The sequence below is a fragment of the Chiloscyllium punctatum genome, chromosome 32 (assembly GCF_047496795.1).
Source record: "Chiloscyllium punctatum isolate Juve2018m chromosome 32, sChiPun1.3, whole genome shotgun sequence".
In the NCBI taxonomy this organism is placed as follows: domain Eukaryota; kingdom Metazoa; phylum Chordata; class Chondrichthyes; order Orectolobiformes; family Hemiscylliidae; genus Chiloscyllium; species Chiloscyllium punctatum.
Genome location: NC_092770.1, coordinates 29,032,006 through 29,100,974, shown reverse-complemented (window position 1 = coordinate 29,100,974; position 68,969 = coordinate 29,032,006). Strand labels below are relative to the sequence as shown.

Sequence of the window (68,969 nt, the reverse complement as noted above, 5' to 3'; positions counted from 1 at the left end):
AAGTTTTTCTCCTCTGTCTGATGGGATTTCTGATCCAATCTGTTTTCTTGTCCACCATCATTAGATTCACCGTCACTCCTGGTGTTTGACAAAGTATTTGCTAACAGCTATCCACTCTTTTGTCTGTCCAATTGTTCTTCTCTCGCTTTGGGCTGAATCCCCACTTACCATTTACTCCATACCCCCTCCCTACACCCTAACTTCTGCATAAAAACTGTCATTTTCACAGCTACCATCAGTTCTGAGGAAAGGTCACTGGACCCGAAACATTAACTCGGGTTTCTCACCACAGATGCTGCAAGACCTGCTGATGTTTTTCAGCAATTTCTGTTTTTATTTCAGATTTATGAGCATCCACAGTTCTTATGATTTTTATTTAGTATCCAATCTTTCCTTCCTTGTTTTATTTCACATTCTGTACTTAATTCAATACTGATTCATCACTTTTCCTTTTCTGTTCTCCTATTTCGCTCTCTTCACACCATACTGTGGAACATGAATTTTAACAAGGGCATGAAAGCAACAAAAAAGCCCAACAATGATGAAAATGTCAACAGCCATTCCTTATAATGATTTTTAAATGAATATTCATAATGTTCTCTGATTAGTATTAATCTAGCTCCTAATTACCGTCATGTCAAGAATACAAAAAGAAATATAAACAATGCGAAGCAGTGTGTTACTAGTAGGAGAGCTGATTAAGGCACAAAGTACATTCAAGTGTATTAATTAGCTCAAAGTCCTTAATCCAGCACTGAGCATGATAGACCATTCATTACAGTCATTAGTCAGTAGATCATTTCTTTATTCAAAATTTCAGATACATTGAGGGCATACTGTGGCTTGTGGGTCCTTTGAGAAATCATATAGTATTGTTCCAATTGCAAAGCCCGTTTATAAAATGGATGAATTTAAAATGCATTAAAGGCTTCTCCTCTGGAGAATATTATAGATTAATGAGCAAAGCCAATTCACTAAATACTAATGATGTTTATAGATTAAATGTCCTTTTTAGATGTATCAAACTCTACTCCAAACACTGAGAGTCATCATTATTTTGTCAATGTTTCCGTTTAAACTTTTCCAAAACTCTCTCCAAAGAACACTTCAAGCAAACTATTTTATTCCTGCTCACGAAACCTAAATGGAAAGAAATTGTTACAATTACAACAGAACTCCCACAAGCTCTCACACTGCGCCAGTTTAACAGCTGAAAACAGATTTCACATTTGTAGGCACTACAACTCTAAATTAATGAAAGAACTCGTTCAGACTTACCCAGATTCCCCATTTTATAGTTTCTTCACCTTTCCTTCATGTTGACTTTGGTCACAACCAGAGGTTGTCTTTCTCATGATTGACTTTTTTCATTATTGTGTGGTCGCAGATTACAATGTCTTTGTGAACTTTTTTTCGTGAGATTCTTTGTATTTCATCACTATACTCCTGCTTATGGTATTGAGGTGAGAAGCATAACTGTCTTTCTGGACTTGGAGGTGCCAGTGTTGGACTGGGGTGGACAAAGTTAAAAATCACACAACAGATTTATTTGGAAGCACTTGCTTTCAGAGTGCCGCTCCTTCTTCAGGTGGTTGTGGGGGTTAAGATCATGCTCACAGAATTTATAGCTAAAGGAGTCCAGTGTCATGGAGATGTGATACAGTAAACAATCTTAGAATGGGAGATGCTGGTTTCTGTTCTTTGACATATAGATCCCAGAACTTGTCCAAAGTTCCATTCTTAAGATAGCTCAGCTTTTTATACAATAGGTGTGAAGTCTGTCTGAGTCCCAATGCTATTTCAGACTGACAAACCTTCTGTATAGTTTTACAGAGTTTTACATGCAGTTTTTGAGAAAAATAAAATGTAATTCCGAAAAACAAATTCACCCCATAAACCTATATGTGTGCGCACGGAGGAGTGGCAGATTGAGTGTGCATGTGTGTGTGTGGCTGTGAGTGCATATGATAGAGTGTGTGTATATGAAGATGTTCTATGGAGAGTGAGCCATGAAGCTTTTTCAGACTGATTCCTGTGATGGGGCAGGACTGACGCATAAAGTGAGACTGGATCAGTTAGGAGTATATTCATTGGAATTTAAAAGAATGAAGGTGGATCTCATAGAAACCAAAAAAATTCTAACCACACCAGACAGAGGAAGTGCAGTAAGAATGTTCCCAATGAGCATGGAATCCAGAACAAGGGGTCACAGTCCAAACATATGGATTAGGCCACTTAGAACGGAGATAAGGAGAAATGTCTTCACCCAGAGAGTGGTGAGCCTGTGGAATTCTCCACCACAGAAAGTGGTTCTGGCCAAAACATTGAATGTTCTTTGGACTAAAGGGATCAAAGGGCATGGGATGAAAGTGGGAACAGGGTATTGAGTTGAATGATTAGCCGTGATCATATTGCATGGCGGAGCAGGCTCGAAGGCTTATGTTTCTATGAGGTACGTAGGGTTATTAAGTGACATCCACATGTACAGATATAAGATAGTTGCCACTCAAGAGTGAGATTCTAGAGTAAAGCAGAAGATCTTAAATGTTCTCAATGCTGAGATTCTGAATTTTTCATCTTCACCACATTTTCCCACATTTCTCACCTTTCTCATCAGTCACCTGAATGGAAACTTTGTCCTGCAAGTTCTGTTTCTCTCTAGTTTGATTAACATCTAAATACCTTCAAATAAGCTTTACATATATTGTTGCCAGCTTTTGTAGCATGGTGGTAGTGTCACTTCTTCTGAGAGAGGCAAATCCAGGTTTAAGTCTCACCTGTGTCAGGGGTTTATGTAATAACATGTCTCAATTGGTTGATTAGCAATTTTTTTTACAAAAATTTCAATTAAATGTATTGAACATCTCTTAGAACAGTTGCACTAGGAAATGTTTGAAACAGGAATCAATTAATTATGAGTGAACAATCCAAATTCAGATTATTTTTGGGCAGCATGGTGGCTCAGTGGTTAGCACTGCTGCCTCACAGTGCCAGGGGCTCAGGTTCGAATCCAGCCTCGGGTGACTGTCTGTGTGGAGTTTGCACATTCTCCCCATGTCTGCGTGGGTTTCTTTTAAATGCTTTGGTTTCCTACTACAGTCCAAAGATATGCAGGTTAGATGGATTAGCCATGGGAAATTGCTTATAGTGTCCAGGGATGTATAAGCTCAGTGGGTTAGCCATGGGAAATGCTGGGTTACAGGGATAGGATAGGGAGTTGAATCTGAGTGGGATGCTCTTGGGAGGGTTGGTGTGGACTTGATGGACCAAATGGCCTTCTTCCACACTGTAGGGACTCTTTGAATCCTCTTGATAGGGTTCAAACTTGTTAAAGAACAATCACAGTGAAATGTTTGGTGTAATACTGCTCATTCCCATCACAGGGTGTTGGTTTAGCTTGGACGGTTGGTTTGCAAAGTAGTGTAATGCTGAAAGTATGGGTTCAATTCTCACACCAGCTGAGGTTACCATAAAGGACTCACCTTCTCAACCTCTCCCCTCTCCTGAGGTTTTGTGGCCCTCAAGTTAAATCACCAACAGATGTGTGTCTCTAGAAAGAGAGCGACCTTGCAGCCTGGTAAGATTGTGGTGACTTGACTCATATCACAGAAAAGCAAAGTCAGAAGTCACACAATACCAGGTTATAATTCAACAGGTTTATTTGTAATCACAAGCTTTTGAAATGCTGCCCCTTCATCAGGTGAAGTGAAGAAATGCACACCGACCACAGAATTTATAGGCAAAGAGATCAAACGAATTGGTGTGACTGGAGTGTTGAATAGTAAGTCTCGACAGGTGATCAAAAGTGTCAGATGGTGTGAGTAAAGTGTCAGCACCTGGCAAGTAAGTGAAGGGGGTGACCTATAATCCAATTAATTAAGGCAGAGAGATAATTACAAAAAGTTAAAAATAAAGTGGCGCTGGAGACAAACCAAATGGAATAACATGATAGGTATAAGAGCCACATGCTGAGGGTCTAACCAAAGTAACAAGTAATCCAAAACTGTACAAATTTAATTAAGGTAGAGAGTTCATGACATGTTATCAAGGTAATGGTGTTAAATCAGGACAGTAAGGAAGATTTTACAAATACAGAACAGTATGCTGAGGTTGCATGTAGCGCAACAGTCCATGCCACAGAAAAGTAATGGTTGATTTCTGTTCCCCCTGAGATGCCTAGCAAAATGAGAGCTCGAATATTGTCTGGAATCTATATCATAGGAGGGATATGTTTGCACTGGAGAGGGTGCAGAGGAGGTTTACCAGGGTATTACCTGGGCTGGAGAGTTTAAACTACAAAGAGAGATAGGCTGGAGTTATTTTCTTTAGAATAAAGGAGATTGAGAGGGGTCAGGATTGAGATATATGCAATTATGAGGGCAGATGTAGGATAGACAAGGAGAAACGTTCCCCCTTGGTGGTGGGATCAATGACTGAGGAGGGTGGAGGGGGGTGGGGGGAGCACAGATTTAAGGTAAGGGGCAGGAGGTTAAGAGGGGATGTGAGGAAAATCCTATTCATCCAGGGAGTGGTGGGATCTGTCTGTAAGGGTGATAGACTGAAACCATCATAGCATTGAAGAAGTGTTTGGATGTGCTCTTGTGATGCAAAGGCAAACAAAGCTGTGGGACAAGTGCCGGAAAATGGGATTAGAATATTTAGGTGACTATGTTTGACTAGTGTGGACATGATGGGCCAAAGGGTCTTTTTCTGTGCTGTAGACCTGCATGGTTCTGTGAGTACTTGTTTCCCCCCTACAAATGTTTACTCTGCTGGCTGCTAGACAATGGTGACCTTTCCATTTCACTGATTTCAAGCTGATTTCTACCTTGCCCTCTATCCTTCCCAAAGGACTGGCAGCAAGTATTTTCCTATCAAGGATGATTGATTTATAATTTAATCACGATTTGAATGTGCCGTGCTCATCAGGAATATCGTTGTGTTATCTTTGATGCATCTTGAATATGACATTGAGCATTTTCATTCCTCAAATAGTTGTGATCAACCCTGCTTTTTAAAGGGCAAGTGAATTATATTACTTTTGTTAAAGGTCAGATACAATTCCAGGAACTCCCCCTGGACATGGTCGCTGTTGTGTGAGGGAAGGGCAACAAAGTGGTTAGTTAGCAAAAAGATCCAGTGTAAGGATTACTGATCAGTTCCAATGGCTCAATGGGAAACATATGAAGAAATTAAAACAGGAGGCCTCCAGTTATAGATGAGGTAAGAAAGCTACTCATTAGCAAGGAGCAAGCACAGGAAAGCAGGCAGTAAACCTAGTCAGCTAATCAAAACTGAAATCACTTTTTAAACGGTGAGAAATTTCGTAAAGCCAAAGTACAAAGGGATCTGGGAGTGCTAGTCGAGGATTCTCTAAAGATCAACATGCAGGTTGAGTCCGTGATTAAGAAAGTGAATGCAATGTTGTCACTTATCTCAAGAGGGTTGGAATATAAAAGCACTGTTGTGCTACTGAGACTTTATAAAGCTCTGGTTAGGCCCCATTTGGAGTACTGTGTCCAGTTTTGGTCCCCACACCTCAAGAAGGACATACTGGCACTGGAACGTGTCCAGCGGAGATTCACACGGATGATCCCTGGAATGGTAGGTCTAACATATGAGGAACGGCTGAGGATCCTGGGATTGTATTCATTGGAGTTTAGAAGATTAAGGGGAGACTTAATAGAGACGTACAAGATAATACATGGCTTGGAAAGGGTGGACACTAGGAAATTGTTTCTGTTAGGTGAGGAGACTAGGACCCGTGGACACAGCCTTAGAATTAGAGGGGGTAAATTCAGAACAGAAATGCGGAGACATTTCTTCAGCCAGAGAGTGGTGGGCCTGTGGAATTCATTCCCGCAGAGTGCAGTGGAAGCTGGGACGCTAAATGTCTTCAAGGCTGAGATTGATAGATTCTTGTTGTCTCGAGGAATTAAGGGCTACGGGGAGAATGCAGGTAAGTGGAGTTGAAATGCCCATCAGCCATGATTGAATGGCAGAGTGGACTCGATGGGCCGAATGGCCTTACTTCCACTCCTATGTCTTATGGTCTTATGGCATCACTTATGGAGAGAGAGAAAAACAGAGTTTACAGGACAAATGTGGAACTTACATTGAATGATGCTGGACCCTCATTTCGCCCACTGGAAGCCTATGTCCTAGAGTCACTTTGTTAGATTGACTGCTGCACAAAACCTGGAACTTGAAGTTATCCAGTTCCCTGTCAGGACGTCCTTCCAAAGCAACAATTCACTTTCAGATTGCAGTCAGTATTGCTATATAGGTCAATTGTATGCAATAAAAAATCCACAATAGAGATTAAGGTAACAGACTAGAATCATATAATCATTATAGCATGGAAGGAAGTTGTTTGGTCCATCATGCTTTGCTGGTTCTTTATAAGGGCAATTCAACTCTTCACAAAGGTGTAGAGTCATGCAGCAAAGAACCAGACCCTTCGGTCCAACCAGTCTATGCCGAACATAATTCCAAACTAAACTAGTCCCACCTGCCTGCTCCTGGCCCAAATCCCTCCAAATCTTTCCTACTGATGTAATGATCCAAATGTCTTTTAAACAATGTAACTGTACCCCCACCCACCACTTCCTCAGGAACTTCATTTTATAGTCGAACCACCCTCTGTGTAAAAGATTTGACCCTCGTGTCTCTTTAAAATCTCTCTCACTTGTCTGCTTTTTCACCTGCCATTTTTTTTCCATTCAGTTGCCATGTCTCTATCACATTCTCAAGCAGCATATTTCAGATCCTAACCATTCACTGCAGTTTATTTTCCAATCGCCTTAGAGTCATGGAGTCATACAGCATGGAAACAGATCCTTCAGTTCATCTAGTCCACCCCAACCATGTTCCCAAACTAAACGAGTCCCACTTGCCATCTTCTGGCCCACATCCCTCCAAATTTTTCCTATTCGTGTACTTAGTCAAATATCTTTTAGACATTGTAACTGCACCCGCACCCACCGTTTCCTCTGGCAATTCATTCCACACATGAAGCACACTCTGTGTAAAAAAGTTGCCTCTCATGTCCTTTTTAAATCTTTCTCTTTTCACCTCAAGAATATGCCCCCTAGTTTTAAACTCGGGAAGAGAGAAGGACCATTGCTATTCATCTGATCTATGCCCCTTATGACCACCCAGGGACATACCATTAATTGTTAGAATTGTAGAATCCCTACAGAATCCCTAGTATGGAAACAGGTCCTTTGGCCCAACAAATCCACACCAACTGTCCGAAGAGTAACCCACCCAGACCCATTCTCCTACTATTCTACATTTACCCCAGACCAATGCACCAAAATCTACCCATCCCTGAATACTATGGGCAATTTAGCACGGCCAATTCACCTAACCTGCACATCTTTGGATTGGGAAGAAACTGGAGCGCCCAGAGAAAACACGCACAGGCATGGGGAGAATGTGCAAACTCCACTCAGACAGTTGCCCAAGGCAGGAATCGAACCCGGGTCCCTGCCGCTGTGAGCCACCGTGCTGCCATTGTACAAGTCCAATGTCTACTAATTCTTGATCCTTCTTCAACATAGGAATAGGAGTAGGCAATGCAGTCCCTCAAGCTTATTCCACTATTCAATGAGATCATAGCTGATCGGTGGCCCAACTCCATATACCTGTCTTTGGCCCATATCCTTTGATACTTTTGCTTGCTAAAAAGTTATCCATCTCAGATTTAAAATTAGCAATTGATCCACATCAATGCTATTTGTGGAGGAGAGTTCCAACCATCCACCACCCTTTGTATGGAGAAGTGCTTCCTAACATCTCTCCTGAACGGTCTGGCCCTAAATCTGTTCATATGTCTTTTAGTGTATTATGCCCCTGGGTCTAGACTCCCAAAACAGTGGAAATAGTTTATATTTATATACCCTGTCTTTTCCTGTTAATATTTTCAAGACTTTGATCAGACTTCACCTCTTAACCTTCTAAATTCTCAATAAAGCAGGCCTAATTTCTAAAATCTCTCCTCATAAACTAACTCCTGAGGTCCAAGGAGAATGGTGTCTCTCTATCCACCTTGTCTAGCTCCCCTCATGATTTTGAACACCTCTATCAAACTTCCTCTCAATACTCTTTCCTGTAAGGAGACCAGCTTCTTCAGTCCATGGAACTGAACTTGCTTATCCCCGGACATATTCTTGTGAAGATTTTCTGTAACCTCCTGAATGCCTTTGTGTTCTCTTCTAAACTGTGATGCCAGAACTGAATGCAATACTCCAGCTGAGGACAAATCAGCATTTTATATCATAACTTCCTTACATTTGTACACCGCACCCCTCTTTAAAAGTCCAAGATGCTATTAGCCTTATCAATCACTCACTGAACCACTCAATGATTTGTGCACATAAATCACAGGTCCCTCTGTTCCTGCACTCCTTTTGAATAGTTCCCTTCATTTTGTTTTGCTTCTCAATTGTTCTCAGAAAATCACATCACAATCCTACATATTTGGTTTCATCTGCCCATTTTGCCAATGTCCTCTTGAAGTTTATCACTATCCTCCTCACAGTTCGCAATGCTTGCAAGTTTTGTGTCAAAACTTTGAAACTGTGCTTTGTACACCCAGGATAGGTCATTAATATGTATCAGTAAAAGCAGGGATTCTGGCACAGAACCTTGGGTAACCACTTAGCATTCCTTCCTCTAGCAATGAAAAGCAAATGTTAACCAATACACTCAGTCTGAGTAGCCAGAAACAATCTCATATCCATACTGATGCTGCTCCTTTTGTTTCATGAGCTCCGAATGTACTGCCAGATCTGTTTTACAGGACTTTGTCAAATGCTTTTTACAAATTGATGTATACTGCATCAACCACATTACCTTTATCGATCCTCTATGTCACCCCATCAAAAAGCTCAACTGTATTGGTTAAATACAGTTTAGCCTGACTAAATCCTTACTTTATTCATTCACATTTGTACAAGTGAGGATTAATTTTGACCTCAGTTAGCACCAAGGATCAAATGGTTGGCCTGTAGTTACTGGGCTTCTCCCCTTTTGAATAAGGGTGGGATATTTGCAAATCTCCAGTCTCCATACCTCAAAGACTGATATAGTTTTCTGGCCATAGCACCCTGAAAAATATCATAGTGATGTTTGTGTTGAGTCAGTTTTATAAAATGCTTACTGATGTTAAACTTCAAAACAAGGTTTATGGCTATATTAAAGTTTGCTTTATTTTGTGTTTCTTGTATAAAAACTCAACATAGTCCATGCACAACATGTTACATTTGCCAAGTTCAATTTGAAGAATATTATTCCTTTGTAAAAACTGTATTCGTATTTTACAGTCAAGACATTTCCTAAAAACATTTTACCTGAATCAATGTTTAAAGGCACCTGATAAGTTGCATTATCAGCATTACTGTAGACACATTATAATTCATGTACTGGTGTTGTAACAGCTGAAAATGTGTCCAAACGAGTGCAGTCCTCATAAGCACTGAGTAAAGCCAGAGACACAGACCACATGAAATAGGGTATTAACACTGAGATTGTTTATTATTAGGGAACCATTGGGAAGTAGATTCAAGTGTCCTTTTTGTGCTGCGCAGAGTCAGAATGCAGAGCTACCTCTCTTTTCAGATCTGCCACTCTGCCCTCAGCAGCCTGACCATGCTGAGAAGTCGTTGAAATGGCGACATATTTGCACATCGAAGCCTGTCCTACGTGTGCTGCTTTTCTCTCAGGAACGTTTGGAATGGCGTTGTCAGAAGTTGAAACTGATTTCTCTTGTAACGTTTGCTCAAACAGACATCCTTGTGTAAGCAGCTCTCTCTCCTTGGTATTTCTCCATTTCATTCTGCGATTCTGGAACCATATTTTTACCTTTCGAGTTGAAAATGTCAAAGACAGCATTAGTATCCTCAAGAATGTGACTTTAAGAAGTTCTGAGATTTACATATTAATGAACCAAAACCTGCAATCCATTCTAAAAGATGAAAGACTTAATAGCAATCTAGGTTTGTTCAATGTATCATTTTAATTGCATTACACTAAGATTTTTTACTATAAATTCTGATTGTTATGATCCTGCCCCACTAGCTACCCGATGAAGGAGCAGCACTCCGAAAGCTTGTACCACCAAATAAACCTGGTATTGTGTGATTTTTAACTTTGTCTACCCCAGTCCAACACCGGCACCTCCACATCATAGCATTGGTATTAGCATTGCAAGTAGCAATGTATAGCCAGGATTTGGCTGTTTTAGACTAAGCTTGCATTTTATACAGGCAGCTTAATCAAAATAATATCATAATTTCATCATTGGGAAGAATTAGGATGGAATGTTTTCAATTTTGAAGTCTTAAACTTTTCTGATAAGTAGTAAACAGATACAATTTTTCAAGTTAAATACTGCATTTAAACTAAACAGCTAATTGTAACTTGTGACAACATTATAAAATGATGTAATGTTCCTTGTTAAAGCCCTTGCTCCTGACTGGTAAGGTAAGGTCCACAAACATCTCCCTCCATCAGACACTGACACAATCTTAATGGATACTGCTCCACAAGCATGGGGAAGATGCGGAGATAGGTCTTCATGACCACAGTCCGTATAAGGATTGAGCCTACTCTTTACGGAGGCAGTTGATCTCACTGACAACCTAACACCCCTCAATTATGCCCCATACTCATGACTGACCCCTATGGTCCTCACTGACCCCTCACAACTACTGACTGACCCCTGCATACCTCATTGATGCCAGATTATCCTGATACCCCATACACTCCACACTTACCCTCACGCTCCTCACTGACCACCCTGCACAACCACTGTCTCACCCCCTCACTCCTCACTGACCCCAGCATCCTGACAGACCCCCCCACACACACACACTTCTGACTGTGAGGGTTACCGTGTTTGCATTCCAAACATTCTTTCTTCATTTTGTTTATAGTAAAATTTATAATCAACCAGTGGAAATTGGCATTATTCACTGTTATAACAGTGATTAGATTAAGAAATTAACAAAATGGGCTGCATGGTGGCTCAGTGGTTAGCACTGCTGCCTCACAGCACCAGGGACTCAGGTTTGATTCCAGCCTCGGGCGACTGTGTGTGGAGTTTGCTCATTCTCCCCGTGTCTGTGTGTGTTTCCTCCCACAGTCCAAAAATCAGGTAGATTGGCCATGCTAAATTGCCCATAGTATTAGGTACATTAGTCAGAGGGAAATGGGTCTGGGTGGGTTACTCTTCAGAGGGCGGGTGTGGATTTGTTGGGCTAAATGACCTGTTTCCACACTATAGGAAATCTAATCTAACGTGATAAAAACATCCCAATGCAATATCATATACAAATTTCACTTAGTTCATCAGAAAATGAACTTTTGCGTCAGAGTTTTGGTAATATTCTTCAGTGATTGCACATCAAAGAATAATCCATTTGAAGTTTAGCCTTGGCAGGTTTTGCAATATCTTTGCCTTGACTGGGTATAGTCTTCATTACTTGGACCACAATAAAGGTTAAACAAGTCATTGGGAAGTAATGACATATTCCAAGAGAATTGAAACAAGGACCACTCAGTCCTCTAAACAAATGAGGATGTTTGAGGTCATGTTACTGCATGGAAACTGGAGGGATGCAGAAAACAAAACACTGGAAAAACCGCTTCAGTTCTGAAGAGTCATATTGGACTTAAAACTCTTCCTTTTCCCACAGATGCTGCCAAATTTGTTGAGTTTCTCCAGCATGCTCGGTTTTCATTTCAGATTTCCAGCATCTGTACTAAATTGCTTTTGTTTGAGCAATTATAACCCAATTTGGTAGCACTGTAAACAGTTGCATACCATGCACTTTAGCGATGTGATCTATCTGCATTCAATACAGTGGAAAATTTCCTGTGGTCCAGGTCCCTAATGGTTTTATCTCTGGGTAAAATGCTTAGATGATGTCTCAGTAAATGAGCTCCTTGCCTGAATCACAATATCGATCGATACTGAGCACCTCTAAAATCCCAAGCTTTTGTGGATTTCCCAGATATGCTTTCACAATTGAACCCGATGTGAAAAACGTCTAGGTTTTCCAATTAGGGCAAACATCGAATAAAGCGGATTTGTACCCACTCTCAACAAAGTGAGTACCCAACATCCAACATCAATGTTACATTGGAGGCTGGTGTTCTGTTCTCCATTGAGGTATTTTGCTAAAGCACGCTGCTGAAAAATGTCCATTCTCCTTCTTTATTCGCTATGCTTCCTTCATGATTGCTGAGCCCAACACCAGTCTTGACAACAAGATTACAGACTTTGACACTGAAATAAACATCTTCAGCAGCCCTTGCATCCATCAGTTTAAGGAAATAAATGCATGGTGTACATGGACAGGGGCTTTTCCCCCAATCACACTTAGGCAAGTATATGTTAAACTAACACGCTCACCCAACAGGAGAGGGGAGTGTGTGGTTCAGGAGCCAATGGAGCACATTGTGAATTAGTCTTCTGGAAAGTTAGGCCTGTAAAATCCAGCACCTTTAAAGTTCTGTGTAATTAATATTCTTTATAACATGAAAATGACCCTGCTGTATACTACTACTGCAAACTTTGCACATATGAAGTTGTATCCTGAGAGGGAGCTTTCCCCTCATAGAAGATCTCGGACCAGAAGGCACAATCTCAGAATTAAGGGCCACCAATCTAAAACTGAGTTGAGAAATAGGTTCTTCTCTCAGGGAGTCTTTGGAACTCCTGGTCACAGAGGATTGTTCAGCTGAGTCCCTGCGTGTACCTAAGGTTGAGATAGATTCTTGAGAAGTCAGGGAATTAAGGGTTATGGAGGAAGGAAAGTGAGGAATGTTGGATCAGCCATGATCTAATTGGATGGCAGAGGAGACTCAAGGGACCAAATGGCCTATCATAGTCTTGAAATACAAACAATGACCATAAAGATCATATCACCATGAGTAGGCCAAGCAGACTAGATAGGGAGAGCTTGTTCTTGCTTGTAAAAGAAAATAAATAGAAGAGGGCACAGGCTCAAAGTGATGTGCAAATGAAACAAAGATGATGTGGAAAAGAACTTTAACACCCAGTGAGTAGTTAGGGTCTGGAATACACTGTGGGGTAGACACATTCAATTGAGGGCATTCAAGAGGAGCACTGGATAGTTATTTGGATGGAAATGGAGTGCAGGGAGATGGGGAAGAAACAGGATAGTGTCACTAGTGACCAGAACAGGTACAGGGCCAAATGGCCTCCTTCTGCACTGTAACTATTCTGTGGTTCCGTGATATCTTTTAATCAACTTTCCGCCAACGGTGGCCATGCCTTCAATTGTCTAGACGCCAAGATCTGGAACACACTGCCAATACTTCTCTGTTCTGCCTCACTTTCCCTTTTTATGGCACTCTTTGAGATCCACTTCTTTTGCCAAGCTTTTGATCATTGAACTCAATATCTCCTCAGGCAGCTCAGTGTCACATTTTCCTTCCTAATGCTCCTGGGAAGCATCTCGAAATTTTTGACTACTTCAAAGTCATGCTGTATAAACGTAAGTTGTTGCTTCTATTAATTGCTCACCAAGCAGGTTAAGATGCTGACATAAAGGTACTTGAACTCCAAAGGACTGGTCTCTCATTAGAGCAAGAGCGTGAGTGCAAACCAGCCAATTAAACAAGCTGATCCCATCAATGCTAAAAGATCTTACCTGTGAATCTTTCAGCCCAAGGTGGGTGGCCAGTTTCTTCCTGTCTGTTTTACTGATGTATTTCTGTTTCTGAAAGGTTTTCTCCAATGCTTTCCTTTGTTCCTCAGAAAACACCACTCTCCGTAGGATTCCTCTTCGCACTTTGCTGTGACTAACCTGGGGCCAAAGCTGAAAGTCACAGCTCCTGAAAGAGCTGCTAACTAAAGAGCATAATAAACATTTTTAGGTCTGTAGGAAATGTTCAGAACTGACCTGCAAAACTCCCACTTACTAATTAATCTTTGAGGAAGATGATTGGAATGTCACTGGCCTAGCAGAGCTGTGGGCTAATGCTCTGGGAACACAAACTGGAGTGGAGTGGGCTCGAGGGGCCGAGTGGTCTACTCCTATTCCTATTTCTGTGGTTTAAACAAATTCCATCAGGAGTACTTGATAATCCATGTTATCTATTGCGGGTAACTCTTACCAAAGCCAATTTAAGGATCTAAAATTGATGAGCAATTGCAGAGTTTGTAATTTGTGAGCATCCCAGTTGGAATTTGATTCCTTTTGACTGGCCAAGTCAAATTCTGTCTTTATTACTCAGTGTATCAGGCATTTTTAACAACTGTTTTAGTTTCACATTTTGCAAAGTCGCCTGTTTATAACAAACCAAATTTAAAAATAAATTCATGCACGGATGCAAGGTGGAATTAAATATTGTGCTGGTGTTCTGTTTTGCAGCAAACTGTATGAACCTTCTTATTGTCATGTGTACCCGGGTACAATGAAAAGTTTTGTTTTGTGTGCAGTGCAGACAGGTTATACCATACAAAGTGAATTAGAGTAATAGTGAGGAATATAATGTTACGGCTGCAATGAAGGTGCACAGAGAGCGAGATCAACATTGTTGTGGTTCTGTTCGCCGAGCTGGGAATTAGTGTTACAGACATTTCGTCCCCTGTCTAGGTGACATCCTCAGTGCTTGGGAGCCTCCTGTGAAGCGCTTCTGTGATGTTTCCTCTGGCATTTATAGTGGTTTGAATCTGCCGCTTCCGGTTGTCAGTTCCAGCTGTCCGTTGCAGTGGCTGGTATATTGGGTCCAGGACGCTGTGCTTATTGATTGAATTTGTGGATGAGTGCCATGCCTCTAGGAATTCCCTGGCTGGTCCCTGTTTGGCTTGTCCTATAATAGTAATGTTGTCCCAGTTGAATTCATGTTGCTTGTCATCTGCATGTGTGGCTAGCCACGAAACGACACGACCAGCTATCCTTAGTAGCCACACAGGCAGATGACAAGCAACATGAATTTGACTGGGACAACACTACTTTTATAGGACAAGCCAAACAGAGAACAGCCAGGGAATTCCTAGAGGCATGGCACTTATCCACAGATTCAATCAATAAGCACATCGACCTGGACCCAATATACTGACCACTGCAACGGAAAGCTGGAACTGACAACCGGAAGCGGCAGGTACAAATCACTATAAATGCCAAAGGAAAGATCACAGAGGCGCTTCACAGGAGGCTCCCAAGCACTGAGGATGTCACCTAGACAGGGGACGAAACGTCTGCAACACAAATTCCCAGCTCGGCGTACAGAACCACAACAACGAGCACCCGAGCTACAAATCTTCTCACAGACATTGAGATCAACATTAAATTTAAAATTAACGAGGTCCATTCAGAAGTCTAATAACAGTGAGGCAGAAGCTAGAGGGCGGTATGGTGGCTCAGTGGTTAGCATTATGGCCTCACAGCGCCAGGGATCCGGGTTTGATTCTAGCCTCAGGCAACTGTCTATGTGGGGTTTGCACATTCTCCCAGTGTCTGCCTGGGTTACCTCTAGGTGTTCAGGTTTCCTTCTACAGTCCAAAGATGTGCAGGTTAAGTGAATTGGCCATGCTAAATTGCCCAAAGTGTTCAGGGATGTGTCGGTTAGGGGTAAATGTAGAGGAATGGGTTTGGGTGGGATATCCTTCAGAGGGTCGGTGTGGACTTGTAGGGCTGAAGGGCCAGTTTCCATACTGTAGGGCATCTATTCTAGAGTCTCTTCGTTCAAGTGTTTAAGCTTTGATATTGTCTCTTAAAATAGACACTAATTAATAGATTACCCTATAACCGTCTTTTTGTTTGGAGGTGATTGTTTCAGAATTTTTTTTTACGTTACATGATAATGTCAATAAATTTTTGAAACACATGTATCGAGAGCTATGATTGCCATGAACCATCAGAACAATCCAATCATGACACTCATTGGAAGTCTCACTCACATATCTGTACACAAATTAAATATTAATTAAAACATTATGCGGCCTGCAACATCAAGCAAATAGAAGTGTTAAATTAAAATCTTATTGAAAAAAATTATAAGGAGGTGAAACGTAGAAAAGAAGTTTAGAAAGATAGATTAATTAGCCAATTTAATGCAAAAATGGATTTAAATAGATCTTATTCATGAAACTAAGCTTAATGCTACTGAAAGTCAAGGTGAAGCACATATTAAATTGCTATTACATTCATAACTACATAAAAATGATTCCTAATGTCAGTTATGTCATTAGTGTAGGTAAGAGTGCAATATAACTAATGTTTCCATTATATGTTTGACATCTGTATCAATCCATCTGCATCAATCCATCTGCAAACAACCCCTAGATAGTTGTAAGATTGTTTTTGGTGAGTTATGGAATGTGGCATCACTGGCTGTCCCTAGTTGTCCTTGATAAGGTGGGGGTGAGCTGCCTTCTTGAACACAAAATGCCCTTAGAGAGGAAATTCCAGGAATTTGACCCAGTGACAATGAAGGAACAGCGATATATTTCCAAGTCAGGATGGTGAGTGGCTTGGAGGGAAACTTGCAGAGAGTGGTGTTCCCATGTATCTGCTGCCTTTGTCCTTCTGGATGGTAGCGGATTTGGAATGTGTTTTTTTAAGAAGCTTTCATGAATTTCTGCAGTATATCTTGCAGATGGCAAATATTGCTGCTCCTGAGTCTCTGGTGATATTTAAGACATGATGCCAATCGAGAGAGTTGCTTTGTCTTGGATTGTGACGAGTTTCTTGAGTGTTGTTGGAGCTGCAATCATCCAGGCAAGTAGGGAGCATTCTGTCACACTCCTGCCTTGTGCCTTGTAGATGGTGAACAGACTTTGGGGAGTCAGGAGGTGAGCTACTCATTGCAGATTTCTAGATTCTAACCTGCTCTTGTACCCTTTGTGTTTATATGTTCTGAAGAAGGGTCACTGGACCCAAAATGTTAACTCTGATTTCTCTTCACAGATGCTGCCAGACCTGCTGAGATTTTCTAGCAAATTCTGTTTTTGTTTCTGTGTTTATGTGGCTAGTTAAGTTCAGTTTCTTGTCAATGGTAATCACAGGATGTTGATAGTCGGGGGATCCAGTGACAGTAACACCGTTGAATGTCACAGGGCAGTGGTTAGTTTGTCTCTTATTGATAATAGCATTGCCTGGCATTTGTGTGGTGTGAATGTTACTTGTTATTTGTCAGCCCAAGACTGGATATTGTCCAGGTCTTGCTAAGTTCAGACATGAACTGATTCAGTATTTGAGAAGTTGCAAATTATGCTGGACAATGCACAATCAGCAAACATCTTCACTTCTGACCTTTTGAACGAAGGAAGATAATTGATGAATTAGCTGAAGATGGTTGGACATTGGACTCTACCCTGAGGAACTCCAGTTCATTCAACTACATTAATTTCATAAGTTTCACAAATGCAGAAAGATTGATAGTCAATGGAGAAGAATCTTTACTATTTTTACAGCAGCTCCTTTATTAAACTGACCCAACAAGTTATAGAGGAACCTATACTACATCATGAAGACAAAATAGACAATAAGTAAACACTAATTTTTCCACTTACTGGAGCTGACTAATATCAGTTAATGTTCCAAGAACTAATAAAGCAATTTCTCCATTTACTGCAACTTATGAAGTACCAGTGAGAATCTAATCTATATCTTTAGCACATCAGAATTTGGTAACTTTTCAAACCACAGCATTTCCCTCATCCCACTATTTTCATCCTCTATGCATTGCAAATCCTTTATAATGCTGCTGTCATAGCCTTCCCTGAGTGAAGCTAGAGTTTCAATGGTTGGATCTTACCAAACTCCCCAAATATCAAAGCATACCTAGTTGTCTTCCTTTAAATGCCTCATCCTATCCTATTTCTGAGACTCACTTTCAGTCCCATGCCCATATTTGCACTACTCTGGTTGTAGGTCAATTCTAGATTCTCTGCCTCTGTTGCTCCATCACGAGCAAACCCTCTCTGGGCCACTATATCCCTACCCTTTGAATGTACCTTCTAAAATCCCTATCCATTACTTACTCCCATTCTGCTTTCATGAGCCTGCTAAACATTCTGTCCAATTCTACATTGTTTTCCCTGCCTGCTTTCTGTTGACTTTCCTCTGCTCCTGGTTATAGGTTTGGAAGCATCTTTCCCCTGTAAGGAGCACAGTATAACAGCAACCAGTTGTTGGGATGAGAGAGCAAGGGTTTTTGGCTGGATGGAGATTGAATCATACAATCAGAAAAGTTATCCATGTCTTTGCTTCTAAGCTCTGTTCAACCACTGACTTGTATTCAGGTGGACATAACGGTCTACCCAGACCTGTTAAAGAAAGTCTATAAAAGTCAATTTAATTTATGTTTCAATGATTGCAGTTTGCAGAATTCCCCCAAATGGAATGTGACAGACAGAAGCTAAGACTTGCGAACAGAGCTTTATTTATGGCAGTACGAAAGGCTACTTGACCCCCTTCCAGTGTTTTCTTAATGTAGGCTGATTTGGAAAGTTCATCTGCACTGTGAAAAAATAGTGACGAGGTCGCGTGTGGATGAAGAAAGTGAAAGTGGCAATTGGTCATGGTCCTGTTGGCCATTGTATGGCAGCCACAGCCATGTAAAACGCTCTGTGGGAAAGTGGCAGCCCCCTGAAAACATCTCAGAGAGTCTCAGCTCATTAAACAGCCAGAATTTGCTGCTTCACTTGTCAAGAAGCATTCAAGTTGGCAACTCTTCTTTTGAGTTGTTTTTTTTTAAAAGCTATTTAGTCACTGCAAATCTGAATTCACTCAACAGTCATTTGATTTAAAGCCTTCAGAAAACCGAACATCTCAAAATGTATCACTAATGTGTTGAATGAATTTAATATTTAATTAGATACTAATCCTTCCCCTAATTTATTTAGGATGTTATTGATTTTAAATAATTTAAATATAGGTTATCTTTTACCCCTCCAGGGTAAATTGAGATATAATTACTATAGTACGAACATTGGATTAGATTAAGTGTTAAACAATAGATTACTTTCATACATTTTAAATAAGATAAAAATTTTTGCAATACTATTGTAAAGAACACAAGTCTTTGGAAACTTAAAAACATCAAGGAGAAGACTGAGTTATTAATACATTGACACGTTAATTGTGAGGCTGAAACGTGGCATTTGACTTGTAATCATTTTTCAGACCACATGAAATCGTATTGCTACGGTATACAAAACAAATCAAGCATTACTGATGCCGTACAAAAACTTACTCGGAAAAGCAGTGGGGGAGATCGACTGCTGACAGGACCCACCACAGCAAGCCAGGAAGACCTGGGGGAAAGTCGGCAGGAAACACTTGGATAAAGCTACAAATATTAAACCAAAACAAAATGAGATAAGTTTGTTCAGTGTTCTTCACCCAACCTAAAATGATAAAAGCTACAAAAATATTTCTCAAATTGATTAACAGTTAAATATTCTGCACAACTCTAGTGTCTCAACATGTGCTGTAAAACAAAGAGCAAAATAATTTGAGTTTCTTGGGTGTGTTACACTACATTGCATTGTGTAAGCCTTTTTGTTGTTGGGTGTTTAGCATTCTTAGCACTGAATATTTTTAGAATTAAAGAATGGTTCCAGCACAGAAAGAGACCATTCAGGCCATAATGTCACCATTACTTTCCTGTAGTCCCAGGGAACTGAAGTCCCTCATCCTTGGAACCCTGCTTACAAATCTTTTCTGCATCTTCTCTAACATTTATACATCCTTCCTAAAGTGTGGTGCTAAGAATGAGGCGCAATATCCAATTTAAGGCAGACTAGCATTTTACACTCTAAATAGTTTATTAAACTTTTTTAGGTGATTTGATTTATTATTGTCACATGTACCTAGGTACAGTGAAAATCTTTGTTTTGCGTGCAGTACAGGCAGATCATACCATACAAACTTCATAGGGTGATCGAACAAACTCTCTCTCATCACACTTTCTCTCTAAGCTACACAGCCGCAGAGCTGCTAGGAAGTTCAACATGCTAACACACTAACTTCTGGGTCCCAGAGTCACCATTGCTCATAGAACTCTACTGTCCACATAGCGAAAAAAACAATTCCAGCACAGTTCTCCTGTCACTGTCTATGATCTGTGCACATTTATCCCCAGATCCCTCTGCTACTGCATTCTGTTTACAATTGTACTTTTTATTTTGTAGTTTATCTCCTCTTTTACCAACACAATGAATCATTTCACATTTCTCTGCATTAAATTTCATCTGTCACTTATCCACACAGCCGACGCCCTTTTGAAGTTTAACAATTCCTTCTTGCCGTTCACAATATTTTCAAGTTTTATTTCATAATCAAACTTCAAAAATTGAGCTCTAGATACATATGTTTAGGTCATTCATTTTTGTAGGGAAAAGCAGAAATCCAAACACCAATACTTTGCAGAACCCCACTATAACCATTCCTCCAATCCAAACCAGAACTAGTCACTGATACTGTCTACTTTCCCTCACTTGGTAAATTTTATATCCATTTTGTGAGTCTCTAACTTTGTTCATTCTTCTCAAATTTTTAGAAGTCAATGTACACAACATCAGCCATATCCATCCTTTCTCTATTATCTCATCAAAAAAACTCAAGTTATTAAGCATAATTTGCCTCAGTGGCTTTTCTTAATTAACCTGTATTTGCCCAACTGGTTGTTAATTTTGTCCTGAATCATAATTGCTAAACATTTCCTATCATCAAGCCTAAACAGAGTGGTCTGTAGTTACTGGGCATATCTTTTTGACCTTTTATTGATTAAAGGTACGTAACATTTGCAATTCTACAGTCATTCAGCAGAAACCTGTATCCATGAATAATTGGAAAATTACTGTCAGAGCCTCCACATTTTTCATCCTTTCTTCTCTTAGTATCCTTGGATGCATCTTATTTGGTCTTGGAGTCTTACTGGTGCATTAATACAGTGACCTAGTTGTTTTGTTAATCAAAATGCTTAGCCAGACCTAAGAAAACTGATCAAGTATGGGATATCAGCATCTGATGAATCTCTATCCACTGGAAATTAAAAAATGAATTCAGGCTCAAAGTAGGTACCTTTAAGTACTTCAAAATATTTTCACAGTATATATAAAAAAACAATTAAAAGGTATTCCCACATTAAATTTGAAGCATAAGAGGTTGATTCGTCTTACATTCTTCAGTAAGAAAGTGATAAATCTACTTATATGAGGTTATTTGCCAAACTGCACAGAACTCCCTCATGGGTTCCCTTACAGAGATTCTGATATATTCTCAGGGTTCTTTGCTTTTAATTCTTAATAACATGGTTCTGGAAGTAAGCAGAGAACAGACGAGCTCCCATTCCCAACAAACAAATCCTATGAAATCTTTAAGATCATGGACCATCTTATTATTCTTTAATACTTACTCCAGTAAACATTTGAAATGTGACATTGAAAAACAATTGAAACTGATACATAATCAAATCAATGAAACTGGCCCAATAGAGGAAATCACTCCCTGTTTAATTTGAGACAACTTACATCCATCTATTATCACTTTAGAGCCATGTTGCATTGATGTGGAGTCTGTAGTTTAACTGCAGGGATCAATGTTTCAATTATTCTTCACCATCAAGTTTAAAGGTAATCCATAACTTCATCGGAATGACAGAAAAATATTCCCCTTGGCTCATTTATGAATATTGCAGGGAAGCATATGAAATTTTCCAATTTATTTGGAAAAAAACATGCTGAAACTACACAACAGATTGATCAGAGTCTGGAAAATTAATGTTGGACGGTCAGACAGCTGAATATTTCCAGTGTGTTATTGTCTCCGTAACTCAAATTTTCTCTATAATTTGTGATTTTGTTTCAATTTTTAAGAAATATATTTACAGCAGGATTTTTTTAAAAATGGCATTTTAAATTTTGGGAAAGATTGAAGTTTAAACTTTATAACATGGCTGGTTAAATATTACAAAGGCGACATTAATTAAACAACCTTTATCAGTTAAAGTGCATTTTCAAGAGAAAGCTTACATTCTTTGTGCAAATGCTGGAGTTATTTGAATGAGATTTCAAGCACCTTTTTGGGGAATAATTTTTTTTTAAAAATACAGCCCCAGTCCCTTTTTTGGTATAACATGTGTCATCACACGTTCTGTTCATTCACGTCCTGAAGAAAGTTTTCTGGAGTTGAAACATTAACTCTGTTTCTCTCTCCACAAAAGCTGCCAAAGTTTGCTGAGTTTCTCCAGCATTTTCAATGTTTGTGTCCAATTTCCAGCATCCACAGTATTTTGTTTTATATCATCAGACATTTCTGTGACTTGCAAAAAGTACTTTGGGGTTGCTACAAATGGATCTAAATTATCCTGCTGGTTAAGGAAAATGGAGGTCTATGCAAGGGTACAAGCATATTTTGAGTCTCTTCTCAGCTAAACTTCCGCTCCCTCCCCTCCCAAAATATATTTCATTCATAAAATTTATAAATGTCCATTACATGACATTCCAAAGTTGATATTACGTCAAGGTGTGAACCAATTAAATTTCTTCCAACACTGCATATTACTGGATTTACAATTGCAATTAATATTTACGGTTTTCACTACATGTGACCATACAGCTGAGCAGTTTCACCAATGTTCCAGCCTCTCTGTCACTGAAAGCCCTCAGGGAAGGTGGCTTTTCCCAATTGCCCTTTCCCAGTTTTAATGCTTCTGCACATTGTTCTGCACCTTGGAGTGCACCAATCTGCAACAGTCCTGTTCCATTCAAGTGCAGGTTACATTACAAACAAATTTTTCAAGAAGTTGGCTGAACTCCAAATACACATTTAAGGAACCTCAAACTTTGTTACAATGATGATCTTCACTAGGTGACCTCACATCTCTTGGCGACATCCCATAGTTCATCTTGATGCAACGCTGAACCTATTTCTCCAAATTAGGTGATGCAGCTAGCCTGGTGGTGTTTCAGAAACGTCACTGGATACATGGCATTGTCAGAATGGATGAACACCATCTGACCATATCAGGGATTATAGAATGGTGCTTTTTGCCCTTTTGGTTTCATGTATCGGTGCAGTGGATCCAAACAACATCAGGCCAGCTTTCTCAATTCAGAAACAAGCTTGAAATGGGCAAAATCAAGTTTCAATGATGCTGCAGAAAGTAACAATGCTGTGTGTCATAGTCATGATTTGGAGATGCCGGTGTTAGACTGGGGTGTACAAAGTTAAAAATCAACTAGGCAAAAGTGAGGACGGCAGATGCTGGAAACCAGAGTTTAGATCAGAGTGGTGCTGGAAAAGCACAGCAGGTTGGGGGAGGCAGCATCCGAGGAGCAGGAAAATTGACATTTCGGGCAAAAGCCCTTCATCAGGAATAGAGGCAGGGAGCCTCTAGGGTGCAGAAATAAATGGGGGGGGGGGGGGGGGGGGGGAGGGAGGTGGTGGTGCTGGGGAGAAGAGAAGGTAACTGATGAAGGAGCAGCAGTCTGAAAGCTAGTGCTTCCAATTAAACCTGTTGGACTATAACCTGGTGTTGTGTGATTTTTAACTTAAGTGTGTCATACTGACAGAACTGAGCTTCCCAGGGAACTCGTGGTTTATAGGTTATTGTGTTCAGAGATGTTATTACGTACCCTGGAGCAGGTGAGACTTGAACAGAGACCTCCTGGCCCAGAAATAGGAGCATTACCACTGTGCTATAAGAGTCTCGTCAACTCATGTTTTATACAATAACTAGTTCGGGATTCTGTTTGGCAAGGACTGGTTGGACTGAAGGGTCTGTTTCTGTGCTGTAGACTCTGTGTCAAACATACAATAGGTTATCCTATACTGATAGAAATAACAGGCAGGTCAATGTATCAGAGACACAAACAATACAGTGCCTGTCCTCACACAGATGTACATTTTTAAAAGTTTATTTCTATTTGTAGAAATGACATGGGTGTTCCTATTTCCATTACAGTACTAAACTGCCCTAGGAGACCCGAATAATGGCTTTGCTGTGGGCTGGAACGACATTGGGCTTCATGCTGAATGCAATTGGCAAGTACCCTGGGACAGTCATCTTGGATTCAGAATAATTTAATTTTGATTCATACCACTACTTTTGTGTTGCCGTTTATCTGCTTCACTTTCAGTGCCAAAATGACACAACTTGCAATTTAGCTGTAATTTGTACTGTTAGCTTTTGGAATTTTATTTTATTTTTCTACAAGAGCATTTAAATAATTTGCAATAAAATTACATCAAACTCTGGCTTAGAATATGAAGTAAATTGCAAAATTATACAAGGGCAATTTCCAAATATTACAAGTCAGCCCATGACAGAGCTCTTTTATTTACTAAATAGCAGCAGCAATATAAAACAGGGGCATCTGTTTATGGCACACTTACAGGTCAGATGCAAACACAAGATTTAACTCAGGAATGGCACTGTCAAAAATACTGCAGCATTGATAAATTGCGGTAACATTGATGTGGTCTGCTGAGTAAATAAAGAAGTGAAATCTTACCTATTTCAGGGTAGGAGGCAGTTTGAGTGCTGGAGGTGGCTGGCGCAGGCGAGGGGTTAACGAGCTGCTGAAAGGAGGGTCTTGTTGAACGGGGACCTCCCGAGGGACTGATTTGTTCCGCAGTTTGGGGCACTTTCACTGGGAAAGGGTTTCCAGCGCTCGGGCCATTCACCCGGAGCAAATTGTCAATGAGGAAACTTCTGCCCAAGTTGTGGAACGCGGGCAGCTGTGGTGAGTTCAGAAAAGGGAGTGAGGCCGGTTCTTCCCAGGACACTGACGGTGTTGGGATCAGACTGGGGAACATGATGGGAGTGAGCAACACAGGGCAAGTCCAATGTGGAGAGATAGCCTCTCACTCCAAGCAGCTACAGACACAAATACAAATAAAGGTGCGAGCGACAAGTGACTGTTCTGAATGTTGGAACTTTTTTGGAGGGGGAGTAAAGTCTGGAGGGAGTATGGCTTTCTCAATACAAACTGCGATGCAATTGGCCCGAAACTTTCCATGTGATTCTTTGGAAAGCTATGACCAATGTCATTCTGAGGGTCCGGAAGGTGTGTCCCTGTCACAAAGCAGCATTACAACTCAAGGAAAAGTTCACTCATCCTTTCTCAAGCTAGCAAGTTACTCAAATGCTGCAATTACTCTTTTTTTTCCACACAACTTTTCTTTTGCAAGTTTTCTCCCATCCCGAGGAACTCACAAATTGTGTGAAATAAGACGAAAAGCCGGATGCTGGAAATCTGAAACAAACTCAGAGAATTGCTGGAGAAACTCAGCAGGTCTGGCAGCATCTGTAGAGAGAGATAGGGAGAGGGGCAGGGTTAATGATTCGAGTCTAGTGATCAAGACTCTATAAAAAAAACCGAAGAACCGCTGGAGATCTGAAAGAAACCAAAACTGAAATCGCTGGAGAAACTCAGCAAGTTGAAACTGCCTCCTGGCGAAGAGTCGCGAGACTCGAAATGTTAACTGTTTCTCTCTCCACAGATGCTGCCAGCCCTGCTGAGTTTCCCTAGTAATTTCTGGTTTTGTATATTACCAACCAATTCTATGAATATTTGTTCTTTCCTATTCCTAAAAATAATTTACAGAACAGACAATCGTGCGTTATGATTTAAATTTTGGGTTCAATCAGTGAATGTTCGAACTGAATTATTTTCTGAAGGAAAGTTTGGTTAAAATTGCCATGCAAATTTGTATACATCATCACAAACAGAAACTGCTTTGCTAACTAGGGCAATCGATCTACATAACTGCATGTGATTTTAGCAATGAAAAAAATTATTGATGTAACTGGTGCAGAATTATCAATCCAATTAAACATGGGGTTAGCTCACCAATTATTTTAAAAGAGCGTGTTTATTGTTCCTGTAAGTTGGTTCAATTCTCCTCCAGATGGGTAATATGATAAAATACTGAAAATGATTTTAAAATTTGTACGAAGTTATTTGCTAATTTTACTGGATTACACCAGTCTGTTTCTTAGTTTTTTTTTCAAATATTTACACACTTTTAAATGTGTCCACTGCAGACCAATAAAAATTAGTTCAATTTGAAATCGTTCCCCAAAAGCATTTGCCCCAAACATTAATTACCAAATTGTGTTTGGCTGGAATCCTAATACTTTTGATGGTTTTGTTTCCAGTTATATCTCTGAAACCATTTCCAATTTGTTAATCTGATTTATAGCAAATAAAATATCAATCAGGATGTTACAAACTGGAGTAAAACTTTAACTGTGTGTGTGTTTCACCGACGCTGTTTTGTGTGCGTGTGATGAAAGTGAGAGTGGTCTCTTGTGAAACTAGACACTGCCAGTCTGCGTTATCAGCAACACTCCAGGCTGTGCTAAAGTTAGACTCCAGTTCAATTTCCCCAAATGGTCATCCGTCTCAAACTCGTTAGAATCGCTGCTTGCCTCGTCAAATAGTAGCTGGGAATTGGAAATAAAATCGGCTCTTAAAGAGAGAAGCGTATATTAAGGCATAGCTGGGATGATAAATATCACGTACATCTCTGGTTACATTTATTTCTCATTAACGTTTCTGGTTATATGTCTCTCCCACACACCCATAGAAATGCGATAAACTATTTTGAATGTTCAGGATATGACTGTCCACATTATAATTTTCATCTTGGTACCTGACCTGAACACACTCTGAGAATTTTTTTTTACTATTTAAAGGTATTCATTTATTTATCTATTTCTTAGGGCTAAAGGGTAATTGGGAAAATGTGGGGGCTGAGTTGGAAGATTAGCCATGGTCATATTGGAATGTGGAGAAGATTTAAAAGGCTGAGTGGTCTATTTTCTATGCACATCGTGACCTTCCTTATGGATTTAGACTTTTTTTTAAAATCTAATTTGTATTTTAAAAGACTCTAGCGACACGATGCAATGTTATGCTTCACTCTCCATGTGAATGTTAACAGTGAGAAATTGTGTTAAGTTTGAATAAATAGTCCATCCTGACCATCAGTGGAAAGGCAGTTCTCAGCGGGAAGACCTTGGGGTATTGGATGTTATCACTGGAGGATTCAGGTAGTTGGTCAATGCCTGGCAATCCTTCCATAAGCGTCTTCGCGCCATTTCAGTGAAATTCCCTTTTTGTTTCTTCCAAACCTTCTCCATCAATAATTTGTATCGATTCAGGGATGGGGGGAGGTGGGGGGCGAGTGATTTCTCCAAAAAATCCTGCTGCTTCTTTGATGTCTTCATTACGAACTTTATTTGAATTTGTTAAAGTAACAAACAACGAAACAAAAGGGAAAATCTGGTGATCATTTTGAGAACCGATGTTCTCACATCATTGCTACACTTGGCGGTAAACCAGTACTGCGCTTACATCTCCGGGAGACATTTGGCTTAATTTATGTCATAAAATCATCATGTTACAGATGCGAACCCAGAGTTTACACTGGCACTGATGCTACCAACATCATTTTCTGTTTGAAACTATTAGTTAAATGAACTTTTGATCAGTTTTACATCGAAGTGAATGTTAATTTGGGACACATAGTGGTGCAACACTGGGATAATCACCCCGTTATAAGTGATGCAGCACCAGCGGAGATGTGCGCTATTTACTCATTGGGATAAGCACAACACTCCCAGGAACAGAAGTTTACATCGGGTTGCTGTTTACTCCAATTCATTTTTTTCTAAATTGTTGTTGTCATCATCAAAAAATATGGACTAAGCCCAATTAAAGTGTTCAACTCAATGGAAAACATCCCAATATCTTTCAGAGATTAATTAATCTAGCCAGCTGAGCGGACCATTCCCTCGTAAAGAGCAGCTAATTTATATGCAGAGGTCCTAAAAACTGCCCAAGACAAAGTAATTTATTTTATTCTGAAGGGTCTGAAGAAGGGGCACTGAAACAATAATTTTAGACCCACATTTCTCACCCTCAAACTAATTATAGAGTACACTTATTACAGTGTCTTAAATATATCTGTTCTGAAGAAGGGTCACTAGACTTGAAATGTTAACACTGCTTTCTCCCCACAGATGCTGCCAGACCTGCTTGAGTTTCTCCACCTATTTCAGCTTTTGTTCCTGATTTCCAACAACTACAGTTTTTAAATTTATTTTACTTGTTTTGTTAAGGGATAAATTTTATCCTCAGTTTCCTGACTCAGTGAAGATTGGAGACAATATTTCATCCTCACTAACACTCAACACTGGAGCCCTCCAGGGGTACGTACTCAACCTCTTACAGTATGTACTCACTGTATACCCATGACCGTGTTGCCAAATACCAGACTGATGCCATTTACAAGTTCACTGATGACACCACCATAGTTGGTCAAATCTCAAATGGCGATGAGACAGACTACAGACAGGAAGTGGAAGACCTGGAAAAATAGTGCACTGAGAACAACCTAGTTCTCAATACCGTCAAAACCAACAAACTCATTATTGACTTACGGCTGGATATTACTCATGCACCCCCCCACAACACCACACACACACACACACACACACACATTAACAGCACAGAAGTGGAACAAGTGGAGAGTGTCAACCTCCTGGGAGTGGTCATGCAAAACAAGCTTTCTTGGACTCTTCATGTGGACTCACTGCTTACAAAGGCCCAACAACATCTCTTCTTCCTCAGGCAGCTTAGGAAATTTGACATGACAGCGCATACCCTTGCCAACTTTTATAGGTGCGCCATTGCAACCATTCTTTTTGTATGTATAACTACCTGGTATGACAACTGTACCATTCAAGATCGGAGACAGTTACAGAGAGTGGTGAACTCAGCCCAGACAATCACAAAGGCCAACCTCCCATCTATAGAATCCATCTACCAGGCCTGCTATCAAGGAAAGGACACCAGCATTGTCAAAGATCCATTCCACCCTGGCAATGTTTTCCTACAACTTCTACCATCGAGAAGGAGGTACAGAAGCCTGAGCACATGCACCAGCTGGTTTCGCAACAGTTTCTACCCTACTGTTGTTAGAATACTGAATGGACTCACAAACTCTTAACATTCACCTGTACCTGTGTTTTTGTTTTTGCCGCTGTTTACCTATTCTTTACTACCTACGCTACTTAATTCTGTGATCTCCCTTTATTGCTTGCAAGACAAAGCTTTTCACTGTGTACGTGACAATAAATTCAATTCAATTCAATTCAATAAAACATCAGTTTAACATTTCCCCCGAACGTTTGCACTTCTCTGTACTATGTTTCAGTGATAGACTCGGTTTATGTCTTCAAATTATGGAGTGGCCTTGAACCCATAATTTTCCGAATGAATAGATTAGCATCACAAACAGAAAATCTTATGTAAACCCAGGGCAATCAACTTGCATGATAGGCTGTGGTTTTTAAATTAATTTTACAATAAAAAAAAACTTTGATGTAATTGGTACAGTTTTACTAATCCAATGAAAATGGGATTATTGCAAGGGTCACTGGACCCGAAATGTTAACTCTGTTTTCTCTCCAAAGATGCTGACAGACCTGTTGAGTTTTTCCAGCAATTTCTATTTCTATTTTAAAGCGGGTATTTATTGTCCCTGTAAGTGGGTGCAATTCCCCTCTAGATGGGTAATATGATGCTAAAACACAGAAAATGATTTTACAATTTATATGGAGCTAGTTGCTAATTTTGTTAGGGTACACCAGTCTGTTTCTAGTAAATTATATGTTTTCAAACATTTAACTGGTTTTAAAATGTGTCCACTATAGACCAATAAAAGTTAGCTCAATTTGTCCCAAAACAACCACACAAATGGAAAACTTAGTCTGGTTTTGTATTCTGATTTGGAAATGGCACCCAGGTTCATTTTCAGAACCAGCTTTCAGTCTGAAATCTTTGAAGACAGAATTAAAGATTATAATAATTCAATTTAGGCTTATTCTCAGGAAGACTTGACAGGTTAGACGCAGAGAGGTTGTTTTGCCTTATGGGAGAGTCCAGGACCAGAGGGTATCATCTCAGAATAAGGGGTAGCTCATTGAAGACAGAGTTGACGAAGAGTTTCTTCTCTTGGAGGGTAGTGAATCTGTCTAGTTCTTTACCACAAAGGACTGTTGTATACCCAAGTTTATCCAAAGCTGAGATAATGCTGATTATTTTTAATCAGTAAGAGAATGAAGAGTCAGGATTCTCCAAGGTTAACATGCAGGTTCAGTTGGCAGTTAGAAAGGCAAATGCAATGTTAGCATTCATTTCAAGCGGACTAGACTACAGGAGCAGAGTTGTACTGCTGAGGCTATGTAAGGGTCTGGGGTCAGACCACATTTGGAATATTTCCAGCAATTTTGGGCCCCTTCTCTAAGGAAGAGTTGAGGAGGTCCAGGTGAGGTTCACAAGAATGAAGGGCTTGTTCCCAGGATGAAGGGCTTGTCATACGAAGAGTGGTTGAGGACTCTGAGTCTGTACTTGATGGAGTTTAGAAGGATAAAGGAGGAAGTTATTGAAACTTATAGAATATTGAGGGGCCCGAATAGAGTGGATATCGAGAAGATATTTACACTAGTAATAGAGACTATGACCTGAGGGCACAGCCTCAGAGTGAAGGGACAATCCTGAGATGAGATGAAACTTCTTCAACCAGGAGGTGGAGAATCTGTGGAACAAATTGCCATGGAGGGCTGTGGAGGCCAAGTCATTGAGTATGTTGAAGGCAGAGATGGATAGGTCCTTGATTAGTAAGGGGGATCAAGGGTTATCAGGAGAAGACAGGACAATGAGGTTGAAAAACATATCAACCATGATTGAATGTGGAGCAGACTTGATGGGCTGAATAGCCTAATTCTGCTCCTATATCTTATGGCCTTGTGGTAATGGGGAAATGGTAGGAAAGTGGAGCTGAAGGTTATCAGATCAGTCATGATCACACTGAATGGCAGAACCTACTCAATGGAATGAGTGATCTCCTTTTGTTCCTATGGCTGACGGTTTTATGTAACGTGTGTTTATAATGCCATCATCATGTGGATGGGATTCATCAACATCAGCCAGATTTTTCAGTAAGCAAACTAACAGAAACTTTGGGCCCAGATTAAAAATAAATGTATAAATGTAATGTCAAATACTTTGCAACTGCTACAGTTGATGTAATGTCATCTTCAAACCCACCTTCCCTGATAATGTTGTACTCAGTTACAGTCCACATCAAACTAAAGTTAATTTGGTTGTTTCTAGTTTACTTTTCAGTTTTTAGCACGTCCAGCCATTGTTAATTGATGAAGACCCCTGGAGGTGACTAAATATTATAATACTGTCGATCCTTCTGCAGTACCAGTTCATAGAGTAAGACAATTCATTGCTTAGAGATTGTTTGAAAAAGAAATGTGTGGCGACAAGAGGAATAAATCAATCCACAAAACATACAATGTGTTGTCCGTTCTTCATTGTCCATTTCAAATAAAAATGAGCAAACTTTATCTTGAAGAGAATTTAAATGGGAAAAGAAATAGCCATGTGCAAACAGAGTCAGACAAATCAAAGATTTCTGAGGCATTTGGCAGAAAGTGGGATCCTATGAAATTTTTACCTATTGTTTGGAAGGACCTGATCAGATTTTTACCAGTTCACAATTGCATGTAGTGTCAGATAATCCCTTTCCTTCACTTGTATAATGGAAATGTTATGATGATAATGACTTATGATTATTCAAAGTTTGGGAGAAGATTTGTAGCTCGGGTACTCATTGTCGTGGTTCTGTTCACCGAGCTGGGAATTTGTGTTGCAGACGTTTCGTCCCCTGACTAGGTGACATCCTCAGTGCTTGGGAGCCTCCTGTGAAGCGCTTCTGTGATGTTTCCTCCGGCATTTGTTGTGGTTTGAATCTGTCACTTCTGGTTGTCAGTTCCAACTGTCTGTTGCAGTGGTCGGTATATTGGGTCCAGGTTGATGTGCTTATTGATTGAATCTGTGGATGAGTTCCATGCCCCTAGGAATTCCCTGGCTGTTCTCTGTTTGGCTTGTCCTATAATAGTAGTGTTGTCCCAGTCGAATTCATGTTGCTTGTCATCTCCGTGTGTGGCTACTAAGGATAGTTGGTCGTGTCCTTTCGTGACTAGTTGGTGTTCATCGATGCGGACCATTAGCTGTCTTCCTGTTTGTCCTATGTAGTGTTTTGTGCAGTCCTTGACTGGGAATTTGTACACTACATTGGTTTTGCTCATGCTGGGTATCGGGTCCTTCATTCTGGTGAGATGTTGTCTGAGAGTGGCTGTTGGTTTGTGTGCTGTTATGAGTCCTAGTGGTCGCAGTAGTCTGGCTGTCAGTTCGGAAATGCTCTTGATGTATGGTAGTTTGGCTAGTCCTTTGGGTTGTGGCATGTCCTCGTTCCGTTGTCTTTCCCTTAGGCATCTGTTGATGCAATTGCGGGGGTATCCGTTTTTGGTGAATACATTGTATAGGTGTTCTTCCTCTTTTTGTAGTTCTGGTGTACTGCAGTGTGTTGTGGCCCTTTTGAATAGTGTCTTGATGCAACTTCTTTTGTGTATGTTGGGGTGGTTGCTTTCGTAGTTCAGGACTTGGTCTGTGTGTGTGGCTTCCCTGTATACCTTTCCTGTGGAGAATCTGTGGATGCAGTGAATTCAATCAATAAGCACATTGATCTGGACCCAATATACCGGCCACTGAAACGGACAGCTGGAACTGACAACCGGAAGCGACAGATTCAAACCACTACAAATGCCGGAGGAAAGATCACAGAAGCGGGATTCATAGGAATCCCCCAAGCACTGAGATGTCACTTAGACAGTGGACAAAACGTCTGCAACACAAATTCCCAGCTCAGCGAACAGAACCACAATGACTTATGATTATGACATGATGATGGGATACTTTAATAGCTGATTTTCTTTTTAAATCTTACTTTAAGAAATGCTAAGTGCACTTTAATTAATTGGTGTAGGTGTATCTGGTGCATTGTTGAAGTTCTAATCAAATAGTCGTTTGAAATGCACAACAAAAATATTTTTCTAAAATTGTGAAGGGCAACTTTGAGATATTTGAGTCTTCTAAGCATCAGTTATTAATAAAAGTTATTCTGAAAGTTGAGACAATTATCATATCCATTATATCAATGAATTTCTTATCAGTTACTTGTTCTTGTCAGACAATATTGGATCCATCTCTCTCTGGATCTTACCATGTAATTTGCCATCTGACCTTCTGTAAATATCCATTAGGAGGTGTGTGAGTGTGTCTCTAAGTCAAACTTCACTGTGGAAGTAGAACATTCAAATCAAAAGAAAATTCCTTCAGCAGACTTCTCAAATAAACTCGAGCAGTCAATAATTTTGTGAATAAAAATGTCACAATAAATAAGTGCATAAAATCAGTAGAAATAGTAACAGGAATAGGCTGTTCCTCCTCTCAAGCCTACTTCACCATTCAATAGGATAATGGCTGATCCAACACTCCTCACGTCTAATTTCCTGCAATTTCCACATAGCCCTTGATTCCCCGACTGATCAAGAATACATTTCAGCTTTAAATATACTTAAGGACACTGTCCCCACAAACAGGTCAATGTCTTTGACTTCCCCACTTCATTTTCAAATAGAGTATCATTCTTCAACTAACCATTCACCCTCCTATATTTCATTTCAGCAAGAGCTATTTGTATGATCTGTGAGCCTTGTCTTGATAATGGGAAAAGTATTCCCATTTTCTCTTTGTCGAGTGAGAACTTTGAGTGAGTTCTGTCTCAGAGCGACAATGTTCCAGTCCTTACCTCATTAATTTTGTAACAGTGCTCTTTACACACAAAGAAGAAACAAGAGGAGGCCACTCAACCCTTTGAGCCTGCTCCGCCATTCAATAAGATCATAGCTGATCGGATTTTAACCTCAACTTTACATTCCTGCATACCCCTGATAATCTCTCACCCTCTTGGTCATCAAGAATCACTCTACCTCTGCCCTATAGATACTTTAAGATTTTGACTCTGCTGCCTTTTGAGGAAGACGTACAAACTTCTGAGAGCAAAGAAATGTTCCCTCATCTCTGTCTTGAACGAGTGACAAGTTATTTTAAGCTATGACTCCTTGTTCTAGATTCTCCCACAAGAGGAAACAGTGATCCCACATCCAGATGGTCAAATCTTCTCAGGATCTTATATGATTCAATTAAGTCGCCTCTGACTCTTCAAAACTCCAGCAGATACAGGCCTGGCCTGTCTAGCCTTTCCTCATAAGACAATCTGACCATTCCCGGTCTTAGTCTTCGTTGAACCATTTCCGATGTAGTCATTGGCTCTTTTCTTGTACAACCATGTGGTAGGAGAGGTAAAAACAATGACTGCAGATGCTGGAAACCAGATTCTGGATTAGTGGTGCTGGAGGAGCACAGCAGTTCAGGCAGCATCCAAGTAGCTTCGAAATCAACGTTTCGGGCAAAAGCCCTTCATCAGGAATGGAAGACTGTTCACTGCTGGGACCCTGCGGTGTGCACATTGCTGTTACCTCGGTTAAAACCCAATTGCCCATCACTTCAGATGCTGCAAACCAGTCTTTCTCACTGCACTGCTTGAACATTATCACCAAGAACGTGGCCCAGCAAGGAAGGTTTGCAGGTGCTGGTGGGCAGTATGGCAGAGAAGGGAGCCATCCTTTATCCAGCTAACCATTCCTCCAAACACAGCCAGCCCTGACCCAGAGAGCAGCCCAGGTCAGTGCTGTGTCCTGGGTTAAAAAGAACGCCCAGCCGAGTGGGTCAATAGCCTTTCATGCTCCAGAGATGTCCGTGCCAACATCCTCTCCTTGTTGTCTCACACACACAGGGATGTCACTCACTCCTAAGCTGCCTCTGCCCACACATCTCTACCCGACTAAAAGACTGGTGATTACACACAGCAGGTCCTCTGTCAGCTCTCACCCACTTCATCCTCAAACAATATTAACCCTTTGGGTCCTCTGAATTTCCTGCTCACTCACTGGGGCCACCTTAGCTTGTCTCCGACTCCTGCATCACCACTTGCACTTGCAAGCACTTCCATCATACTCAATCCCTCCCTTTGTCTCATTACAGGTGGGTCAATGCCCAGGTTGGATGGATTTGAGCTGCAGGACTGTACTGAGGCCCAATCCCCAGGTTGAAAGACATGGATCCCTGATCAGACTCACCAACTTTAAGGGCATTTAATTAGTCATTGGATAAACATATTGTTGATAATGGAATAGTGAAGGTTAGAAGGGCTTCAGATCGGTTTCACAGGTTGGTGCAACACTGAGGGCCGAAGGGCCTATACTGTACTGTAATGTCCTATGTTTAGACAAAGCGACTGACTGACTATAGCCAATCCTGCACTGGAGTCGGACAAATGTCTGTGGGCATTACACCCTGACTGACCCTTCACCCACTAAAGTCTGCTCCCCTTTGACTTTCATACATGGCCATTTAGTTGCAGTGCGTTGGCTACATAAGCTATTGGCATTTGCTGTGGATGTGATGTTGCGGTAGCTCAGGACTGTACAGTGATGTGTCCATTCCTTCAGATCTCCCCACTGCCACAAGCTGCCTGCCTCTCACTCTGCACTAAAGATCAATGCAAGGTACAGAGCTTGGAAATCTTAAGTCGGTGAATGCATTTTACAAAAGCAAGCCAAGTGCCATCAGCTGCACCCTGTGTAGATAAATTTGAATTTAAAGGATAATTTCCCAGAGGTTTCATTATAAAAAGTTTACACATTTCTAACAAAAACAAATCCATACAATTATTATTCAGAGAAGTTGGAAATCTGAAAGTAAAACAAAATATCCTACAAACTTTCAACTTGATTGAATTTTTCGAGGAGGTGACAAAGGTTATCGATGAGGGTGGATGTAGCCTACATGGAGTTTAGTAAGGCTTTTGATAAAGTCCCTCATGATAGGCTCATCCAGAAGATTAAGATGCATGGAATCCAAGGTGACTTGGCTGCATGGATTCAGAATTGGCTTGCCCATCGGAGACAGAGGTAGTGGTCAGCGGGTGTTTTTCAGGCTGGAGGTCCGTGACTAGTGGTGTTCCACAGGGACCTCTGCTGTTTGTGGTATACATATAAATGACTTAGATGAAAATGTAGGTGGGTGGGTTAGTAAGTTTGCAAATGATACAAGGATCGGTGACGTTGTGGATAGTGCAGAAGGTTGTCAAAGGATACAGCAGGATATAGATCAGTTGCAGATGTGGATGGAGAAATGACAGATGGAGTTTAATCTGGATCAGTGTGAAGCGCTGCACTTTGGAAGTGTTAAAGAAAAGTATACAGTTAATGGCAGGACCCTGAATAGCATTGAAGTACAGAGGGATCTTCGGGTTCAAATTCATAACTCCCCAAAAGTGGCCACATACATAGATAGGGTGGTAAAGAAGGCATATGGCATGCTTGCCTTTAATGGTCAGGGAACTGAGTACAAGAATCAGAATGTCATATTGCAGCATTATAAATCTTTGGTTAGGCCACACTTAGACTGTTGCATTCAATTCCGTTCGCCACATTACAGGAAGGATGTGGAGGCTTTGGAGAGGATGCAGGAGAGGTTTACCAGGATGCTGCCTGGATTAGAGGATATGAGCTATCAGGAGAGGCTAGAAAACTCGTGTTTTTTTTCTCCGGAGTGGCAGAAGCTGAGGGGAGACTTGATAGAAGTCTATAAAATTATGGGATGCAAATAGGATTGACGATCAGAATCTTTTGCCCAGAGTTGAAGTGTCTAATACTAGGGGGCATGCATTTAAGGTGGGAGGGGTGAACATTCAAAGGAGATGTGAGGGGTGAGTTTTTTTACACAGAGAGTGGTAGGAATCTGGAACATGCTGTTAGGGGTGGTGATGGAGGCAGACACAATAGGTCATTTAAGGGACTTTTCCATGAATGTGCAAGGAATGGAGGGATATGGACCAAGGGCAGACAGAAGGGATTAGTTTAATTTGGTGTCACATTCAGCACAACATTGTGGGCCGAAGGCCCTGTACTTGCTATGTTCTATGTCCTATATCAGTTTGTATCTGTGGAGAGTAAAACCAAGTTAGTATTACAAGCTACATTTAATGGAAAATCATTGACTGAAATGTTTTTAGAGGCTTTCAAAATAATGAAAATTTTGAGTAAATTAGAAAAAGACACATGGGGGAAAGTAGACAGTTCTTGCATGATCCAATGGAAACACAAAATAAATCAAATGCCCTTGTTCTTTTTTTAAAATCAATCTGCTCTGACATATTATGACATAGGTCTGTGGTATGGGTATAGTTTCTATAGTATAGGGCTGTTCTCTCACTGGACAGATGGAGACTGATGGTGCTTTAACCTGTGGGTCTCTCCGTCTCAGGAGATGAGAGAAGTTGAGAGTTTCATGGTAATGTCAACTGGGAATTGAACCCATGTGGTTCACACTGCTGCCTCGCAACGCCAGGGACCCGGGTTCAATTCCAGCCTTGGGCCACGATCTGTGTGGAGTTTGCACATTCTCTCCATGTTTCCATGGGTTTCCCCCCGGTGCTCCAGTTTCCTCCCACAATCCAAAAATGTGCAGATTAGGTGGATTAGCTATGCTAAATTACCCATAGTGCCAGGGATGTTCAGGGTATTTGGATTAGCCATGGGAAATGTAGGGATAGGGATAGGGTGGGGGGGGAGGTGGGTCTGTAGGATGCCCTTTGGAGGGTCAGTGTGGTCTCATTGGGCCAAATGGCCTGTTTCCACATTGTTGGGATTCTATGATTCTATGGCCGTATATTGTTGGCACTATCCCACATTGCAAACAGTCAACCAGCCAACTGAGCTAACCAACCCAGTTCACATCTGTGGTAGGTAGGACTTGCATAGTGACTTGGGAGAAAGTGAGGACTGCAAATGCTGGACACTAGAGTCGAAAAGCATGGCACTGGAAAAGCACAGCTGGTCAGGCAACATCCAAGGAGCAGAATCAATATTTTGGGCATAAGCCCTTCATCAGGAATGTGCTTTCCCAGCGACACCCTTTTCGACTTTGAGTGCTGATCCTCTGACCCGGGGTAGAGATACTCCCTGTAAGCCACAAGTTCCCTAATGCCCTATTGTAATATTCTGTAGTTCCATTTTTCTGAAATAATTGTTGATGCTACTGATTTGGCTGTGTCTGGTGTGTTGATTATTTACTTAAGCATATAAATGAACACTGGATAAAATACAGTTTTGTAACTCAAAGGATCTAGAATTAATGACTCCTTTTCACAGGAGTCAGCCAAAATCAAAGTTGTTCCAGGTGGAATGGTGGAGCTCTGGGCCTGGTGAAAGGTTGTAATTTTAATTGAGGCTTGCAGGTGGCACCATAAACTCTGAAAGTGAAACATTACAATTTCTGTCCAATAACTGACACTGAGATTTGCTTTAAAAACACTTTGTAATCACTGTTGAATATATTACTGTTCCAAGAACATGTGATTTTAATTATAGGTGTTTTTTTACAATGACTTTATGTATCTTCTGTATTAACAAGCAGCTGTCAGTGTGAATGGCTATTACCATTGCATTTGATGTCCTTGTGATGTTCACTGAATAGGATTAATGACTGCAATGTAATTAACAAGGACTTACTGAGAAATGCCATTTAGCTTCGTTCTGGGAAATGTTCATCTGGTATCTTTTAAAAAGTATTATTTTTCAGTTTTTTGTTTTTGTTTGAAAGTCAAATAAAAGTGGAACAATTAATTGCCTGCAAAGTACCACACTCCTTTATTTTACTGGAAAAGTGAAAGAAAACAGCTGTTGATATTGACACACTGCCTTTCCTCACAAGCTAACTGACTCTTAAAAGGACTGTCCTTAATTTGTATTACAGGCTGAATGATCATTAAACCTCTGAAGAACACAATTAAAAAATAAGTAATTCAGCAATCCATAGGATTAGCCTACAACATTTTGCATTGACCAGATTCGATTCCACCCTTGGACAACAGTCTGTGTTGAGTTTGCACATTCTCCCAGGGTCTGTGTGGGTTTCGTCCAGGTGCTCCGATTTCCTCTGACAGTCCAAAGATGTATAGATTAGGTGGATTGGCCCTACTAAGTTGCTCATCGTGTCCAGGGATGTGAATTAACCATGGGAAGTGCTGGATTATAGGGATGAGGTAGCAGGGTGGATCTGGATGGGATGCTCTTCAGAGGACTGGTGTAGACCCGATGGACGAAATGGCCTACTTCTACACTGTAAGGATTCTGTGATTCTTGGAGTAAAGTCAAACATCACTTCTTTCAGAAGATACCCCTCACTGTCAGAAGAATGCCATTGCTAATTGGATGAGGCCCTTAAGGATCCCAATCGGTGTCCATACAGTCTGTCATATTTGCCCCATTCACAAAACATCATGGAGGCAGGAAGGCATCGGGGATGTCACACCTTCCTACACTCCAATTCCTTCTCACAACCTTTTGATAGCCTCCCACCTCCAACCAGACTGATCCCTGGGTTGGCAGCACTGATGCAGGAAGGGAAACCGGACCGATTAAGACTATACTCACTGGGATTTAAAAGATTGAGGAAGGAAGATCACACAGAAACCTATAAAATTCTAACAGAACTAGACAGGGTAAATGCAGGAAGCATGGAAACCTGGCTCAGGGATGGGCAGAACTGGCAGCTTAATGTTCCAGAATACGAATGCTACAGGAAGGATAGAAAGGGAGGCAAGAGAGGAGAGGGAATGGCGTTTTTGATAAGGGATAGCATTACAGCTGTGCTGAGGGAAGATATTCCTGGAAATACATCCAGGAAAGTTATTTGGGGTGGAACTAAGAAATAAGAAAGGGATGATCACCTTATTGGGATTGTATTATAGACTCCCTCAATAGTCAGAGAAATTGAGAAACAAACTTGTAAGGAGATCTCAGCTATCTGTAAGAATAATAGGGTAGTTATGGTAAGGGATTTTAACTTTCCAAACAAACATCAGTGGGACTGCCATATAGTGTTAAAAGTTTAAATGGAGAGGAATTCCTTAAGTGTGTACAAGACAATTTTCTGATTCAGTATGTGGATGTACCTACTAGAGAAGGTGCCAAACTTGACCTACTCTTGGGAAATAAGGCAGGGCAGGTGACTGAGGTGTCAGTGGGGGAGCATTTTGGGTCCAGCAACCATAATTCTATTAGATTTAAAATAGTGATGGAAAAGGATAGACCAGATCTAAAAGTTAAAGTTCTAAATTGGAGAAAGGCCAATTTTGACAGTATTAGGCAAGAACTTTCAAAAGCTGATTAGAGGCAGATGTTTGCAGGTAAAGGTTCGGCTGGAAAATGGGAAGTCTTCAGAAATGAGTTAACAAGAATCCAGAGAAAGTACATTCCTGTCAGGGCGAAAGGGAAGGCTGGTAGATATAGGGAATGCTGGATGACAAAAGAAATTGAGGGTTTGGTTAAGAAAAAAGGAGGAAGTATTTGTAAGGTATAGACAGGATAGATCGAGTATAAAGCAAGTAGGAGTATACTTGAGAGGGAAATCAGGAGGGCAAAACAGGGGCATGACATAGCTTTGGCAAATAGAATTAAGGAGAATCCAAAGGGTTTTTACAAATATATTAAGGACAAAAGGGTAACTAGGGACAGAATAGGGCCCCTCAAAAATCAGCAAGGCAGCCTTTGTGTGGAGCCACAGAAAATGGGGAAAGATACTAAATGAATATTTTGCATCAGTATTTACTGTGGAAAGGATATGGAAGATATAGACTGTAGGGAAATAGATGGTGACATCTTACAAAATGTCCAGATTACAGAGGAGTAAATGCTGGATGTCTTGAAACGGTTAAAAGTGGATAAATCCCCAGGACCTGATCAGGTGTACCCGAGAATTCTGTGGGAAGCTAGAGAAGTGATTGCTGGGCCTCTTGCTGAGGTACTTGTATCATCGATAGTCATAGGTGAGGTGCTGGAAGACTAGAGGTTGGCAAACGTGGTGCCAATTTTTAAGAAGGGCAGTAAAGACAAGCCAGGGAACTACAGACCGGTGAGCCTGACCTTGGTGGTGGGCAAGATGTTGGAGGGAATCCTGAGGGACAGGATGTACATGTATTTGGAAAGGCAAGGACTGATTAGGGATAGTCAACATGGCTTTGTGCATGGGAAATCATGTCTCACAAACTTGATTGAGTTTTTTGAAGTAGTAACAAAGAAGATTGATGAGGGCAGAGCAGAAGATGTGATCTATATGGACTTCAGTAAGGCGTTCGACAAGGTTCCCCATGGGAGACCGATTAGCAAGGTTAGATTTCATGGAATACAAGGAGAACTAGCCATTTGGATACAGAACTAGCTCAAAGGTAGAAGACAGAGGGTGGTGGTGGAGGAGGGTTGTTTTTCAAACTGGAGGCCTGTGACCAGTGGACTGCCACAAGGATCAGTGCTGGGCTCGCAACTTTTTGTCATTTACATAAATGATTTGGATGCGAGCATAAAAGGTAATTAGTAAGTTTGCAGATTACACCAAAATTGGAGGTGTAGTGGACAGTGAAGAGGGTTACCTCATTACAACAGGATCTGGACCAGATGGGCTAATGGACTGAGAAGTGGCAGATGGAATTTAATTCAGATTAGTGAGGTGCTACATTTTGGGAAAGCAAATCTTAGGACTTATGCACTTAATGGTAAAGTCCTAGGGAGTGTTGCTGAACAAAAGACCTTGGAGTGCAGGTTCATAGCTCCTTGAAAGTGGAGTCACAGGTAGAATAGGATAAAGAAGGCATTTGGTAGGCTTTCCTTTATCGGTCAGAGTATTGAGTACAGGAGTTGGGAGGTCATGTTGTGGCTGTACACGACATTGGCTAGACCACTGTTGGAATATTGCATGCAATTCTGGTCTCCTTCCTATCGGAAAGATGTTGTGAAACTTGAAAGGGTTCAGAAAAGATTTATAAGGATGTTGCCAGGGTTGGAGGAACTGAGCTACAGGGAGATGCTGAACAGACTGGGGCTGTTTTCCTTGGAGCTGAGGGGTGACCTTAGAGGTTTACAAAATGAGGGGCATGGAATAGGATAAATAGACAGTCTTTTCCCTGGGGTCAGGGAGTCCAGAACTAAAGGGCATAGTAAGGCGAGAGGGGAAGATATAAAAGAGACCCAAGGGACAACTTTTGGAATGAGCTGTCAGAGGATGTGGTGGAGGCTAGTACAATTGCAACATGCAAGAGGCATTTAGATGGATATATGAATAGAAAGGGTTTGGAGGGATATGGGCCAGGTGCTGGCAGGTGGGAGTAGATTGGATTTGGAATATCTGGTCAGCATGGACGGGTTGGACTGAAGGGTCTGTTTCCATGCTGTACATCTCTATGACTGTATGTTCCCAATGACCAGGCAGTCCAGAACCAGGGGGTCACATTGTGAAGATATGGGATAGGCCATTTAGGACAGAGACAAGGAGAAATGTCTTCACCTAGCGAGCAGTGTGCCTGTGGAGGTCTCTGTCACTGAAAGAGATTGAGGCCATAATGTTAAATGTTTTCAGGAAGGAGTTAGTTATAGTTCTTAGGGCTAAAGGCATCAAACAGTTTGGGAGAAAATGGGAATAGGGACTGAGTTGGATGGTCAGCCATGACCATATTGAATGATGGGTGAAATAGCTGCAGAGTCGGGTATCCTGTCACCAAGTCACCCTTTATTTACATGGTTCAAAAATCACACTACACCAGGTTATAGTCCAACAGGTTTATTTGGAAACATTGGCTTTTGGAGCACTGCCCCTTCAGATGGTTGTGGAACATGACCGTACGACAGAATTTATAGCAAAAGGATTACAGTGTCATGGAGTTGTAATGATATATTAAGCAACTTTAGTTAAAAAGCACACAACACCAAGTTACAGTTCTCAATCTAAATTTGTTTAAGTCTTTAATCTTTTAGAATGGGATATGGTGATTTAGGTTCTTTAATATGTAAATCACAGAATTACATCCTCAAGGTGGCATCAACTTATCTAATAATAGTGTCATCCTCAGCTCAGACAATGTATTAAATGTTTGAAGGTAAAGATTTACATGTGCACTCTACATGGGCTGTGACCAGCTGGTTCAAAGCCAGTTCCTAGACTGAAGACCTTCTGAACCTCCTGTTTATTTATTTCTTTCCTGTTTTTTTTAAAGGCCATTATCCCATCACCAAGGCCCCCTTTATCTACACAGTCCTTGACACTTCTCCAGCTCTCAGGTGAACAGACCAACCTAGTTTATTTTTTAAATGTAGCACTGACCCACACTAGCTCAGAGCCAGCTCCTATAGTGAACAGAGCCCCTGATGCTCTTGTTTTTAATATTTACCCCCACACTACTGCCTAATTGCAGGAGGGCTTATTTTTCCCCCCCAGCACCCATGTTGTGTGCACCCAGGTGAGATAGTGAAAGACACAAGGTGCACAAATCTTTAATTGGTTTCCACCAGGAAGAAAGGAAACACCTGAGTGGCCAGTGACAAGCAGTGCCTTTCACATCAAAGGGAACCTCTTTTTAACAATTTTAATAAAATGATTGCAAAAGAGTTTACAGAAAAAAAAAGTTAACATTTACAGCTGTATACAACAGCAATTTTACAATGGAGAGGAGCAAAGCCATGTTCCAAACCCTACCATTCACCATGTTTACAGGGAGAGGACGACAAACCTCAAATCCCAGTTTCAAATATGAAAAGACGTTAATAATGACATCTGTACATGAGACAATCCTGTTACTAAGAAAAGTGCAGACAATACAGACCCAGCAAGCCCCATGCCTCCCACCTTCCAGCCTCTAAGGCAGCCCACCTCTACACATTCTGGCTCTTGGTCCACCCCACACCCTTTTCAGTTCTCTGTCCATCCTGACACCTTTAGCCACCCAGGGTGACAGCGCTGAGGACAGCTACCCACGTTCTGGCTCTGTCTGCCCCTACGTACCATTGGGCTCTCACCCACCCTGATGTGCCATCCAGCCACTGGGCCATCCTGACAAACCTTCCAGCCACCTCTAAGACAGCCTGTCCCCTTCCCCAGGGACAACATCATGCAGGGTAGCCCACAAGCCTTCCAGATCTCAATCTGCTTCTGGATTAGTGGTGCTGGAAAAGCACAGCAGTTCAGGCAGCATCAGTGGAGCAGTATATTCGACGTTTCAGGCAAAAGCCCTTCAAATGTATTCCTGGTGAAGGGCTTTTGCCCAAAACAGCGATTTTACTGCTCCTCTGATGCTGCCTGAACTGCTGCACTTTTCCAGCACTCCAATCCAGAATCTGGTTTCCAGCATCTGCAGTCATTGCTTTTACCTAGATCTCAGCCTGCCCCTACTCGCCTTCTGGCTCACGGCTGCTCTGACACCTTCTGACCACCTCTAGGACAGCCTGTCCTGATCAACTTTTTTTAGAGGATTACTTAGTGTGGAAATAGGCCCCTCAGCCAACAAGTCCACACTGACCCACCAAAGCACAACCCACCCAGACACTCCCTACATTTACCCCTTAACCTAACTACAGGCAATTTAGCATGGCCCATTCACCTACCCTGCACATTTGAATTGAGGGAGGACACCTGAGCACCAGAAGGAAACCCACGCAGACACAAGGAGAATATGCAAACTCCACACAGTCGCTTGAGGTGGGAATTGAACCCAGGTCTCTGGTGCTAACCACTGCCACCCACCTTCTCAGGATGACAGGAAGACAGTGCTCAGAACAGCCTACCCACCATCTGGCACTTGGGGTAATTGGCATCAGAGTGGCCTACCCACCCTCCAGCTCTCGGGGTGACAGCTTTCAGGACGACCCATGAGCCTCCCAGCAAGGACTGCCAGACCCAGGGACATACAAGATATTGCAGGTGATAGACCCAACAAACAACACAAAACAGTTAGTTACCAAAAAACAACAGTCCTTTCTGGTACACAGTCCAAATATGGAGTCCATTCCAGTTTATGAGGTGCATTGCCCAAAATGGAGTCCACGCCAAACTGCAGAGTCCACTGCTAAAAAACAGGGTCCCCAACAGAGGGCAGAGGGCAGAGTCTACTCCTGAAGGTAGCAAATGCACAGCACCCAGGTGTTCAGTCTCCATGGAGTCCTAGCCCAGCCTTGGAAAACCAGGCCCACTCAGAGGAGCATAGTACAGGTGCAGTTAACTCACAGGGGTTTAGTCCACTCCTGAAGGAAAGGTCTTCTCCAGGATACAGCAAGTACTCACCTCCCAGCACACACAGGTGTTCAATCTTCAGAGGCCCAGTCCCAGGGCTAGGCCTCCCCACAGGAACAGCTCCACTGGTAAAATGTATGTCTTCCACAAGGGCTCAGTCCAAACACCAAAAACAGTGAAGACACATACAAAAAAAAAGAGAACTAGAATCCAAGGCTAAGCCCTACCAGAAGATTAACATTTCTCTTTTTGAGAAAAGGACAAAGAGTAACACAGGCTGTAACCAGCCAGTGAAACAACAACTCCCTAATGAGAACAGAGTTACAACTGAAACACATTGTGTGCATCAGGGGTTTAACAATCAGTCCTCACTAAAAGGAATGCCAGTTAACAAACTGGCTAAATAATTCAGCCAGTTCAGAAACCAGGTTTCCCCCTCCAAAAAAAAGGGAAGCAGAAACTAACAGTAACATATTGACTGTAACACCAGCCAACCCAGAGTCAGTCCCCTAAATTAAGAAGACCTCTGAAACTCCTGTGTATATCAGTCAGCCAGGGCTTTCCTGATTGTCCCAGGTTAACAGGCCCAATCAAGAATCTCACAGTCAATGAGATCCACCTGGCCATGGTTCCAATCACCACAGTGGGGCAGATATGAAGGGCTGAATAGCCTATTCCTGCTCCTATTTTCTATGTTTCTACCTGCTGTCCCATGGAGTCCATCTAGTACAGATGAACTAGATATTGTCTGTATCTGTGTGTTACATAAATTGCAACATCTAAACTAGATTAGAGTGGTGCTGGAAAAGCACAGCAGGTCAGGCAGCATCCGAGGAGCAGGAAAATTGACGTTTCAGGCAAAAGCCCTTCATCAGGAATGGAGGCAGGGAGCTTCCGGGGCGAGAGATAAAAAAATCAAAACAGCATATCAAAACAACATCAAAGCAACTAATCCTTTCCTGTTATAATGTCTTAATTATAAACATGCCAAGTGGTGTTTTCTTCCCTCGATTATATTTTTATTTTCAAGCTTTGCCTAAAAATTAAAAACAATACCATCAGTTGGATCACGACATTTTACAGTCGCTGTCAGTATTGTTCCTTCATGGGAGGAGCACTTTAGCGTGGATGATACAGTCTGAATATCCCACCCTGCCCCCAGAGATTGAATTGTCAGTCAGGTGACCTAGACAGAGACAAGTGAAATCATCCAGATTGGATTTTCAACTTTGTTTGTCAATCAAGCCCTGGGTCATAAACCTGCTGTTTGAGATTCCAATGCTCAAGGAAGGCAAGGTTTGATTTAAGTGATACGTTTGTAACAAAGGGATTCCTGTAATTTATTTGTCACTATGTTTTATTGTAGTGTATCAAATTGCAACACATCCATTTGATGCTGCAGGGAACACGTACACTCTGCTTAATCCACAACTGAATTATTAATGGTGCTGTATGAACGGGGCAAATCTTTGTCCCATAGAAGTTTTGCTGTGAACAGCCAGTGGCCACATTGTAATGTGAAAAAAAAATTGGAAGCCACATGCTGTGTTGTAAAATTGTCCTTAACAAATTGCTCTATTGTTAAAGTGATAGAAAGCCAAAGGTTGCTTGTAGGCTCATTTAAAAGTTGCCCACAGCTAAAGATACTGAAAAAAAAATAAAGTGACATTGCCCTGCCTAAATTTTTCAACAGGCTACTGCTAATGTGAAAAATCACTTTCCATGCCTATTGCCTGTGGTAGTGCAAGAGGATTTTCTATGGTGCTTTGTTCAGTGGGATCTGTCAGTGAAGGCTTTCTCTAGTGAATGGTGTGCAACTGAGCTCACTGAGTTTGCAACTGAGGCAGGAAAGTCATCATTCTTATTCTAAAAAGGGAAGAAACGGAAATAGATGGAAACTATTAATTCAAGAAAAGTGTAAAATGCACACGGCATGTAATAATTCATAACCACAAAGTCTATATTATACAGATAAAGCTATTGCCTTCCAGTGGTACAAAAGGTCAGTGATGGCTTAGGGGTGAAGATGTGAACCATAGACTGGGCTTTCAAGAATAGAAGAATTGAATTGATTAAGACTATAATGTCCCAAAAAAGAGTTTTGTTTCAGATCACTGCTTGCAGTTCAGGGAAGGATTTTAAATGGGAATTCATTAGGATTCTGGCTTTGGTGATTTTAAGTGCATTCAATGTGTATGTGGAACAGTTCTAAACGAAATTACCATTTTTAATGCCAGCAAACAAAAAAAATCATCTGTTGATGTAAAATATATTGGCTTGCTTTTTGATAAGAATATTTTAAAACTACACTCATGTATTAACCATATAAAATGTTATGTAAATAACCTGACATCTCATCATGCTGCCACGAGTTTATGATTTCTGAATGAATGACATTTCATGGGATCGTGGGGACTTTGCTGGTGTTTAGGACATTACAATCAATCATTCTGTCCCTTATCTCTGTGGAAATTACACAGTTGTGGCCTTTGATATTTCCGCTGTTATCATCAACTATCTGAAAATAATTTTCAAGCAACTACCCACAAAGACCTTCTGATATTTTTTAAATGATGTAGTGATGATATATGTAATGGGGAAATAAAATCCTATGCATTTAAAGTCTTCTGCTCAAGTCTGTATCCCTTTCCTTTCTACCTTATACACATTTGCTTCTGTTTCATCCCTAATTGGAGAGAAAAACAAACAAATTGCAATCTGCCCTCCAAAAAAGTGATAGTTTTATGCCATTGAGTACCACTTATCACCAGATCTGTCAGTCACTTGACTGGTTCACTGTGTGAGATGCAGTAATGGTGTATTGAATTCCCCGTGACACCAGGCTGTTAATCTAGTAAATATTCTCAAGTGCAAGCCCTGATAATGTGCAAGTATTTATTGTGTTTAGATGGAGTTCCAATGAGCTCCGAGGGTGAGAGTGAAACCTCTTGCCTTTTCACACTGTGCTCAAGACCCCTGAACTTTATGCACATTCAGTCACAGACTGAGGGTAATGGAGCATGAGCTAAAGCTCAATAGACCTTGCATTAACACAAGGGATGAGAATGTCACTAAACGCAAAGTTTTTTTAAAAAAAGAAAACACAAGAATTACCCTGTTTTGGATGCAAACGTTATCCTTTTAGAAAAGGAACATTTCTATTATAATACAGATGACTCCTGTTATTGTCGCTTTCAATTTGCCAGTCAATAAAGAGTCAATAGGCATGAAGTGACAATAAGATGGATTCAGTCCAGTATGAGGCCACTATCCTCATAGAAACATTCAAAGTAAGCCATTTTGCAATGTATATTTCACTGCTCGCTACATTTATCATTCATCATTTCAAAATATTTTTTAATATCTGAAGTGGCTGACAGAAATTAGGACGTTAGTATAGGACACTATCTGCATGCCATTTCTGTGTAAGTTAAGTGGGAATTGACAGGATATTAATAATCAACATGGTACTATAACAGGTGAAGACACAAAGTCGAGAGTTTAGAAAATGAGAAAATCAATGGGAGTTCCAGTTAAAAAGTGGAATCTACTTCAAAGCAATGAAACAGAATCAGACAACACAGAAGAAGGCCTATCAGTCCATCATATCCACTCTGGCTCTTTGAACAAACTAATCACTTACATCCATCACCCTCCACTTCCATCTAAGCCCTGCATATCATTTCCCCTTTTCAACTCTATTCCTTTTTGAAAGACCTAATAGTTAATGCCTTCCACCAACCTGTCACATAACAGACTTCAGCTCAGTACAGCTTGCTGAATAAGAACATTTTCCTCCTCTCTCCTTTTGATCCCTTTTATAACTATCTTGAAACAGGTGGAAGACCAAGATGTGAAACCAATCTGAAGTCCACCTAACCTACACTATTCCATTCTTATCCATATGCCTATACAATGACCATTTAAATGCTCTTAAAGGTGGTGAGTCTACAACTGTAGCAGGCAATGCGTTCCTACTACTCTCCGAGTAAAGAAACTACCCCTGACATCTGTCCTATATCTATCACCCCTCAATTTACCGCTATGTCCCCTCGTTTTTGCCATCACCATCCAAGGAAAAAGGCTCTCATTGTCCAACCCTATCTAACCCTCTGATTATCTTGTATGTCTCAATTAAGTCACCTCTCAACCTTCCTCTCTTTAACGAAAATAGCCTCAAGTCCCTCACCTTTCCTTGTAAGACCTTCCCTCCATACCAGGCAAAATCCTAGTAAATCTCCTCTGAACCCTTTCCAAAGCTTCCACATTCTACCTATAATGCGGTGACCAGAACTGTACGCAATACTCCAAATGTGGCTGCACCAGAGTTTTGTACAGCTGCAGCACGACCTCATGGTTCCAAAACTCAATCCTCCTACCAATAAAAGCTAACACACTGTATGCCTTTTTAACAACCCTATCAACCTGGGTGGATCTATGTACCAGGACAACGAAATCCCTCTGCTCATCTGCAATACCAAGAATCTTACCATTAACCCAGTACTTTGCATTCCTGTTACCGTTTTCAAAGTGAATCACCTCACACCTTTCTGCATTAAACTGCAGTTGCCACCTCTCAGCCAGGCTCTGCAGTTTACCTATGTCCCTCTGTAACCTACGAAATTCCTCGTCATTATTCACAACTCTATCGACCTTAGTATCATCTGCAAATTTACTAACCTATCCTTCTATGCCCTCATCCAGGTCATTTATAAAAAATGACAAACAGCAGTGGACCCAAAACAGATCCTTGTGGTACACCACTAGGTGAGTAACTCCAGGATGAATATTTCCCATCAACCACCACCCTCTGCCTTCTTTCAGCTAGCCAATTTCTGATCCAAACCGCTAAATCTCCCTCAATCCCGTGTCACCATGTTTTGTGCAATAGCCTACCGTGGGGAAACTCATCAAAAGCCTCACTGAAATATATCTATTTTCTTATCTATTTTCACACTTTCCAGAATTTCTAACACCTCCTCCTTGTGAACCTCAATCCCATCTAGTCTAGTAGCCTGTATCTCAGTATTCTTCTCAACAATATTGTTTTTTCCTAGTGTGAATACTGATGAAAAGTATTTATTTAGCGCTTTCCCTATTTCCTTTGACTCCACGCACAATTTCCCACCACTATCCTTCATTGGCCCTAATCTTACTCTAGTCATTCTTTTATTCCTGATATTCCTTTTGAATGCCTTATGGTCTCAAGGTATTGGTACCTCCAGCAACAGGTGGCGACAGTGAGAGAGGAGTTGGAGTACTCAACAGGCCCTTTCTGAAAAAAGGGTATCTTCATTGGAAGGAGGTCTCTTGGAGAGAAAGAGCAGACAGACAAAGGATTCCTGAACTGAAGGTAAACCACAGGTCTCAATCCACATAAATGCTTTCCTATTTTCCCTTCATTTAACTTCATACTTGTAATGACATAATATCAGTGGATTTTCTTTTCATTCATGGGACCTGGGCATCACTGGTTGGCCAGCATTTATTGCCAGTCCCTAGTTACCCTTGAGAAGGGGGTGGTGAACTGCCTTCTTGAATCACTGCAGTACACGTTTTGTAGATTGATCCACAATTAGGGAGGGAATTCCGGGATTTTAACTCAGCTAAATGAATGGCCATATCTTTCCAAGTCAGGATGGTGAGTGGTGTGGAGGGGAACTTGCAGGGGGTGGTGTTCCCATGTATCTTCTGGCCTATCCTTCTAGATAGAGGTGGTCATGGGTTTGCTAGGTGCTATCCATGGAGCCTAGGTGAATTTCTGCAGTGCATCATGTAAATAGCATACACTGCTACTACTGAGCATGGGTGGTGGGTGTGGATGCTTGTGGGTGTGGATGTTTGTGGGTGTGGTGTCAATCAAGCAGGCTGCTTTGTCCTGGATGGTGTCAAGCTTCTTAAATTTGTTGGAAGGCACCCATCCAGAGAAGTGTGGAGTATTCCATCACATTCCTGACTTGTGCCATGTAGACGGTGAACAGATTTTGGGGACTCAGGAAGTGAGTTACTCATCACAGTATTCTTAGCCTCTGATCTGCTCTTGTAGCCACTGTTTATGTGGCAAATCCAGTTGAGTTTCTAGTCAATGGTAACCTCAAGAATATTGTTAGTGGGGTATTCAGTGATGGCAACATGATTGAATGTCAAGGGGCTATGGTTAAATTGTCTCTTCTTGGCAATGGTCATTGCCTGGATTTTGGTGTGGCGTGAATGTTACTTGCCATTTTTTAGCCAAAGCCTGGATATTGTCTGGATCTTGTTGCATTTGAACATGGATTGCTTCAGTATCTGAGTGAGTGGCGTGGAGGGGAACTTGCAGGGGGTGGTGTTCCCATGTATCTTCTGGCCTATCCTTCTAGGTAGAGGTGGTCGTGGGTTTGCTAGTCGTGAATGGTGCCGAACATTGCAATTATCAGCAAACATCCCCACTTCTGATCTTATGATGGAAGGAAAATCACTGACGAAGCAGCTGAAGGTAATTGGGTCAAGGACACCACCCTGAGGAATTCCTGCAGAGATATCCAGGAGCTGAGATACCAGATCTCCAATAACCATAACCACAACCACATTAGTTTGTGCCAGGTACGACTCCAACCACTAGAGAGTTTACAGCCTGATACCCTTTGATTTGCTAGGGCTCCTTGGTGCCACACTTGGACAAATGTGGCCTTGATGCCATGAGCTGTATCCTTGCTGTCGCCTCTGGAATTCAGCTCTTTTGTCCATGTTTGAACCAAGGCCAGGAGCTGAGTGGCCCTGGCAGAACCTAAACTAGGCATCACTGAGCAGGTTATTGCTGAGCAGATACTGCTTGATAGCATTGTTGATTATGCCTTCTATCATTTTATTTACTAATGGGCAGCAATTAGCTGGGTTGGATTTGTCCTGATTTTTTGCATACAGGACATACCTGGGCAATATACCATATTGTTGGGTAGTGACTGCATTGTAACTGTACTGGAACAGTTTGGCTAGGGGTGTAGCAAGTTCTGGAGTTACAACTGTATAAGGCATTGATGCCAACGCAGTGATGAGAGCACAAGATCAAGGAGGCTTTGATGGAATTGTACACAATGTTAGTTAGGCCATAGCTGAAGTACTGCCTGCAGCCTGCTCACCACACTACCGGAAGGGTGGGGTTGCCTGATAGAGGGTGCAGAGAGGATTCACCAGGATTTTATCGGGATTGGAGTCTTTCACCTTTGAAGAGAAACTAAATATACTGGAGTTAATTTCCTTAAAACACTGAAAGCTGAAGGGGGATCTGATTGAGGTGTACAAAGGCCTAACGGGCATAGACAGGGCAGAAAGGGGGAAACATTTCCCATTAGTAGGGGATCAGTAACCAAAAGGCACAGTTTAAGGTAAGGAGCAAGAGATATGGATGGGATTTGAGCAAATTTTCTTATCACCCAAAACATTGTCAGTATCTGGAACTCATTCATTAAAAGCATGGTGTAATCAAGAAACCTCAAGGCATTTTAAAATTATTTAGGGGAACATCTGGAATGGTATAGCGTATAAAGCTATGGTGAAAGTGAGGACTGCAGATGCTGGAGAATAGAGTCAAGATTAGTGTGGTGCTGGAAAAGCACAGCAGATCAGTGAGCATCCAAGGAGCAGGAAAATCGACGTTTCGGGCAAAAGCCCTTTATCACGCCTTCCTGATATAAAGCTATGGAGCAAGTGCTGGAAAATGGGATTATAACAGATGGATGTTTGATGACCAGCGGGGAAGTGATTGGCTATACTGTAAAAACTCTATGACTGTGACTACATCTATGGTACTGTATATAATGCAGTCTCCTTATTTAAGGATGCAAGATGCAGTGGAGGCTTTTCAGCAATGTTTCACTAGGTTGATTCCAAGGATGAGGGTTTTGTCTTATAGAAACCCTATAGTGCAGTTAGAGGCCATTTGACTCATCAAGCCCACATCAAGCCTCAGAAGAGCATTCTATCCCCATTACCATGCTTAACCCACTTAACCTGCACATCGTTAGACTGTGGAAGAAACCCACACAGACACAGGGAGAACATGCAAACTCTACACAGACAGCTGCCCAAAACTGGAATTGAACCCGAGTCCCTCATCCTGTGTGGCAGCAGGGCTAACCACTGAGCCACCCTCTTCTGAAGTATGGATGAGCAGGTTAGACCTGCATTTGCTGGGGTTTAGAAAAATGAGGGGTGATCTATTGAAACAGATATGATTTGGAAGGGTCTTGACAGGGTGAATTATGGGAGGATGTTTCCACTTAGTCCAGAACCAGGGGGCATTGTTTTAAGGAAAATACGTCTGTTACTTCAGAGGGTTGTGAAGCTTTGGAATTCTCTACCCCTGAGAATTGAAGATGATTATTCGTCAAATATTCATGGCTAAATTAGACAGATTCTTGAATCATAGTGTAGTCAAAGCTTTAGGGTAATGTTGTATAAGATAATGGTGCTGAATGGGTTAATGTTTATGTTACACTGACTCCATCCATTCTTTACTGATGTCACACATTGCGTATGAGTGGAAATAAGGAATTCTACTCCAGCTTTTGAAGGGAGCAGATGAATCTGTACCAGCTCCAGCAAGTTCTATCAAATGTAGTTGTTTTTGTGGCTGAGTAATAAATATTCTTGTTATCTAAGAGCAGTATCTCATCAATACAGGTGTATCCTCTGCCAAGATAGGCCAAGACAAAGGAAGATTGGTGGCAGGAAACTACTTGAAACAACCATTATCCAGTACCACATGCACTGGTAAAGTTGCAGGGTACCAAGAGCGACCATCTGGGAAAATACCACAGGTTCAGGCAGGAAAGTGGAGTTGGGGCCAGGATCTAATCTGTTATGATCTTACTGAGTGGCACCACAGACTCAAAGACGTTCCCCTGCTCCTATTTCATTCACTGTCATGTTCTTATAATGTGTCATAGTGAATGATTTGAATGTTAACATAAAAATAGCTTTTGCAGTTGCAACATGTTAGGGACCAGACCAATCCCTTCAAAATATACAGAAGGAAGACTAAAACCTCACCTTTTCTTATTTTAACGGTAAATGTAAGGTGTTGCTTTCAGATGCAATTCAATTGGTCAAAATACCAGATGTAAATTTGGTTTATTCATTCGCTATGGGTAAAATACAACAAAAGAAAGAAGAAATTGGAATAACTTAACTCTGTTTGAAAACTTAACAGAGTCACAGATAGAGTAAACATTACTAATTAAATGCTCAAATATAGTAACATCCCATAAACACAGCCTTGGCAAAAGGCAAATTCAGAAAACAGGTTGTCTCATGTGCAATCCTGCAGCCCAGGAAGAGAATCCTCTAGCTTTTGGCTGTAACCAGCAGAAAGAGAAAATATCTTCCACTTCTTCAGGACCCCAACAGCAACTGCTGAAAACTAAACTAAAAATCCTGGTTCTGTGGGAGTTGACCACACCCAATTTGTTCCCAATTTTTAAAAATGCCCCTAGACTTCACAAGCTGTGGCTCTGGTAGACAGGTCAGGACTTCTGCGTTAAAACTTCTCTTCAAAAAAAGGGACAAAATACACATCTTAAAGTTACAGTATTGTCACGCTAGAAATCAGATGAATACAAGAAGACAATGAAGAAATTACAGTGAATGCTGGTAGCTTTGTGCTAAGACATGAATTATATCAACATAGGTCTGGTCAAGGGCTGTTGGGGGGGGGGGGGTGGAGGGGAGGAGGGGGTGGAATGGTGGTGATGGCCTACTTTATGACTGGACTATTAATCCAGAAACCCAGGTAATGTAAAACAATGAACTGTGGATGTTGAAGATCTGAAACAAAACAAAAAAAACAAACTGCTAGAGAAACTCAGCAGGTCAGCCAGAATCTAGGGGGAGAAAACAGAGTTAACGTTTTGAGTATAATGATGCTTCTTCAGAACTGGATAATGTCCTGGGGACCAGGATTCAAGTCCTATCACGGTCACGATAGAATTTGAATTAAGTAAGTCTTTGGAATTAAGGGCCTAATGATGATCATGAACCCATTATTGATTGCTGAGGGTGAACCCATCTGGCATGCTAATGTCCTTTAGGGAAGGAAACTGATCTGGCCTGCACATGAGTTCAGGCCCACGGCAATGTGATTCACTCTTAACTGCCCTCTGGGGCAATTAGGGATGGGTAATAAATGATAGCCTAGACAGTGATGCCCAGATCCTGTGACAAAGCAAATAAAAGGATTTGTTAAGAGAATGGACAATGTGCTGTGGTTAGGCTATGGCTGTGGGAAGTCTGTGCAGTGCCAACAAATCTTTGCGAAGAGTCCTCATTGTACGGCGGTCTGGCAAAGCCTGGGTAACGTGAATCAGATTGAACTGGTAGGGATTGACCTTCGTAACCTTACATTAGGGGGCGATGTGAAGCACAAATCCACAGGGTCACTCTATCCTGTGATCCAATTATCAAGTCATCAAGTGTGTTTGATGAATAGGCCAAAACTATAACTAATTAGCAATGGAGTTACCTTACATGTCCCTGGCTGCCCCAGGAGCAAGCTGATTTTCTCAGCTTTTGCCAGATCATCCGTACTGAGAAAAGATAATTACTTTGCTGGCCGACAGTACAGTGGGAGGAATTATTCTAGGTGAACAGCAGTTGTCCAAACAGAAACAGGTGGAGGCAAGCATATTAGAAAAACATCTGAGTTCTGTGATGCATGTGGGCTGCCTCTAATCTACATCAGCTGAACAGCTGGGGATGACTGCATCATTTTCTGAACGTTTAGCAGAGTTTCTTATAGAGCGAGAAATACTTGGGTGAGACTTTAAAAATAATATCCACCTGAGACTCTTTCTTTGGATATTAAGAAGATATTTGAGGAAAATTGCGAACCAAAATAGTTACAAGATATAGCTGAAAGATTGCTAAACAATCATTTTTTAAAAAAAATCTCTCATTCAATTTGTGGTTCTGATTTAATTCCAAAAAAGAAATTTGATTAGACATTGGTGTACTCTTTGCATTTTTGATGGTGACGGTTTTTACCTTTCAGAGTGACACATTAAAGTGACTGTTCAGCAATAGTTCATAAGAATAATACTGCCCTGCATGTAAATTGCAGCCACTGAACAGGGTATTGCATTGAAATATACTGCCATCTGGTGTTGTAAAATGGCCACAAAGGTCTCAACAAGTGTTTCGAAGCAATGCATTGCCTATAATTCCAAATGTGGTCACCACTTGCTTTAATACATGTTAAATTTTAAGCAACTGCAGTTCTCCTCATACTGATCAGCTTTTCTACTGGAATCACACATCAACAGTGGAGTAAAGGAACTTGCATTGCAACGGCCTGAACAAAACTCATCGAGTAAAAACCAGCACAAACAAATTATTCCATTTAGGCAGTCACATTGCTAACAACACAATAAGTATGCAAGATTGACTTTGTTGTTTTTACTTGGCTATCACACTTGACAATCTGTAAAGCACAGCCCTAAGAGATGTCCCACAATCAGTCAATGACTTCTTTTTTATCCAGAGTTTCTCAACCTACTCAGGAATATAAATGTGATGGATTTTGCAGTCAGTGCTCACTTCAATGATGTGGATGGAGGTGCCAGTGTTGGACTGGGTGGACAAGGTCAGAAGTCATATGACACCAGGTTATAATCTAACAGATTTATTTAAAATCACAAACTTTCAGAGCTCAGTCTCTTCTTCACCTGATGAAGGGGCAGGGCTCTGACAGTTTGTGATTTCAAATAAACCTGTTGGATATAACCTGGTGTCATGTGACCTCTGATCTTGTCTACCTCAAAGAACGTTGTATTGACAGCTCTAGCAATATTGATGGTAATAACTTCTCCACTTGTTTTTCATGCAATTGGTTCTGGTACTTCTTAATAGGGATTCGCTGTGTAGATCTGTCATTAAATTGTTCAAACAGCCAATTACATCAAAGAATTCTATCAGACAAACAAGCAGTAAATGAGAAGCTCTAAAATTATATCACTAACTATTTTACATCGAACAACAAAAAAAACTGGTACATAGATATTGGAACGATGTAGAAATATCAGTTGTCTCATTGCTTCAAACTAGTTCTTTAACTGCAGAGAGTTCAATTTGACAGACCTGAAATGGGGTTCATGATTAACCCATACCCCCTCATTGTGGGTGGCATAGTGGTTAGTACTGCTACCTCATAGTGCCACAGACCCCGGTTCAATTCCCACCTCAGGCGACTCTCTGTGTGGAGTTTGCACATTCTCCTCGTGTCTGCGTGGGTTTCCTCCGGGTGCTCCGGTTTCCTCCCACAGTCCAAAAATGTATAGGTTAGGTGAATTGGCTATGCTAAATTGCCCGTAGTGTTAGGTGAAGGGGTAAATGTAGGGGAATGGGTTTGGGTGGATTGCGCTTCGGCTGGTCGATGTGGACTTGTTGGGCCGAAGGGTCTGTTTCCACACTGTAAGTAATCTCGACAACTGTCGATGTGTTACCTGCTGCTTGCATGATTGTAACAAGCAACACTGTTGATTGACTGCACACATATGGGAAAAATAACACGTAGTGAGCATTAAAGTTAGCCTATTCTTCACGTAGTCCTTGAAGTTTTCCCATTTAAAGCAGAAATGCTGTCCTCATCACTAAAGCCAACCTCCATTGACTTTATTTCTCACTGTCTCGGGAAGGCAGCCAACATCATCCCAGTTATAATCCCTTCTAACCTCTTCCACTGGGCAGAAGATACAAAAGTTTAAACACACGTACCAACAGTTTCACGAACAGCTTCTTCCCCACTTTTATTAGTCTTCTGAATGGATCTCTCAAATTTCAAATTTACATGTTGATCTCACTCTCTGTGCACATGTCTGCAGCCGTAACATTGTATTCCCTTGCTCTGTTCTATTACCCTAATGCACTTCACATGGTATGATCTGCCTATACTGCATGCAAAACAAAGCTTTTCACTGTATCTAGGTACATGTGACAATAATAAATCAAATCAAATCATGCTAAATATTGACTACCAAAGTAAAAAGTAAATGTTTCTAGACTTTATGGTACAGGGACTCTCCAATATTCCCACACGTGTAGAAGTGAAGTTTGGAGCATGGATGTCTTGCTACAATTGTGCAGGGCATTTGTCAACACAGAGATGTGAGGACTGCAAATGCTGCAGAGTCAAAGTCGATAAAGTGTGGCGCTGGGCAAAGCACAGCAGTTAGGTCGCATCTGAAGAGCAAAAGAGTCAATGTTTCAGGCTTAACTCTTCATCATCCTGATCAAAGGCATTGGTCAAACATGGAGTATTTTTTGCTGCTTTGATCTCTTTATCTGAGGAAGGATGTTCTGGTTATGGAAGGAGTGCAATAAATGATTACCAGACTGATTCCTGGGATGGCAGGACTGATGTATGAGGAGAGATTGGATCAGTTATGATTATATTTACTGGAGCTTAGAAGAATGGTGGGTAAGGGGGTGTGGGAGGAGTCTCATAGTAATATAAAAATTTCTAACACAACCAGTCTATGTAAATGCAGAAAGGATATCCCCAATGACTGGGGAGTCCATAAACAGGGGTTACAGTCTAAGGACCACAGGGTAGACCATTTAGGACAGAGATGAGGAGAAATGTCTTCACCAGAGAATGATGAGCCTGTGGAATTCTCTATCACAGAAAGCAGTTGCAGTCAAACTATTGAATATTTTCAACAAGGAATCAGATATAATTCTTTAGGTTAAAGGGATCATAGGGTATTGGAAGAAATTGGGAATAGGGTACTATGTTGGATGATCAGCCATAATCATATTGAATGACAGATTTGGCTCAAAGGGACAAATGGTTGACTCATACAAAAATTTTCGACGTTTCTCTGACTTGATGGAGGCATGCCATCATTTGATTTCACAACAGACACCGACTCAGAAACTAGGACTGGACATATTTTAGCAAATAGCAAAAAGCCAGTATTAGATATTGGACAAATTGGCCAGCAGCCAGGGTAGGAACAGCAAGCAACAGAAATCTGGGATTCTGCATAGGTCTTTGACTGGTCAGCAAGCTGTAAATAGTGAGGTACCACAGGATTCAATCCTTGAGCCCCAGCTATTTATAATATATATTAATGGTTTTCATGTGGGAATACAAGGTGCTAAAGCCAAATTTGCAGATTATAAGACCACAAGACCATAAGACATAGGTGCAGAAATTAGGCCATTTGGCCCATTGAATCTGCTCTCCCATTCAATCATGGCTGATAAGTTTCTCAACCTCATTCTCTCGCAATCTCCCCGTAACCCTTGATTCCCTCGACAATCAGGAAACTATCTAGCTCAGTCTTACATATACTCAATGACCTGGCCTCCACAGACTTCTGGGGCAGTGAATTCCATAGATAATACTAAAATAGGTGGGAAAGTAAGTTGCAATGAAGAAGTAAGAGATTTATAAATGGAAATTGATATGGACCAGACCAAGCCCCCCTCAAAAGATATTAAAAAGGTAGCCTAGACCCTAACTTTTTCTCATTATACATCACTGCATCATAGCATTTGACCTCAAGGCATAAAGAAATCATATCCCATCTTACTTGAGAGATGATACCCTACTAGAAGCATTATCTGCTGTTGTAAACTATTAGCACAGTCACTGTGTACCTGAACAATCTAAATGTTGTATTCAATACTTACTATCATTGGTAAGAACATGTAAGATTGTTCACCTAGGAATGTCTGTGTCACTGGCCTGGGGTTCTGTTGGTCCTTGCGTGTCTGATGAGCCTGATCCTAGAGCACCATCTCCAATCACAAGTTTGGCGGGTATTTCTAGAAGGTGGATTTAATTCTTGGTCTTGAGATCACTGGCATTGCTTTCTCCAGTTCCTTTCCTGTACTTTCTCTTGTGGATGGATGTTCTCAAAGAATTGTGTCCCTTTCACGCAGGAGGTTTCTCCAAGTTGGTTTCTTCTGAGCAAGAGTCTACCAGATATTGACGTCTGTACTTAGAGTTATAGGGAAATCTTTGAAACTCTTTCTTAGTCCTTCTATTATTTGACTGCCTTCATTGAGCTGGGCAAAGATATTTGCTTTGGTAGTAGGAACTTAGGCATCCAAGGTATGTAACCATCCCAGAGGAATTGGTTTTGGGTGATCAGGCCTCAATGATTGGCTATCAGCTCCTTCAAGAATTAGATTCCCTACAGTGTGGAAACAGGCCCTTTGGCCCAACCAGTCCACACCAACCATTTGAAGAGTAACCCACCCAGACCCACTTCCCTCTGACTAATGCACCTATCACTATGGACAATTTAGCATGACCAATTCACCTGACCTGCACATCTTTGGACTGTGGGAGGAAACCCACGCAGACAGTCACCCGAGCTGGAATCGAACCTGGGACCCTGGTGCTATGAGACAGCAGTGCTAATTGCTGAGCCACCATGCTACCTGATGGTGATGTTAATACTCTTGTCATTCAAGCTATTCAGAGAATCCATCTCAAACAATGTTGATGGTACTCCTCAAGGGTCCTGAGGTCATAGCTGTGCATAGTCCAGGTTTCTGACTCAGGAACAGGGGTTGGAACAATGACTGCCGTTTACACAGGATCTTAGTATCAGCATGGATGTAATGCTCATCGAAGAATCTCATCCTTAGGCACACAGAGGTGGCACTCACAGTTAGGATGCAGACACATCAATGTCAGTCTGAGATGGCCCCCCACGTAAGGGAAACATTCCTCATTTGGAAGGATTTTTCTGTTAGAGTGAGTTAATTATATTCAGTTGCAATAAATGTCTGTCAGATTCTTCAATACTATGTTTCTTATGTTGCAGGAAACAATATAAGTATTGTTGTATCAGGTATAACAGCCTATTGGAAGGTGGCTCACATGAAATGTTGTGTATTTTATTAGCCTGAGCCTAAGTAATAGCTTACTGTAATTCCTCATATAGTACAATCACTCTGCCAGTTCTTTGCACAACTTGTTCCATTTTCTAATGTTACGTCCTGAATTCCATCTCCTTAGCAAATTAGTTGAAACCCTCCCAACACCTAGCAAACCATCCTGTGAAGACATTAGTCCTGACTTCGAAGTTTGGTAGAAGATTTGTAGCTCGGGTGCTCGTTGTTGTGGTTCTGTTCGCCGAGCTGGGAATTTGTCTTGCAAACGTTTCGTCCCCTGTCTAGGTGACATCCTCAGTGCTTGGGAGCCTCCTGTGAAGCGCTTCTGTGCTGTTTCCTCCGGTATTTATAGTGGCCTGTCTCTGCCGCTTCCGGTTGTCAGTTCGAGCTGTCCGCTGTAGTGGCCGGTAGATTGGGTCCAGGTCGATGTGTTTGTTGATAGAGTCTGTGGATGAGTGCCATGCCTCTAGGAATTCCCTGGCTGTTCTCTGTTTGGCTTGCCCTATAGTGGTAGTGTTGTCCCAGTCGAATTCATGTTGCTTCTCATCTGTGTGTGTGGCTACTAAGGATAGCTGATTGTTTCGTTTCGTGGCTAGTTGGTGTTCGTGTATACGGATCGTTAACTGTCTTCCTGTTTGTCCGATGTAGTGTTTTCTGCAGTCCTTGCATGGGATTTTGTACACTACATTAGTTTTGCTCATGTTGGGTATCGGGTCCTTTGTTCTGGTGAGTTGTTATCTGAGCGTGGCTGTTGGTTTGTGTGCTGTTATGAGTCCTAGTGGTCGCAGTAGTCTGGCTGTCAGTTCAGAAATGCTCCTGATATATGGTAGTGTGGTTAGTCCTTTGGGTTGCGACATGTCCTCGTTCCGTTATCTCTCCCTTAGGCATCTGTTGATGAGGGGAGAGACAACAGAACGAGGACATGTCGCAACCCAAAGGACTAGCCACACTACCATACATCAGGAGCATTTCTGAACTGACAGCCAGACTACTGCGACCACTAGGACTCATAACAGCACACAAACCAACAGCCACGCTCAGACAACAACTCACCAGAACAAAGGACCCGATACCCAACATGAGCAAAACTAATGTAGTGTACAAAATCCCATGCAAGGACTGCAGAAAACACTACATTGGACAAACAGGAAGACAGTTAACGATCCGTATACACGAACACCAACTAGCCATGAAACGAAACGATCAGCTATCCTTAGTAGCCACACACACAGATGAGAAGCAACATGAATTCGACTGGGACAACACTACCACTATAGGGCAAGCCAAACAGAGAACAGCCAGGGAATTCCTAGAGGCATGGCACTCATCCACAGACTCTATCAACATACACATCGACCTGGACCCAATCTACCGGCCACTACAGCGGACAGCTCGAACTGACAACCGGAAGCGGCAGAGACAGGCCACTATAAATGCCGGAGGAAACAGCACAGAAGCGCTTCACGGGAGGCTCCCAAGCACTGAGGATGTCACCTAGACAGGGGACGAAACGTTTGCAAGACAAATTCCCAGCTCGGCGAACAGAACCACAACAATTAGTCCTGACTCTTGTGGTGCAAACCATGTGGCCTACACAGGTCCCACTTCCCCCAGCACAGGTCCCAATGTCACAGGCATTCAATGCTCTTCCTCCAACACCTTTCCAACCACACATTCATCTGCCAGATCATCCTGATTTGGTACTCACTAGTATGTGTTACTGAGAGAAATCTCAAAAGATCCTGTCTTGATTACATCATACTTCTCCAGATGTTTTTGGAATCCCTTCAGGATAATTACCAAACTCCAGACTCCCAGGCCTGAATGTTTACAGGTTAGATTATTTGCAGTTGGAGAATTTCTTTCCCTCCACTCCTTCGCTACAAATCTGATTTCTAATTCTTCTTTTCAGAACCTTGCAAATGTGGTTAGATATTCGAGTATGCAAGACATTCTGCGTAAAGAATGTATCCTCGTTTGGTGCCTTCGAGTTGTCTGTCACTCTCTTTCCTGAACCTTAAAATTCTCTCCTGATGACTGAGAAAAGCACTTGAGATTTCTGGAGAAACAAAAAAGATGTCCAAGATATCAACAAATCCCAGCTGCTTGGTATCTTATCACCATCTTTCTTTTTTAAAAAAGGTCATTGCTTGCTCAAATGTCTGTTTACTCCGTTTGTTTTTATAGAACACATTTACTTTGGTGCAAAGCTTTAGCTTTTTCTGCTTCATAATCAGTAAAATAAACATTGGCAGCTTATGGAAAGGATGAACAATTAACTCTACCAACGTGCCCTGCAGGTGGTCAAGGTGAAGATATATCCCAATATTCATTATGATCCTTGTAACCTTTACTTTTGTACTTCCTATTTCATTGTCTAATTTTTCTGCTTACCAGTTTAAACATTCATCTCCCTATGTGTCTTCTGATGAGCCTGAAGATTTTTCTCCTTGTATCAGCTCCTTTATTACCTATTTAAGCTACCTCTTATTGTACATTGATGTGGAGATGCTGGTGTTGGTCTGGGATGGACAAAGGCAGAAGTCACACACACCAGGTTATAGTCCAACAGATTTATTTGATTTCAAATTAACCTGTTAGACTATAACCTGGTGTCATGTGATTTCTGCACTTATGGTGCATTCAAGACCTACAGTGTTGATTGTTGTTGTAGTTCATGTATTATCCATCTAGAAAAAATGTTTATTATTCATTCACAGGATGAAGGCATCGCTGGCTGAACCAGCATTTATTGCCCATCCCTAATTGCCCAGAGGGCATTTAAGCATCAACCAGATTGCTGTGGGTCTGGAGTGACATGTAGGCCAGACCAGTTAAGGATGGCAGATCTTTTTCCTTGAAGGACATCAGTGAACCAGATTTTTTTTTCCAACAATTGGTAATGGATTCGTGGTCATCATTAGACTCTCCATTCCAGATTTTTTATTGAATTCAAATTCCACTATCTGCCATGGTGGGATTGTGAACTTGGGTTCACTATACCATTAGCTGGGTCTCTGAATTAACAGTCTAGCAACAATACCACTAGACCATGGCCTCCCCAACGAGTAGTGTGCCCCTGCTTTTTCAAATTTTGTCTTTCTGATAATCTATTACTATATAAGTTCATTAAACTATTTAATAATTCTCACCCTATCTACCTTCCTAAAATTAAGAATCTTCAGCACACTTTACTCATCCACAATGAATCTGAAGCCAAATCAATCCATAAAGATTTAATTGGAAGGAATGGGAGTATTCCAAATTGTTAGCTAACATTAACTTTTTCAAATATTTGTCATTTAACATCAAATCTCTTCACTCCTCATATGCTCCCTGGTCATAAAACTAATGTCTCATCTAAGGTATCAGAGTAAAAAACATCCCATTCTACAAATTGAAGAAAAGCTTCAGAGTTTGCCCACTGTAGAGTTCTGCACGATATTTATTCCTCAATCTACAAGATAATCTGGTTATTTATTCCAATGTTATTTGTAGAAAAGTGAAATGTGCAAATTAAATGCTGTGTTCCCTACATTGCAAAAGTGAATTCAAAATTATAAATTGGTTTCACTATTATATAATCTTGAGATAATGGCACTCGAACACTAGAGGGGGCTTTTGATCTCACTTTTTCCCTGATGACCAGAATTGTGAATGTTGTGATTAGTGGTTGCCTTGGATAATAAAGATGGGTTTGTAAAACCTAAGAGTTTAAACATTATAAATGTAGGATATCCAGACAAGTGCACACAACAAACACACTGGAATTATTCTAGATACTTATGTGAATGTAGCAGGACACTGAAGATAAGCCTATAGCACAAGTGTCCATTAGTATTCAATTAAAGGGTGGCTCAGTGGTTTGCAATGCTATCTCACAGCACAAGGGCCCCAGGTTCGATTCCAGCCTGGGCGACTGCCTGTGTGGAGTTGCACATTGTCCCCATGTCTGTGTGAGTTTCCACCCACAGGCCAGGTGAATTGGCCGTGCGAAATGGCCATAGTGTTAGGTACATTAGTCAGAGGGAAATGGGTCTGGGTGGGTTACTCTTCGGAGGGTTCGGTGTGGACTTGTTGGGCCAACGGGCCTGTTTCCACACTGTAGGGGATCTAATCTAAAACATAAATAAGGGAATTCCAATGTTACTGCAAAATGACATGAGGATATCCAAAAGAACAGCAGTATGATGTTTGACCCATTGACTCGACCATTCAACAGGATCATGGCTGATCTGACATTCCTTGTATCCATTTTTCTGTGTTTTCCTGGTAAACTTTGATTACCTGTCTAATCAAAAATCTAGCTCAGCCTTAAATATACCGGAGGACTCTATCCCCACAGCTGTCTGTGGCCTGGAGCTCCAAAGACTCATGATCCTCGGAGAGAAGAAATTCCGCCTCACCTAATTCCCTTTTCATTGGAGATCTGAGACAAAAGGAATAACTATGTTTATTATTTTTACATCAGTGGGACTTACATTACACTCATGGGAGGAACAATCTAAAGATGTAACGTTGAACAAGACTGAAAGACATTAAGTATAACATTAGTGAACCTAAAGTGACGCTGGAGATTAAAACATCACCTTCTTTGCATTCCAGCTAATCACAATTCACATTAACTGGAGCATTAGAGACAAATATTGACGGACTTTTAATTTTATAGAACTAACGTCATATGCAGTGGTATCTTTCCAAGGTTAGACCTGATATATATATTGTGATTGAAAAGAGAAGGGAGCATTTAAATGCGTTTGATTTGAACACTGCATACGAGAAATGGAAAGCATTCTATTCCCCAAAATCACCTGGATCTCTTTCTGATGTTCCCCTGCCCAAGCTAACAGACTGGTCTCTCTCCCCCACCTTAACCCAGATCCAACCCCCCAGCTCAGCACCACCCACTTGGCCTGACGTACCTGTTCATCTTCCTTCCCACCTGTCTGCACCACCCACCCCAACGACCAATTACTATTACCCTGCCGCCTGCATCCGCCTATCGCCTTCCCAGCTAACTCCACCCAGCCCCCAACCCCCACCGTCTGTCAGCTCCCCTTCTCGCTCCACATTCCTGATGAAGTGCTGATATCTGAAACGTTGACCCTCCTATTCCTCGGATGCTGCCAGATCTGCTGTTTTTCCAGCGCCACATTTTTTGACTCTGACTCTCCAGCATCTGCAGTCCTCAGTTTTTCCTAACAGGCTGGTAACCTGTTTTAGTGTGTCTTTGCATCTGTTGTTTCTACAGTTGCAATCCCAAGAGAGTATGTGTATTACTGGACTCCACATTTATTTTGTTAAAGTTTTATTCGAATTAGCAGAATCAGAGACTACATATTTTATTGCTGTATGGTTCTGCTACAGAAATAGGTGAATAATATAATAGTGAAGAGCTGGAGCAGAGAGAGCAATTTTTCTGCAACAAAACCTACAAAGCTTCTAAATGTAAAAGCCCTGCAGATGTTCAGCAATTCCACAGGAGGTCTGAGAACCAAAAGGAACAAGTTTTCTCGACTGCGTAGTAGCTGTGAAGTGAGAGATGGCACTGGGCAGGTGACACTAGGCACACGGACACACAAGATGGCCGCTGAGCCACAAGTTGGCCACAAGATGGCTGCTGGACTACAATGTGGAGAGAGACAGCAGAGCATACACAGACACTGCCTGGGTCCACCAGAATGCCAGCACAACACACTCACAACCTAGTTGATTAGTTTAAGGCAGATGGGGGAGAGAATATACATGAGTTGCGTATACTGCCCACCAAAATGTCTGGGTCCAGCCAACACCTCTGGTAGAAATGCTAACAGCTTGATACGGACTCAATACGAAATGCTAATAGCCAGGGCTGCAGTAATCTTCCTTTTCAGGAAGACCGATTAGTGTCCATTACTGCAGCAATGGACTTCTGCACAGACATTGAAACTGACAATGTCTGTGCTGAAACTGACAGCGACCATGCTGAAATTAACAAAGGCTACACTGGAACTGATAATGACTGCATCGAAGCTATCAATGATTCTGCAATATTTACAACAAATAAACTATGTTACAAAGAGAAGAATCTCATCACTGACCTATTATATCACAAAATGGACATGTGCTATGGGTTGAGAGAAGACTCACAGCTGATCACTGTGCTGTTGGTGTCTTTCTCTCCCCAGAACTTCGGTATTTCCTTGTACAATAAACTCTGTCATTGAACCCTGACTCGGACTCTGAGACTGGTGATTTTCCCCACAACATCTGAAATGAGGAATTCATCAGTTTAAATAGGCTGAAAATGGAGCTTTAATGAGCTGTACCATTTAAGATTTGATTATTATTATTAAGTAATTTTTTTATCACCAGCAGTTTTACCCCAATCAATGATGCTGATGTAACATAAATCTGGCATACTACAACTTAAAGTTTCCATAGTCATTCCAGACTATTGGGTTGCTCTCTCATTAGAGAGAGATGACTAGTTGTGGTTTAACCTGAGGGTCACCACGCCACAGGTGAGGAAAGAAAAGGATGGTGCTTTATGGTAAACTCAGTTGGTATATGAACTGGACCCATGCAGTGTTTCACAGAAGGTTAATCAGTCAAAGGTATGCACCAAGATATTGATGGATGTTAACGCAAGCGAATATAGGCTGTAAGGAATATATTAAAGAAAGAGAGGAGGAAACGTGCAGAGGTTTGAGGAGAGTAGGGTTTAGGTTGCTTAAGGAACTGCAGTATTATTTGATTTATTATTGTCACATGTACCTAGGGACAGTGAAAGGTTTTGTTTTGCATGCAGTACAGGGAGACCCTACCATGCAAAGTGTATTAGGGTAGTAGAACAGAGTGAGAATACAATGTTACTGCTGCAGAGAAGGTGCACAGATGGTGAGACCAACATTTAAATTTAAAATTTGAGAGGTCCATTCAGAAGTCCAACAACCAAAGGGAAGAAGCTATTCTTGAATCAATTCGTATGTGTATACAAACGCTTGCATTTTTGTCTGACGGAAAAAGGTGGAAGTGAGTATAACCAGGATGGGTGGGGTCTTAGATTATGTTGGATGCTTTCCTGAGGCAGCGAGAAGTATAGATGTCTTCAATGGATGGAAGGTTGGTTTGCATGACGGACCGGGCTGTGTTCACAAATTTCAGTAATTTCTTGTAGCCTTGAGAACAGCAGTTGCCATACCGAGCTGTGATGCATCCAGATAGGGTGCTTTCTATGGCGCATCAATAAAAATTGGTAAGACTCCTTGTGGATGTGCCAAATTTCCTTAGCCTCCTGAGGAAGTAGAAGCATGGTGGCACGGTAGCACAGTGGTTAGCACTGCTGCCTCACAGTGCCAGAGACCCGGGTTCAATTCCCGCCTCAGGTGACTGACTGTGTGGAGTTTGCACATTCTCCCCGTGTCTGCGTGGGTTTCCTCCGGGTGCTCCGGTTTCCTCCCACAGTCCAAAGATGTGCAGGCCAGGTGAATTGGCCATGCTAAATTGCCCATAGTGTTAGGTAAGGGGTAGATGTAGGGGTATGGGTGGGTTGCGCTTCGGCGGGGCGGTGTGGACTTGTTGGGCCGAAGGGCCTGTTTCCACACTGTAAGTAATCTAAAAAAAGCACTGTTGTGCTTTCTTGACCATTGGGTCGAAGTGGGTAGGCCAGGACAGATTGTTCGTGATTGTCACTCTCAGGAACTTGGATGGCCTTGACCATCTCCACCCCAGCACCATTGATACAGACAGGGGCATGCCCTCCACTCCACTTGCTGAAGTCAATGATCAGCTCCTTCGTTTTGCTGACATTGATGAGGAGACAGTAATGGGTGGGGCAATGAGAAGTTGATACATAATAGCCCTTGGTGAAGGAATGCAGAATTCTCAAAGGTTTGTAGGGCTAGGCGTATCAATGCAAACTCACCAGCACTTTGTGAATATACTGTCCTTTGATGTTTAAGTTTGGCAGTGCACATTCAATAGACCCATTTTGGAGAACCAA

General features: G+C 41.4%; 1 protein-coding gene across 1 annotated transcript; it reads right to left on the bottom strand.

Moving 5' to 3' along the window:
* Nucleotides 1-9,277: 9,277 nt before the first annotated feature.
* On the bottom strand, nucleotides 9,278-24,907 carry LOC140457790 (homeobox protein DBX2-like). The gene is made up of 4 exons (XM_072551415.1): nucleotides 24,506-24,907; nucleotides 19,240-19,335; nucleotides 13,686-13,885; nucleotides 9,278-9,867 (listed from the first exon to the last, which is right to left on the bottom strand). The coding sequence occupies exons 1-4, from the start codon at nucleotides 24,807-24,809 to the stop codon at nucleotides 9,568-9,570; spliced, it is 900 nt and encodes a 299-aa protein (XP_072407516.1). The 5' UTR covers nucleotides 24,810-24,907; the 3' UTR covers nucleotides 9,278-9,567.
* Nucleotides 24,908-68,969: the final 44,062 nt, after the last annotated feature.

Coding starts and splice junctions, on each gene's coding strand:
- LOC140457790 (XM_072551415.1), bottom strand. CDS start 24,809: ATGTTCCCCAGTCTGATCCCAACACCGTCAGTGTCCTGGGAAGAACCG. Junction 19,336..24,505: donor TGCCTCCTACCCTGAAATAG/GTAAGATTTCAC, acceptor TAATATTTGTAG/CTTTATCCAAGTGTTTCCTG. Junction 13,886..19,239: donor CTCCCCCACTGCTTTTCCGA/GTAAGTTTTTGT, acceptor TATGCTCTTTAG/TTAGCAGCTCTTTCAGGAGC.